The following is a 72,089-nucleotide window of genomic DNA, read 5'->3' on the forward strand; positions in this document are numbered from 1 at the left end:
CAGAGTACTGACACTGGTAGGCACTTGATTAGTTTCTGGAGATAAAAACAAATAAAATATGGTTTTTGGCCTAAAGAAACTTAGTCTACTGGAGAGACTAAACAACTAAAACAGTACGAGGTAACACATGGGAGATATGTGTGGTGTTACAAGAGCATCTTGTAGAACTAAAGGAAAAAGATAACAAGATGATTACAGTATGTAGGCAGGTAAAGGGGAAGGTAGGTTTGTGGGGAACTACAGGCAATGGCAGGAGAATGCAATCGCTTGGCAGATACTAGAAAAGCCAGCGAGGCCACAGGATGGAAATTGTTTGCAAACTAAGTTGCAGAGTCAGTTCCAGCAGTACAAACGGGGCTTTCATCCGTTACAGGAAGCCACTGAAGGGATTTAAGAAGCAGCGACAGTATCAGGTTTACTTTTCAAAATCACAGATTTAGAAAAGTGATCTCAAGGTAGGTATACCTCGAGATGAGATGTTCTATTCTCCTTTTTTTATCTTTCAAAAAATGTCCTTAAAGTTTAACAAAATTTCAGTGTATTAGCACCAAAGTGCTACTTACAGCTAGCTTTTATTAAGTATAGACTATGTACATAAACACTATAAATTTGTTTACATGTGTTATTGATTTTCATACTCTGTCAAGCTGATATTCTCACTAATTTCATTTTACAAGTAGAAGTAAAAAAAAAAAAAAAAGAGACAGAAAAATTAAGCAGAAAGGCCATGGTCACTGTTAGGAAACTACTGGAGCAGGATCTAAACCGAGCAGGTCTGCTTCCAGAGCATGGAACTCAGTAAAATGTACCAGCTTCCAACTAATACATGCATACAATTAAAAAAATCAAATATACACATAAATCAGGACTAGATGCTCAAGTTTTATGAGCACAACTTAAAGACAAAGGGTTAGGTGAGACAGCTGGTTGGGTAAACGTAATTTAGGGAAGAGATAAGGCTACTCTGGATTATGAAGCCAGAGGGCAGAGGATGGGTTTAGATGATTGATAAGATAGGACTTGGCAATGGATTGCATGTTGGAGATTCAGGCAGAAGTGTCAAGTCAGTCTTTTAGAGTCTGACTTCTACAAATGGGTTGGGTGTGAGCCTGGTGGAAGCCATCAGGGACAGGCTAAGGCATTCCCCTGTTTTCCTTGCAAGAACACTGTTCCTTCTGGAGGCTGTTAATCAACACTCATGGTTAGCTCTCTGCATTTCTAACAAAACTCCCCCTTTCCACTACAAACCTTTAAAAAGCGTTATGATGCCTCACAAGACTTGGAAATGAATGCACAGTATCACAGGGCAATGAAGGGCAGTGCTAGAATAGACGTCTTATTGGCCAATTCCAAGAAGTCGGGATATTGAGCCATCCTTTCCAATCGGGGACGGTGGGGCAAATTACCTTTATGCTTTGTATTTCTGCCACTGTGCTTCATTTTTAAGTTTATAATAAGACCCCCAGCCTTTCTCCCAGGTCTTACAAGTACTACCAAAAAAGTATGTACTTTTAATGGTCTAAAAAAATTTAGAAAATCAAGATAAATGGCACAACACACTCAGTCTATTAAACAACCAAAAGAAAATGTGCCTGGCTTGGGAAAACATTCCCTCAACAGTATGCTGCTCCAACAAATAATGTGGGTCGTTTCTGATTCCTTCTCATTTCAGGTTTGGGAGAACTTTTCCATTTCACCTCAGCAAAACAAAATATAAAAACACCGTTTTGAGACACCGGCGTGGCCAACCAGACCTGTCAGGTTGCATCGCTCAACCGCAGGTAATGACGTAATACAGCCGAGAACTGTGGTCGCTCAGTCCGCGCCCGTTCCCGAGCGGACCAATTTTATTCTCCATCGGGTCCCGTCACGCAGGAGACAATCCCTGACCTGCGTTTTCAGTCGCACACACTTAAGGTAACCGCCACACACACACACACTGTTATCAGGGACCTCGCGCTCCCTCGGCGGCTGCAATTCCCTTCAGGCCACCTTCCTTAGAAAGGCAGGGTCTGTCCCAAAGCGCCGGCCTGCGGAGATGGCTGCCGCCCGAGAAGGGGCGACGAGCCCCGGCCGGCTCTGCACCGAGCGCGGGCCTGAGGAGAGGGCTGCTGCCCCAGAAGGGGCGTGACGCGACGAGAACTCCCGCGTGACGTCGGCAGGGCGCCCGCGGGGGCGGGGCCGGCCATCTCGGCGCGCGGCCGGCCGCCCTCGGGCCTTCGCCCACCCCCGGGAAGTGCAGGCCGCCCCCGCCTGAGGCTGAGGCAGCCGGGCGGGAAGTGGAGCGAAGCCGCGGCCGTCCCTCCCTCCGCAGCCCCAGGAGGGTGCCTGCTTCCCCCGCAGTCCCCCCTCCTGGGGCTCTCGAGGCTCTCCGGCCCATCTTGGAAGCTGTGAGAAAAGAAGAAACTTCTCCCCTAACCGGAGTGCGCTGCGGCGACTTCCGGTGTGGACCAGCACGCCCGGCCAACAGGTTTGGCTCTCGGAGCCGGGGTGGCCGCAGGGCTCTGGGCCAGCGTCCGAGGAAGCGGGCTGGGCGCGGGCTGGGCGAGGTGGGAGCGGACGGGCGGCGGGAAGCGGGCTCGCGCAGCCGACTGTGTCCGGGTCTCCCGCGCGCGCTCAGGGGAACGCCTCCCGGCGCCGAGCCCGCCCCGCGCAGGCGCCGCTCGCCCCGCGCGCTTTTCGGACGCTGTCCGGGCGGCTTGTCCCGGGCTCCCGCGCTCGGTACCTGCGGGCCGGGAGGGACGGGGCGCGGGGCGGCAGCGTGGCCCGCGAGGGGACCGCACCGAGGCCCTGGGCGGGTCTCTTCCCGGCGGGAGCGCCCTCGCCTCGCTCACCGTCAGTGGGGTTCTGACACGGAAAAAGGCGTCAAAGGATGACAAGCTTTCCGAGCCCGGGATGCTGCTTGTGGGGACAAGGATGTACGTTGCTTAAAGATCTGGATGCTTTGTGGAGCGAGTTAACGTTTTAGGACGCAAAGAATTGCCGGTCAAGAGAGCTGGGCAGGTGGCTTAGGGGGCAGGGTTTTGTAAAACAACTGGAACGAGTTTGGGATTGATGATGATTTTCTTGTGGTTAAGAAAAAAATTAGACACCTGTTTTTGTTTTACACTCTTGACGTTCAATATACTGAGGTGTTTTAAATTACTAATTAGACCGATGTTAAATAAAAATCATGTGTTTGCTTTCGACGTTGCTCTGCCACAAATATTTTACAGTTGTTAGTCTCATGTCTGAGTCCCAGCTGAGTCCTAGCTGTCACCGTGGGCGAGCCATTTAATCTTACGCCTGCTTCCCTAGCTGCAGAATGAAATGGGTATTAGGAACTGTTTGCTAGTTGGCTTGAAGATTAAGGAAAATGATGTAAGCCTGCACAGTCCCTGTTTATTAAACATGTATGGTGCCTTTTACTGATAATAATACAAGCATGTAGTTTTTACTTTTTTCTTTTGAGATTATGCTGATTCGCTCCAGGGATGGTAGCCTCGTGGCTAAAGTCCCGGCCTTGAAGGCACCGGGATCCCATATGTATGCAAGTTCCTATCCTGGCAGCCCTACTTCCTATCCAGCTCCCTGCTTGTGGTCTGGGAAGGCAGTCGAGGACGGCCCAATGCTTTGGAATCCTGCACCCACGTGGGAGACCTGGAAGAGGCTCCGGGCTCCTGGCTTAGAATCAGTGCAGCTCCAGCGGTTGCAGTCACTTGGGGAATGAATCATCGGGCAGAAGATCTTCCTCTCTTGTCTTTCTTCTCTGTATATCTGACTTTGCAGTACAAATAACTAAATCTTTAGAAAAAAAAGTACGTATTCTGTTGTGACTTACAGTGTACTACCAAGTGGCTTTTTAAATGTTATTACTTATTTTTAGCTCGTTTATCAGATACCTTGATAAATAGCAAGAGACACCTAGTGTCAGTTTGGGCAAAGTTAGGGCATTGCTAAGGAGCCAAATGGTGAGGTTTAACTTACTATTTATTTCTTTCTTTATGTATTTATTTATTTAGCTTGAAAATCAGAATTACAGAGAGAAGGGGAAATTCCGTCCACTGGTTCACTCCCCCAAATGGCCACTATAGCCGGAGTTGGGGTGGTCTGAAGCTGGCAATGAGGAGCTTTCTCCAGGTGTCCCACAGGGGTGCAGGTCCCATGGCTTTGGGCTGTCCTCCAGTGCGTGCCCTGCCACGGGCAGGGAGCTGGATGGGAAGTGGAGCAGCGGAGACATAGCGCCACTAAGAGGTGCTGGTGCTGGGGCAGAGGATTAGATTTCTACATCTTTTCAGGCCCCTTAATCATTTTTTTTTAAATGGTAACTAGTTAAATTTTTTTAGGTTAAGAATACTTGTTATTCAATATGTATCAATCCTCTTGAACTTGATAGCCTGTTGTTTCCTTCAGTAGTTACTATGTAAGTAGTGAACTCACTCATTTTTACTCAGACACACAAAGTAGTATGCCTCTAAATATGTTTCTATATTCATAGGTTTGTACAGTGCCTGTATCTTATTGATTTGTCCTCAGAAAGCTGATCCTGCTGTGTGCAGATGTAAGGGTCCTCTGTCTTGTTTCTATAAAAATACATCTGTGTATGTGGAATAATGTTTTAAGGTGTTCTCCAATTTTTATTTAGTATGTTGTGTCATCCATCAGTTCAAGCTTAGAGATAGATGCAGTATGGCAAGAGTAAAAACCTCTCAAAAGCAGAATCCCTTCAGTTTAATATAAATACATAAAATAATTTTTTTTCTGTAAGAGAAAATTTGGCTGTAAGATAACCTTTCATAAAGACCAAATAACTGGGATCTGAGTTTTTGTCCTTGTAATTGTCTTTTCGCATTCTCCTCTGTCCCTTTCCAAATTCCCAAAAGATTGCTTGTCCGCAGTGGAGAAAGCACAAACAGCTAGGCTTGTGCTTCATCCTAATTTTGAATGACGTAAAGATAAAGACATCCTATAAACTGGAATCTGTCATTTCAGGCATTTCAGCTGTCCAAGGACAAGTGCACAAGTATATAATGTAACAGAAAAAGATCAGAAAACACTAAACAAAAAGAACTGAGGAGCATTTCAAGCACAATGAACCTCTCTGGAAGCAGTTGTGGAAGCCCTAATTCTGCAGATATATCTAATGACTTCAAAGATTTGTGGACTAAACTAAAAGAGTGTCATGATAAAGAAGTTCAAGGTAAGTCTTCAGTCAGGTGGGGAACATCTGGCATACTGACCACACATAAGACTGGCAGAATCATTAAGCCCTGCCAAGACGACCGCAGCAGACTTGAAGTTTCACATGTTAATTACTTTCTATGATCTCCCTTATCAGTTTTGGTCTCTAGGAGGAAACAGCAAAGAAAATAGAATTTGACTGGTTAAGATAATTTAGGAAATTCTTAGTCTTACATTTGGTTTTTGGACAAGGAGGAAGTGAAATAGATGCGCAGCTGCATTCTTTTCATATGAATATCTGATTTTTCCAGCGTCATTTGTTAAAAATACTGTCCTTTCCCTTTTGGATAGTTTTGTATCCTTGCCTCAAATCATGGGCAAGCATTGTGGCATACAGCCTGGGAGGGCACAGGTGACAGCTGTAGCCCCTCCATGCATGTGGGAATCCAGGCTTCAGCCTGGTGAGGGAATCAACAGGGGGAGGTTTATTCTCTGCCTTTCAAGTAGATAAAAGAAACCAAATTTTAAAAAATTATTTGACCCTTCCTGTAACCCTTTGTGCCCTAATCAACTATGTAAAGATTATAAAAAAAAAAAATAAATAAGTAAAATGAAATCAGAAAGCTAATGCCAGAAAAAATTATTTGACCTTATGTATAAGGGTTTTTCCCTACCCTCTCTGTTCTATTCTGTTGATTTACAGGTCTGTGTTTCTGATAGTACACAGTGTTTTGGTTTCTGTAACTTTGTGGTAAGTTTTGAAATCAAACTGTTAAGTTTCCAATCTTGTTCTTTTTCAAGGTTATGTTGGCCTTTCAGAAATCTTGGGGTTGTGTATGAATTTTAGGACAGATTTTTCTATTTCTGCAAGGACTGTTAGGATTTTAATAGAGTTTATAGCGAATCTACAGATTACTTTGGATGCCATTGACATCTTGCTAGTAAATCTTCTAAAACGTGAACATGGAATGGCTTTCCACTTATTGATATCTTCTGTAATTTTCTTCATGATTTTGTACTCTTCAGTGTAAAAATCTTCCGTTTTCTTGGTGATACCTGTTACGTATTTTGTTCGTTTTGACGCTATTGCAAATAGAGTTCTTAATTTCCCTTTCAGATTGTACATGTTAAGTTAGAGAAACAACTAATTTTTGAAATTGATTTATTGATTTGGGAGTCTAGAGTTGCAGAGATAGTCACTCCCCAGATGGCCACAATGACCAGGGCTGAACAAGGCAGAAGCCAGGAGCTTCATCCAGGTCTCCCACATGTGTAGCAGGAGCCCAAATGATTGGACCGTCCTCCGCTACTTTTCCCAAGCCATCAGCAGGAAGCTAATACAAACCATTGCCTCTATGGGATGCTAGTATTGGCAGGCAATGGCCTTATCCACTATGCTGTAACACTGACCCTCTCTAAGACTTGTGATGGTGGTGGTGGTGGTGGTGTTGTTGCTGTTTTGCATGTTAATTTTGTATTCTCCAACTGCCATGAAAGTTTCTAGCTCTGAATTGTAGTTTTTACAGAGTTGGTATTTAACATCCTCTGCATTTTTTAAAAGAATTATTTATTTTTATTTGAAAGGCAGATTTATAGAAAGAGGAAAGACAGATCTTCCATCTCCTGGTTCACTCCCTAAATGGTCACAAAGGCTGGAGCTGAGCCAACCGGAAGCCAGGAAATTCTTCCTGTCACCCTCTTGGATGCAGGAACTCCAGCAGTTAGGCCATCTACCTCTGCTTTTCCCAGGGACAGTAACTGGAAGCTAGGTCAGAAGTGGTGCAGTTAGGATCAAACACAGCCATATGGGATGTGACACTGTTGATCAGAATTACAGAATATATGCATATAAAACTCACAGATACATTGTAAATACTTCTTTGAATTGTGTGCTATGCTTTAATAGTTTGACAAACTGAGAAATAGCAGTTGTTAATTTATATGATTAGAATCTTAGGTCTATGACACTGCATCTATATCACTTGATGAAAGAAAATAATTCTTGGTGTCATACCACTTTTCCAAATTTCAAATTACTTATGAATTTTATTATGTTAAAGATTTATTTATTTGGAAGTCAGTGATAGGGAGAGATACAGAGAGATCTTGCCTCCCCTGGTTCACTTCTCAAAAGGTCACATGGCTAGGGGCTAGACCAGGCTGGATGAAGTCAAGCTCCAGGAACTCCTACGTGAGTCTTTTGTGTGGGTGACAGGGATTCAACTGTTGGGCCAGCTTCTCCCTTCCCAGGTGCATTAGCAGGGAGCTGGATCAGAATTGGACTAATCTGTGCCTTGGTATGGGATGCTGGATTCCTAAGTGGTAGCTTATTTCAGCTCTCCACAATTCTAACTCTACTTAAAAATTCTTGAAGATGTTCAGTGAATAAGCATTATTTCTTAAAATAAATTAATGTAATTTGAAAACCTTTTGGTTCGAGGCAAACATAATTTGCTGATGGCAGGACTTTTAAAAAAAAATTAGTCCTTTGTCAGTGTGTTCCACATAGTTTGGTATAAAATTAGATCCTCTGTGTGATAACATCAAAGGCATGCCTAAAGGGTACTTAACTTTTTTTAAGAAGCAGTGGGATCCACTTGGAGAAACCAGTATAAGAGGCTATTTAAAAGACATCAAACATGGACTTGTCTGGACATTGTAGGTTTTGAAGTGTATATAGAAATCAAAATTGACTCATTACTTTTAAAGTGCGTCAGTAAAAAGAGAGAAATGTTATGAATGGTAGTATTAGATACATAATTCTTACTAGATAACCAAGGAGATTTGCCTGTAGGATCTAACATGCATCTGGATATCCTGTTTCATGTGTTTACAGAGTACTTTTTTCTTACTTGACTGAAAAATAACACAATGACATCCAAAGTATGTCCTGTAGTAAACAGCATGTGCATTGATCACAGTGTAGTGAGTTTACATAGTCAATTTACACTGCATTTCTTTGAAACATGGAAAGCATAAACAAAAGGCATCCATGAGTAATTTTACCAGTGGGCAATTTTTGTTTTTTTTTTTTTTTCTCTCTAAGATTTATTGGTTTTTTTTTTTTTTTGGAAAGTCAGATTTACAGAGAGAAAGATATTAAAGATATTCTGTCTGCCAGTTCACTCTCCAAGTTGCTGCAATGGCCAGAGCTGAGCTGATTTGAAGCCAGGAGCTTCTGGTTCTCCCATGCATGTGCAGGGTCCCAAGGCTTTAGGCTGTCCTTTACTGCTTTTCCAGGCTGCATACATGGATCTGGAAGGGAAGTGGAGCAGCTAGGATGCAAAGTGGTTCTTATGGGATCCCAGCACATACAAGACAAGGAATTGAGCTATTAGGCTACTGTGCCAGGCCCTGATGGGTAATTTTCCTACCAGATCATTTTTGGAGGAAAAATTCTAAAGATATCGATGACTGACTTTGTAGACTTATTTTTAGGACAGTTGTATTCTTTGATGTCATTTTAATGTCCTGTTATTTTCTGTGTTTTTATGACCAGTGCTACTACTGCCAGGGTTAAAATTAGTTAAGTGAATTTAGATACATTGTTTTTGCCTTTTAAAATATTTTAATACTGTTTTGCACTTTTTTTTTTTAAACATTGATTAGTTTTTATTGGAATGGTAGATTTACAGGGAGAAGGAAAGAAAGACCTTCCATCTGCTGGTTCTCTCCCCAAGTGGCCACAATGGCTGGAGCTGAGCTGATCCAAAACCAGGAGCCTATAATCTCTTCCTGGTCTCCACGTGGGTAAAAAGACCCAAGAACTTGAGCCATCTGCCTCTGCTTTGTCAGTTCCTAAGCACGAAGCTAGATCAACAGTGGAGCAGCTGGGACTAAACTGGCAACCACATATGGTATGCCAGTGCAACAGGCCTCTGCTTAGCCTCCTATGCCATACCACCTACCCCAGGAGTATCATTTTTATTATTAAAAGCACAGGTTATTAAGCTGAATTTAGAAGTTACTTTTTAAAACACCACTGATGTTTAAAAAATGTTTTTAAAGATTTATTTTTATTGGAAACGGAGATAAACAGGAGGAGAAACAGGAAGATCTTCCATCCGATGATTCACTCCCCAAGTGACTGCAACAGCCAGAGTTAAGCCGTTCCTAAGCCAGGAGCTAGGAGCTTCTTCCGGATCTCCAAGCAGGTGCAGGGTCCCAAGGCTTTGGGCCATCCTCAGCTGCTTTCCCAGGCCACAAGCAGGGAGCTAGAGGGGAAGCAGGGCCGCTGGGATATGAGCCAGCACCCATATGGGATCTTGGCACAAGGAATTTAGCACTAGGCTACCATGCCGGGCCAAAAACACCACTAATTTAGTAAGAGGTGTTTTGGTCATGTCAGATTCTATCATTGGTATCCAATGTATGTATTTTCCATGTCTGGCAAATGTGATAATCATGTTCATAGAGAAATATGTGGTGTAATATTTCCTTTTGAAAGCTCTATTGTGACAGAATAAGCACCACAATTCAGTTTTGGATTACTCCTTTTATTTTCTCAGATATATAATCAAAATTTCAAAAAGAAGACCTTCACATCAGACTACACAAATTTGTAATGAAAGAAATTACATGCACTTTCCATCCACCTCTTCAGTTTCCTACACATTATTAGGAATGGTGTCAGTAGCACTCACTGCTGTTTTTTATTTACATTTGCATCTGTATATCCATTTCCCCCAATTTAAGTTGATTAAATCTGAGGCAAAGGGAACGCAATCCTTAAATACGATTGCATTGTATTAAGACAAGAGTTTTCACTTTCGAATTGAAATTAGATAAATACTGCCAGTAGTATTGGTATAAGTTAAATTACTTTATCTGGATATAAAGCCACTATTGTCAAAAAGTACCCTAATAGTATTTGTTATTTATAATTCAAAGCCATAAATAACTTAAAGCGAACATATATAGATTTTAAAAAAAAAGGTTCTGTGTAGAGAACTCAAATGAGTTATCATAGCAGATATTTTTGTTTATGTATAACAGATCAGATTCTCCCCTCATTTCTGAGCTCAGGTATATTATCCCTGCTTGTGTAGGCCGTTGAGGGCTGCAGTTCCTCTAGAATTGCTCCTTTAGAATTGCGTGTGAGGAGAGGTAGGGTTAAATGTATCACAGTGCTCCTTTGGCGCTGTGTTTCTTCACTAGATGTCTCATATTGCCAGTGTTACAATCCCAAATACTTTGTTGAACAGACTACCTGTTCATACAGGAGCCACATTGTTGTATAGCCTCATTCCTTCCGATGGGTGTGGAACAGGATTAAAGCACACTTTATAGGGGTTCTAATTGTAGATGCCTAATTGACTTGATGAATAGCAGATGCTAAAATTTAAACTCACACTCACATATGCATACATAATACCCATTTCAGGCCTGAGCTGCGTGACAGAACAAATACCTCACAGGTGTTGAATCCTTGTAAGATAAAAGGCTCGTCTTTCCATATTTCCTAAGAATTTCCTTTTGAAGTTTATATGGATTTTCTATCTCATTGTTTCTTTTCTTTAAATGGCTCATGGCAAGAATCCATCTCATCTTCGGCTGCACTTTTCACTTTTGAAAGCAGAACCAAGTTTTAGGAGTCATCCAAAACAAGAAACAACAATGTGCCAATTTTCACACATTTTAGGAAGAGGAAAGAAAAAACTGCTGACTCTACTCTTTGACCTAGTATGGCCGCAAGTTCTTAATTCTTCAAGAACAGTTTAATGCTTTCCTCCAAGTACTTAGAAGGTCTTATGAAGTTGTCATCTTTACTTGAAAGAGAGAGAGTTGTCTCGGGTGGGAATTAGACAAATGGAAATGATTTTTTTTTAAGTCATGCCAGTTTTTATTCAACTTTTTAAACAAAATGTATTATTTTTCATGTGCTAGCAGTTCTCCAGATCTTTTAGGGCAAATGATTTTTCATAATTTAAAACATCTTTATTTTGAGTTATAAGAAGTCGTGCAAAGAAGGGAGAGAGATGGTATAAGTACAAAAAGAAAAAAAGAAGAAATTTAATACATAGAGCTCTGATGTGCCCATTCAGCTCTCCCCAGGGAGCGTCTTTATAAGGCACTCCAAAACATTTGTGACTAGAAAGTGATTGAAAGATAACTTTATTTTGCTGCAAGAAAATTTTGAACTCTATAAATCATACACATTTTCCCCTTTTTCATTAACTTTTGAAGATTGCATATGCACGGGCTTCAAAATTTTTGTACCAAAATATACTTAATTCCATTTTTCCTTTGATCTTTTGAAATGTTCTTACATAAGTATAGTGAATTATCACAACTAAGAAAGTGATATTAGTACAGTCTGCTAGCTTTGTATAGATTCCAGCTCCCCCTCCCTTCCCATTTAAGATTCACTTAATTGGAGGGAGAGAGAAAAAAAAAATCTTCTCTCTGCTGGTTTACTCCCCAAGTCGCTGTAATAAGCAGAGCTGGACTGGGCCAAAACCAGGAGCTTTGAACTCTCGTCTGTTTTTTCAAGTTCTTGGACCATCTTCTGCAGCTCCCGCAGTTACATTAACTGGATCAAAGTGGTGTAGCCTAATTTGAACCATTGCAGATGTGGAATACCAGCATAGCAGATAGAGACTTAACCCTCTGTGCTTCAGCATTGACATAGGTTCTGTGAGTACACACATTTATGTGTGTTTTTGCAGCATATGCTTATGTGTGTGTATTTAGTTCTGTGTAGTTTAATCACATGTAGATCCTGTAACTACCACCACGGATCCCTTATGTCACTCACTCACCTATCCAGCCATATTTCTCCCACTCTACCCCTCTGGCCTCCTGTAATCTCTTCTCCATTTCTGTATAGTTTTTTCTGATTTAAGGATGGGCACTCTGGCACAGTGGTCTAATGGGTTAAGCCTCTATGTGGGATGCCCAGATCCCATATTGGAGTGCTGTTTGAGTTCTAGCTACTCCACTTTCATTCTGGCTCCTGCTAAAACTCCTGGAAGTGCAGAATGATGAATCATGCACTTGAATCCCTGTTGCTTTTGTGGGAGACCAAAATGGATTTCCTGCTTCCTGGCCTACCTCCAGTGCTGGCTCTTGTGACCAACTGGGAGGGCGACCCAGTAGATAACAGATTTCTCTCACTGTCTCGCCCTTGCCTTCTCCCTCTCTCTCCCTCTCAAGTAAGTAAGATCTTTAAAAATGTGAGAAAATCTACTAGATGTTCATGGAAAATATATACTATTTTTTAAAACTGCATGTGCTGCCAGTGTTGTGGCACAATGAGTTAAGCTACTGTCTGTGCTGGTGTTCCATGCGATGGTTGGTTTGAGTCCCAGCTGTTCCACTTCCTATCCAGCTTCCTGTTTATGCACCTGGGAAAGTAGTGGAGAATGGTACAAGTTTTTGCCCCTGCCACCCAGATGGAGTTCCAGGCTTCTGGGTCCTGGCTTTGGCCTGACCCAGCGCCAGTCATTGTGGCCATTTTGTGAGTGAGCCAGTGGTTGGAAGATTCTCTCTGTGTCTCATAACTCTGCCTTTCCAATAAATACTTGTGCATGACTTTCAACTTTGTTGGCACCAAATTAAACATCTTCTAATTCAATTTTTGCTCTTTACTCTGAGGTTCTATTAGAAAGAGCAGATCCCATGACATGAGTACATTACTGTCCTGTGTTAACTACTTTTTCAAGCAATTGTGTTCCTAGCGTTGGACTTCCTGCCACAATCTGGTTTAATCCCAGAAGACTTGATCCTACATAAATACTGTTGCTGTTAGCAGATACATGGGCTGTGCCAGAACATAGACCTTCATTTATAGTGAACTTCTAATTATATGCTTGCCCCTGGTGTTAGAAAGGAAGTAACTCACCTTAAGTGCAGAGAACTTCTTTCTACTTGGTTATCCTATAATACAATAAGAGCAGTAATGTTATCTGTATTATGTTACCTCAGGGTAAAAGTAAGGGGAATGTACTCTGCACACAAATGGACCTGGTTCCTTCTTCAGGGACCAGATTGAAGATTGAAGTGATTTAATGCTGTAGAATTTGACTTGTGCATCTGGATGACTGCTTTAAAAATAGTAAAAGGTGTAAATGAAATAATACAATTTTCTCTTTTTATTTTTCAGGTTTACAAGTAAAAGTAACCAAACTGAAAAAGGAACGAATTTTGTAAGTATTAGAGTATAACACTAATATCTCATTATGAAATAAGTGATACTCATGCCGTATTTGACCTCAGTGTCTTAATTTTAAAGAAATCAGCTTAGTGTGAGCTTTGCATGATTGACACTGATTATTTCAAAATTAAACAGTAAAGAGAATACTTTTGTATTTTTGGTTATAGTCTTAGAGTTTGCATATGTTTATTTGCATTTTTACATGTTGCTTTTTTCATTTTTATTAAGTTGAGAACTAATCTGTTAACTCATCTTTTATTATAGTTAATTTATGTGAAACATACATGTACAAAGTTCCCATCCACTGGTTTACTCCCCAATTACACACACAATGCAAGGCTGAACCAGGCCAAAAATCAGGTGGCAGAACTCAGTCCAGGTCTCCTGTGTGAGTGTGTCACACCAGCCAGTCAAGCCATCACCACCTGCACATTACAGGAACTTTATAGGAAGTTTAAATTAGGAGCAGAGTAGGGACTTGAACCCAGATAGTATCTCATGGGCTGTGGGCCTCCTAGGTGACATTGTAAGTTGTAAGCCAAATGCCTACCCCGTTACCTCCTCCTGGTGTGCCTGACAACAGCATTGTTTTCTCATCTATTTTAACACCTGAGATGTGCGATACTACCAAAAGGAAAGAATAATAATTCTAGGATTTCAAAACTTTGGAAGGAGGAAAGGGAGAGGGGGTTAGACAGACAGAGACAGAAAGAAAGGAAGGCAAGAAGAGAGGAAGGAAAACTAAATGTGTGTTCCAAGAAATTACCAGAGGATTCTGAATTGTTACTTTTTTTAAGGAACAGATTTTACTCATGCTTCTCTGGAATATCTAGATTCAGGAATCTGAAATAGGCAGTGTATACAGTTAAAATTACTTGTTGTTATTCTTAATTACCAGTGGTTTTAAACGTTTTGTGTTGTTCTAAGTGTCTGTGTTTCTACCTTGGAGACATCATTTTAAACAGAGTAGCTATTTCTGTGATAAAACTCTTTAGTTCCCTCAGTTGAGACAGATTTCTTTACTTACAGAAGACATGAAGCCTTTTCTAAGCAGTAAAGCTAGCATGTTTTTAAAGTAGGATGTTTTGTTACTGTGAAAAACAAGAGCAATCCAAAGTTTACTTTCCTAGAAAGGGAGGTGGATTGTTTCCCATAGAAGGCCTAAAGTAAGGGCATTCCAGAATGGTTAATCAGTGACTCGGGATCCTCGAAGGCCCAGATTCTTCCTCGTTTGCCATTGTTAGCACCCTACTTTCCGTCTTAGAGGATTCACTGAAGGTTGGCAAGATGGCCAACATCATTCTAGTCAAAACTTAACATCAGTGTCTTCTCTCTCTCTCTTTCTCTCTCTTGTTAACATCTGTTTATTTATCTGAAAGTTACAGAGTAGAGAGTGAGAGAAAGGAAGTGCTCTTCCACGTGCTGGTTCACTTACCAGGCTGCCACGGTACCAGTGATGAGCCAGGCCAGAGAGGAAGAGAGGAGCTGCATCCAGTCTCCCATGTGGGTGGCAGGGGACTAGGCCTCTTAAATGGCTCCTAGGCCATGACTTGCAGCTAGATTGGAAATGAAGCAGCCAAGGCGTGAACCAGCACTCAGAGTGGATGCCAGCATTGTGAACGGCAGCTTAACTTGCTACACCACAATGCCAACCCCACGTGTATCCCTTTTTAATTAGAGTAATTTACCAGAAGCATGCCCTAGCAGCCTTCCTCTCACTTATTTACTTATATATGTATTTTAGAATTGAGCACCTATATAAATCTTTCATTTGTGATAAGCAGCAGGATCCTGACTCTCAGGAGAAGCATTACAAACACTGAGGGGCTTGCTGGAATGAGCTGTGTGCTGAGTAGGGATTAGAGTTACGTGTGTGTGCGGGTTTGAATATAGACGTCACAAAATAAGCAAAAATAAATTGAAGAAGAGATTTGTCCATGCGTGTCAGGAATCCCTATTTTTCTAAGGCCTTTGAAAGGCCTTATAATCATTAACTATTTAGTACCTCCTATCTTGATTTCTTTTTGTTTTTCTTAAGATTTTTATTTGAAAGACAGAATTATAGAGAGGAGAGTCAGAGATCTTTCATCTGCTGTTTCACTCTCCAAATGGCCAGCTGGTCAGTCACAGCTGCTCTGTCCGAAGCCAGGGACTTCTTCCAGGTCTCCCCACGTGGGAGCAGGGAGCGAAGCACGTAACCCATCCTTCTCTGCTTTGCCACAGGTAGATTCAGGAAGCTGCATCAGAAGTGAAGCAGCTGGGACCCAAACCAGGGGGCACTTAATGCCCTGCTCCACTGTGCCAGCCCCTCCAGCCTTGATTTCTGCACAGTGTTCTCCAATGAGAAGAGTCAAGGGTCTTTGGAGAAATGGCTGATTTTAGGATCAGGGCATGAAAGTACATACAAGATGAATTGGGACATTTTGTGTTGCCAGAAAATGGGAAATGCTCAAAAGGGAGTATATTGAAAGGCTATAGAAGGCAGTTGATAAGGAAAAAATCTAGACTGCAAAACTTAGGACAGCTTGAGCAGTGAAGTCAGTGATAGATATGTTACGCTAGTTATGGAATGAAGGGGAAGCTCTTGCTTAATAAAATTTTTTAATCGTTTTTTTAATTTTAAAAATATTTTTAATGTATTTTTTATTAATTACATTGCATTATGTGACACAGTTTCATAGGCTGCTTAATAGAATTAAAATTGGGAAATATAGAAAGAATAATCAAAGTAGAAAAAAAATCACCATTTGGAAAAATCACAGCACTAAATTTTGGAGGCAAGAATCACCAATGGAGGCTGAAAGAAATGGGTGAAAATATGATGTCACATTTGCAAGTTTTGTGAATTATACAGCTTTTCTTTCATAAAATGTTTATTTTAAAAAAAAAAAAAAGATTTATTTATTTTTGTTGGAAAGGCAGATAACAGCGAAGCAGAGAGACAGAGAGGAAGATCTTCCGTCCGATGATTCACTCCCCAAGTGACTGCAACGGCTGGTGCTGCGCCAATCCGAAGCCAGGAGCCAGGAACTTCTTCTGGATCTCTCACTTGAGTACAGGGTCCCTAGGTCTTGGGCCGTCCTCAACTGCTTTCCCAGGCCACAAGTAGGGGCTGGATGGGAAGCGCAGCTGCCAGGTTAGAACCAGCGCCCATATGGGATCCCAGTGTGTGAAAGGCCAGAACTTTAGCTGCTAGGCTGTTGCACCAGGCCCCATAAAATACTTAATTAAAAGGGGAAGGTTATAATACTATAGCGGAGAAATCTGGCTGAGTCTTAATAAGTGTAAGTTAGCATTGTTAGTAAAAACATTAAAATCTCATGTACCTCATAACCCTTATGACATGATACAATAAAAAAACAACAGCATCAGACCTGGTAGCCTAGCAGCTGAAGTCCTTGCCTTGCACACCAGGATCCCATATGGGCACCAGCTCATGTCCCTCGCGGCTCCACTTCCCATCCAGCTCCCTGCTTGTGTCCTGGGAAAGCAGTTGAGGACGGCCCAACGCCTTGGGACTCTGCGCCCGCATGGGAGACCCAGAAGAACTCCTGGCTCCTGGCTTCGGATTGACTCAGCTCTGGCCGTTGCAGCCGCTTGGGGAGTGAATCAACAGAAGATTTTCCTCTCTGTCTCTCCTCTTCTCTGTATATCTTACTTTCCAATAAAATGAATAAATCTTAAAAAAAAAAAAAAAGGAAATGACTCTTAACGTAGGCAGCAAAAAATGTTGCTGCTCTTAGGCTAGTGCTGCTGCGGTGGCTCGGAGCAGTCACCGGTCCTGCTGTTGTCGTGGTTTCCTCGAGTGGCAGATTATCTTCTGTGAGCACTAGGGGTTCCAGCAACATCGATGGCATTACATTGTTTATGTAAGAACTACCTGAACAACTACAGAAATAGAGGTAAAGACACTGCATTGGTAAGATAAGGAAAATGGGATCATTTTCTTGGTTTGCATGTGAAGCTTCACTTTTTCTGTTCACTTGAAATTATCTAGGAAAATATTCTTGTTTTACTCTGAAATAAGCAGTTTTTTTTTTGTTTTTTTTTTTTTTTAGTTGTGAGAGTATTTCCTTGAGTGATTTAAGATTTAAAATTGGGAAATACAATTGCTGTGTTGTTTTTGGCTTCATTGCTCATTTAGCCCAGCTAGTGATGGTTTTTATAAACACTGTCAGAGGATGAATGCTATGATGACTTGGTAGAGTAACTTCATGTGTACCTAACGGAATAGGTGAAGTAACGTGCGTGGCAGTTCTCCTGCAAGTCTCCCTTGTATGTGGAACAATGCTGTATAGGAGTTCTTGCCTCTGACCTTTCCTAATACCAAAGGTTTAAAGTTTTAGAGCCGATTAGTGGTTAGACAATAAGCTCCTTATATTGTGGCTTGACTCAGTATTGAAGTTAATGATCTTGTAAATGCTGGATTAACAACCCTGATGAGAAAGACCTCCCTATAGGAGGAGTCAGAATGTGGTCACTTTAAAGAAGCAGAACTAAAACCCAGACATTATTGTTTGCCATTTGGCTGTTTGGTTTTAACTATATTCACTAAGTGTTCTTGATGGAAATTGATTGTATTAAAATGGATCCCTCATCCTGGGGCCCTCCCTGGGCCCCAGGGTTGGGGGATCTGGTGATGCTTGGCACACCTGGCCCAGGTACTTGGACTCACCTGCAAGAACATGCCCTACTTAATGGAAAAGGTGGAGCAGTGGACAGGAAGCTCTCCCATCCAATGATTCACTCCCCAAGCAGCCACAACAGCCAGAGATGAGCTGATCTGATCTGAAACCAGGAGCCCTGAGCCTCCTAAGGGTCTCTTATGCGGGTGCAGGGTCCCAAGGCTTTGAGCTGTTCTTGACCGCTTTCCTAGGCCACTAACAGGGAGCCAGGTGGGAAGCAGGGCTGCCAGGACATGAACCTGCACCTATATAGGATCCTGGTGCATACAAGGCAAGGACTTTAGCTGCTAGGCTACCACGCCAGGCCCCATGCAATTATATTTTATCTGAACTTGAATCAGAATCATTTCTCTGAAGGTTAAATATTTAGAAACAATCTAGGTTTGCTCATCACAATGTAATTTTTAGAAAAAAGTATGTTTATGTAAGATAACTGTACAAACTATAACCATATGAAAAGGGAAAATTTGTAAGTGGATCTTGAGTATTCCTTCTCAAAAGTCATTACTCGCATCTCTGAATATTAAAAACTGGAACAGCAACTATTTTCCAATAGCTGATAATGATGCTTACTTCAATGTATAGTTTATAGTCATTTGGTTTTCTTGGCAACCTTCTAATATATATTATAGTTACTATATACCCTTATGCTTCAGTAGATATAGGTTATACATTTTGAAAGCATAGTAAGTGGCTCAGTTCAGTGAGTAATCAGAGAATTAATGGAATGCTATATTTTATCTTCCCTGGTTTTTGCATATTGGAACCAGAGAATTGGATTTACCTATATTATCATCTTTTTTTCCAGTAAATTTAACAGTATATTCGTCTAGAATATAGAAGTATTTACGATGTCTTACCTCCACATTTTTAGAATAGGTGTATTCATAAGATGTCCCAGTCCTTAGGGATTCTCAGTTGGAAGTAGTGTTTTAGCAAGTTGTGTGTATACATGTCTTTATAAACCATCACAGCTCACAGGAATTTCCACCTGGAAAAAAGTTAAAAAAAAAAAAAACAATGACTAAATATACTATTTGTTCATCACTTAATTGTTTCAGAATTGTATTTTGATTTAATTTATTTATTCATTGGAAAGGCAGAGTTACAGAAAGAGATCTTCCATCTGCTGATTCACACCCCAAATGCCTGCGAGAGGCCTAGGTTGGACCAAGATGAAGCCAGAAGCTCAGAGCTTCTGGATCTCCCACATGGGTGCAGGGGCCCCAGCGCATGGGCCATCTTATGCTGTTTTCCACAGCACAGAGCTGGGATGGAAGAGAAGCAGCCAGAGCTTGAACTGGTACCATTTGAGATGCCAGTATTGCAGGCTATGGCTTTTACCTCCTGTACCAAAATACCAGCCCCCTGATGTATTTACAAGTTGTCTAAGCACATGACTAATGTTTCTCTTTTATAAAAACTCATTTACAAAAGTAAATATTTGGAAAGTTGACAAATCTTACCATTATTTGAAAAGTTATTCTTGGGCCCAGCACAGTGGCCTAGCGGCTAAAGTCCTCGTCTTGAATGTATTGGGATCCCATATGGGCACCAGTTCTAATCCTGGCAGCCCCACTTCCCATCCAGCTCCCTGCTTGTGGCCTGGGAAAGCAGTTGAGGATGGCCCAAAGCCTTGGGACCCTGCACCCATGCGGGAGACCCAAAAGAAGCTCCTGGCTCCTGGCTTCAGGTCAGCTTAGCATTGGGGAGTAAATCACTGGACAAAAGATCTTTCTCTCGGTCTCTCCTCCTCTCTGTATATCTGCCTTTCCTATAAAAAATAAAATAAATCTTTAAGAAAAGAAGTTATCCTTAAGCCTAGCTTGCCGGATTTTTTGTTTTTAATTTTTAAGATGTATTTATTTGTTTATTTGAAAGACAAAGAGTAAAGGATGGGATTAAGCCACCTCCTGGGACACCGGCACCTCCTGTTTGCAGCTTTACATCCTGACTGCTGTGCTACCAATCCAGCCCCTTGCTAATGAGCACAGACCAGCACTCTGATATGGGATGTGGGATGTAGATTTTAAACACAGCGATTGAACCTGTGTGCCTTTATGATATTCCTCCTTTACCAGGTTCTTTTACCCTCTTAATTTATTGTTACAGATCTGTTGTTACCAATCAGTATTATCTCCTGTTTTCACTGTTTTGCTAGTCAGTGAATCTGATCATCCTGTTTGTCAGCCTCACTTAATTTCTTTATTTTCTTTATTTTCTACTGAGAAAATGAGATTGACATGTAACAAAACCATCCCATTTGATGATACTTACTAAGAAAATTCCCTCTGTAGCTGCTAAGAAATCTATTAGTTCTGAATATAAACTATTCTACCAAAAAAAAACCCCTTGTATTAGTATTTGTATCATTTTTTAGATGTAGGGATTTAAAGAATTTCCAAGAAAAAAAAACCTTTGCATTTGTATAGGACTGTTTTAACACATTTGATTCCTTTTTACAAATTGAGTAATAAGTAAATGGGTAGAAATATCTTATTTACATTAATAACTGCAGACAAAATAATAAAATAACAGCACACATTTTGGCAAATATATGAATCTGGCTAGCACAGAACCTACTTTTTTGCTCATGTCTCAGCATTGTGTAATGAATACCTGATATTTATATTAAAATTTCCATTGTACATTAAAGCACTGCAGAGAAAATTCTAGTGTGATTTTAACTCTAATTAACAGGATATTCAGACATGACCTTTTAAGTTGCTTTATTGTAATACAAGAAATTCATGATGTATTAAGTGACGATGCCAAACTTTGAAGTTTGGATTAGAGAGTTACCCTTTTGGATGTTTTTGCCTGAAAAACTTAACAGGTTTTTTGCCTTTTAGGGATGCACAAAGACTGGAAGAGTTTTTTACCAAAAACCAGCAGCTGAGAGAACAGCAGAAAGTCCTTCAGGAAACCATTAAAGTTTTAGAAGATCGGTGAGTCTGGTATTTGAGGTGATTTCCGCTACAGTAACACACTCTTTTACAATCAGCTCTGGGATCAAAAGTAACCTTTTTCTAGACCTCTGTAACTTTTGAGTAAATTCTTATGAATTTACTTTTACAGGTTTATTTTTACATTAATTGTAGTGATCACATCCGTGTACTCTGTAAATGATATACTTATTTGGCGTTTGATGTAGGACAAGATTTATAGTGAGCAGTGTTCTGATTTATTTGTTGCTTTCATTTCATTCTTCTGAGTAGATAGACTGCTTCATAATCCTATTGCCCTCTTTTTGTTCCTACTATTTTCTTCACAGCATATTTCTAGATTACCAGGTGGCATGAGAAGTCATCTTTTTCTTTTTATGATTTATTATTTTGAGAGAGAAGTAGATCTAACATCTGCTGATTCACTCCCCAGATGGCCGCAGTGGTTTCTTCTCCTTTTTAAGATTAATTATTTTGAGAGAGAAGCGGATCTAACATCTGCTGATTCAGTCCCCAGATGGCCGCAGTGGTCAGGGCTGGGCTATGCACATCCAGGAGCTTCGTGAGGATCTCACATGGATGGCACGGGCCCAAGTGTGTGGGCCATCTTTTACTGCTATCTGGACAGGAGTTGGATTGGAAGTGGAGCAGGTGGGCCTCACACCCACATCCATTTGAAATAATATTGTTGCAGACGCTGGCTTGATTCATTGTGCCATAACACCAGCCCCAGAATTTTTCTTAACCTCGTTGAATGAAAGCGAATACAGTTAGTAAATCTTTTTGAGATAAACAGTTCAGCATTCTTATTAATATTCTAAGTTTTGTCATGATTCCTGTGTAAAACTGGAGTAAGACTCAGACGGCATATTGCGTTTTGCTCTTACAAGTGGAGCAGGAGGTAGCACAGAGATCAACATGCTGCTCGGGATGCCCACATCCTGTCTTGGTGTGCCTGCTTTGAGTTCTCGCCCTTCTGCTTGTGATCCAACTCCAGGTTAATGTGTACCCTGGAAGGAAGCAGTACTTACTGAAGTACTTGGTGCATGTCACCCATGGGAGACCTGGATAGAGTTCTGGAATCCTGGCTTTAACCTGGCCCGCCCTGGCTCTCTTGGGCATTTGGGGAATGAGCCAGTTGATGGGAAAAAAAATCAGTCTCTCGCACTCAAATAAGATGAAATAAATATAAGTAGATCTATTCTTTCTCTTCTACCTGTTATAGCTCCTGCAACTGCAATTTCTTCTGAAATTGAGGCTGTTGAACATTTTTTCTGATGGCCGCAGTGGAATATAGGCAGGAGGAAACAAGGACACTCTACTCAGGGAAATAGGAGCCAGGGAAGGGAGGATCCCTACACCTACAAAACTATATCATAAATAATAATAATTTTAAAAACCTTAAATAGGATCACTAGATATTGAGTATGTCTAATACATTTATGTTCGTTGGTGACTCAGCATGAACTGTGCTGTCATGAATGACACAATTTTTCAAATTATAAATAGAAAGTATTCTGACAAAGCTAAATCATGTTTGATTAATCAGTTTAACTAGTTTAATTATAGCAATTAGCTTAACTTTTAAAAGTATTTATACATGTAACAAGTAGTAGGAAATACAGAAAAATGAATGATAAGGAAAAATATGATTATATAACTAGCAGTTGAGCATCAGTATTGGTAATCTTAGGTTAACTCTTTTCTTAGCTGAGAGTTAAAGCTAGAATAACCTGACTTCTTAGAATATGTGTAGAAGAGATTATATTGATATGATCTTTTTTTAAAAAGTCATTTTTATTAGGAGGTCAAATTAACAGAGAAGAGGACCTACAGAAAAAGATCATCCATCCCCAAGTGGCCTTAGTGGCTAGAGCTGAACCAATCTGAAGCCAGGAGCCTCTTTCGGGTCTACCACATGGGTGCAGGGTCCCAAGGCTTTGGGCCACCCTACATTGCTTTCCCAGGCCACAAGCAGGGAACTGGATGGGAAGTGGAGCAGCCAGGGCATGAACCAGCACATTTGTTAGAACATTCTGATATCAGTGCTTTAATCTTTGGGATTAAAATTAGGAATTTTCCAGAATAAATCACTTTAGTTATTGTTTTGTTTATTCCTCTAGAGTCTCCTGTGATAATGGAGATATTATGTCTGTGCTATCTAATGTGGCAGAAGTTAGATAGATGCAACTGCAGGAACTCCATTTTAAGTCAGGTTGTTTAATTAAATTAGCTATATGTGACTGCTTATTTCTTGGACAAGGCAGTTATGGACTTTCCTACCACTATCTTAGAATACAGAGTTCTCAACGCAGCTTCCATGTGCCCACCGCTGCATTGATTTCATATTTTTGTTCTTTTCCATTCTCTTTTGTTTGAATCTCTGTAGTACATTATCTTTACTGTCATTTGTTTGGGATTCTGGGTGGGAGCAAAAATGAATGTTAATGGTAAATTTCATCTTTCCTTAGTTATTATTCTTAAAACATAGCTCTGTGGCTTTTGAACAACCTAATTTTTTTAAAAAATATTTATTTTTATTTGAAAGATTACAGAGAGAAGGAGAAAGATCTTCCATCTGCGGGGTCACTCCCCAAGTGGTCACAACAGCTGGAGCTGAGCCTGCCTGAAGCCAGGACCCAGGCTTCTTTTGTGTCTCCCACGTGGGTACAGGATCCCAAGGCCTTGGCGATCCTTGACTGCTTTTCCAGGTCACAAGCCGGGAGCTAGAAGGGAAGCTGAGCAGCAAGGACATGAACTGGCACCCTTATGGGATCCTGGCTCATGCAAGGCAAGAAGTTTAGCCATTAGGCTACTGTGCTGGGCCCAGTCAGCCTCAGTTGTGCTATTTGTCTTAATCCATAATGTGTAACTCTTTGTGCCTTTTTATTCCAGTAAGTCTTAGTGTAGCAGTGATCTTTGATTGATATGAATCTCATGTGGAAACACCTAGGTCTTTTGTTTTAATTGCATAGTTGTTATATTTTGTCTCCTTTGTAACTTGCCTTAAGACTTATGGAATAAGCTACCATGCTGTTACTTCCACAGATATTTAAGATACTCTTACTGAATTCAGTTACTGAGTTGAAAATGTTATCTTAAAATATGTTTTCTGAGGCGCCAGCCATAGCACCATGGCTCAGTGACTAAATCCTCACGTTGTGCATACCAAGATCCCTATGGGTGCCGGTTTGAGTCCTGGTTGCTCCACTTCCTGTCCACTTCCCTGTTCATGGCCTGGGAAAGCAGTGAAGCATGTCCCAAATCTTTAGGAAGCTGTGCCTTTGTGGGAGACCCAGAGGAAGCTCCTGGCTTCTGGCTTCGGATTGGCTCAGCTCCAGCCATTGTAGCCATTTGGGGAGTGAACCAGCAGATGGGAGCTCTTTCTCTGTCTCTCTTTCTCTCTGTAAATCTGGCTTTCCATTAAAAATAAAGAAAAAAAAATCTAAGTAAATGTATATATGTATATATTTTAAAAAGAAGTGTTCTTTTATTTTTAACAAAAATACTTTGTTTTTGTTTCATAGGTTAAGAGCAGGACTGTGTGATCGCTGTGCAGTAACAGAAGAACATATGCGGAAAAAACAGCAAGAATTTGAAAATATTCGGCAGCAGAATCTTAAACTTATTACAGAGCTTAGTGAGTTTCCTTTCATTTATTTAGTATTTAAGACATAATGTACTGCTGTTAAAATCCATTAGTAAATTCATTGTAATCAAATGGATTGTGTACTTGTATTTTTCCTTATTTAGGTACCAGTCCGAATATCTCTTTTTACCTATTTGTACCTTTCATCTCAAGTGTATTTTAGTAATGAGTGGGTTTTGGGACAGTTGTCCACATGCTATCCATAGTGGCCTTGCAGCCTCACCAATGCTCAGACAAGAAGCAGATGCCCATTGGATATGTCCGTGTTTGCTTCTTTGGTTTTATCATTATTGCAAGTTACTTGCTTACTTAATGAAATTAAATACAAGTAAAATATTCTACAAAGATGTATACTTTTTGTTTTCATGACATACTACTGTAAATGCACTGTTTTCACGTTATTCCCCTTACCTTCTTAATGTAAGCTTTCTTATATTCTTAACCTTCTTTTCGTTTTTCTCTTTTAACGTCTCTCACTTCCCTCTTTAACTGTCTTTGTCTCAAAGGGACCATTGACGCTTATTGCCAATATTGCTTATATTGAAAATCCAATTCACTGTCATCTTTTCTGAACTAATTCCATGTTTTTTCATTTTTTTTAGCCATGCTTTTGTCTATCCTCTGGTTGCTCAAGAATATATAGCTATGTTTTACATAATATATATTTTGAAAAGAAACAAGCAAAAATACAATTTCATTTTGTGCCCACCAGTGGCTGCTGTTGATAGTCTGTGTCTTGCAGATGCAAATTTATTTTTCTATTTGTCTCTTTCATTTTAAATCCCCTTGCCTTTTCTCCTGATTTTCTAAAAAAAAAATTTTAATATATTTATTTAAAAGCAGGATGGTAGACAGATGAATCAATCTTCTACATGCCGATTTACTCCCCACCTGGCCACAGTTGCAAGCACTGAGTCATGCTGAAGCCAGGAACCTGGGACTCCATCTGGGTTGCCTGCATGGGTACCAGAGCTCAAGGATTTAGCCTATTTTTCTCTGTTGAACCAGGAACAGTAGCCCAGAGCTGGATTGGAATCAGGGTAGCCAGGACTCAGACCAGAGCTCCGATATGGTTTGCCAGCTGTGCCACAGCTCCTGCCCTTTGAATTTTGGAGGGATCATCCTATAATTTCTGTTTTGGAATGTGCTGCTTCACTTTAGACTCTGTCTTGGAACTCTTCAGTGCTAATTTATTTAGGTCTGTGGATTCTGTGGTGTGAATATATAAGCATGTGCTACATTTTGCTTAGGAATATAAGAATATTGTCTATCACCACTGGGGTTAGCATTGTGAAACAGAAAGTTAAGCATCCTCCAGGGATGCCAGCATCCCACATAAGTGCCAGTTTGAGTCTGGGCTGCCCCACTTTGTTTTTATTCTTTTTATTCATTTGAGAGAGAGAAAGAGATCTTCTGTCTCCTAGTTCACTACCAAATGCCCAAAATAGCCAGGGCTGAGCCAGCTGGATCAGCTGAAGCCAGACCCTGGAACTCAGTCCTAACCTCCAACATGAATGACAGGTGTCCAAGTCCTGGAACCACTGCCTGTTACCTCAGGCAATGCATTAGCGAGAAGCTGGATCAAAAGTGACACTAGGACTCACTCAGGTGCTGAGCTACAGAATGCCAGAACCAAGCATTGTCTTAGTCACTGCCAAAGGCCTGCCATTGCTGTTCTTTGTTTTAAATCACTTCTAGCACATTAATTTTGGGGATTCCGTCTTTAAATATTTACACATTTCATTACTATATGTGAGATAACTATTCTATGAAATCCTTGCAAATGTGTAAATGAGTTATTTTTTGTAAATTTTAATTGTAGGTTACTTGGAACCCTTGGCTCCGTTGCAGGGGTTCAGCTTACACTGAAGATTTCCAGTTCAGGCCTTCCGTCCTACGTGTAGTGCTTACATTTCCTCACTTACAGTGGTCAGGTTTTGACTCACAGTGTTGTTTTATTTTTGTTAAACCTTCCAAACATTCCTAATGCTAGTTGTCTTTCTCAGCCTAGCGCATTAGCCTAGTGGCTAAGGTTCTTGCCTTGCGTGCTATGGGATCCCAATTGGTCACTGATTTGTATCCCAGTGGCCCTGCTTCCCATCCAGCTCCCTGCTTGTGGCCTGGAAAAGGAGTTGAGGATGGTTCAAAGCCTTGGGACCCTGCAACCACATGGGAGACCCAGAAGAAGCTCCAGGTCCCTGGCTTTGGATTGGCTCAGCTCTGGCTGTTGTCGCCACTTGGGGGAGTGAATCAGCAGATAGACGATCTCTCTCTCTCTCTGTCTTCTTCTCTCTGTAAATCTGACTTTCAAATAAAAAATGATAAATAAATTTTTTTTAGATTTATCTTTTTATTGCAAAGTCAGACGCCCTCTGGGTCTCCCGTGGCAGGGACCAAGTACTTGGAGCATCATTTGCTGCCTCCCAGGTATGCATAAGCAAGCTACTGGATCCAGATGCAGAGTGACCAGTGCTTGGATGAGACACTTTAATGTAAGATGTAGATGTCCCAGATGCAACGACTTGAGCTACCATACCACAGTGCCCACTCCTCAGGGCCCAAGACTTTGCTAGTGGCACCTTTTCTGGCTTTTCAGAATAGTATAGACTGAATTTTCGAGTTGTTTTGTGATTTCATTTGAGTTTGGAAATGGAAAGTCAAGTGACCAACCTTAAACAAAAACCTGAAGTTATCCTTGATTTCTGACACCCTTCAAAGATGAATTGCCAAGTAGTACTGATTCTGATCTTTAAGTTTTATTTATTGATTTGAGAGTTTCACACACAGAGGTCTTTAATCTGTTTGTTCACTGTCCCGATGCCATAATGGCAAGCTGAGCCAGGAGCAGTTTCTTCCTGATCTTCTATTTGGGTGGCAGAGTTCCAAGTGCTTGGGCCATCTTCAGTTGCTTTCCCAAGCTACTAGCAAGGAGCTAGAAGATGCAGTCTGTCTTCCTCTAATTCTCAACATAAAATAGTCTCCTTCCCAAATCAGTTGTTCTCCTTATGAATTCTTTCCTTTTTGTCTCAAGGACCCAAAGTAACCAATCTTCATTTATACTTCTCTGGTGTTCTTGTCACTTTCATTGTGCAATACATGCTTATGTAGTTATCTGTTTCCCTTATTAGAGTGTGCTTTCCGTTAGATCACTGTTCATATCTTCATATGTCTTAGATCTTCCTCAAGAGGTAGTTTAGGAACCTCACCTATTATATGTAGTCCAAAAATACTTGTTCATTCAACCAAAGACAATTTGGTTACTTTTGTAAACCACTAAATAATTAACAGATTCTTGGAATATGGTTAACCTTTCCTGGGGGAGGGTAATTGTGTGCTGTGACTTGACTTCTTGGATCTGTTTCTCTTGCTGTAACACATACCTCACCAATGACGTCATGTCAGCATTGCTAAGATTTTTGTGCTGGCACCGGTGGAAATTATAGCTACAAATTGGGTTTCTGCCCTGAAAATCAAAGGAGAATTTAATGCTGATCAATTAAAAGATATAGATGTTACTTCAGTGAGTATATTTTTTATACTGTTGGTTGTAAATAAAACATGGAACATAACTAAGTAAGAAAAGATGGCTTACTGAATGTGCTTGTTATAAAAATTATACTGGTATTCAATGTTGCATTATTTTTATGACTGCATTTCAAGGTGAATCTCATTAAAATGATATTTGAGAGTAGGCAATTGACTAAGCAGTTCAGATGCTTGTGTCCTATATATTGCGGTGCCAGGATTAAGATGCCTGTGTCCTGTATATTGGAGCACCAGGATTAAGATGCCTGTGTCCTATATATCGGGGTGCCGGGAATCAGTAGCTAGCCCAGTTTCTGACTCCAGCTTCCTACTAATGCAGACCCTCGGGAAGCACTCGTGAAAGTTGGAGTAGTTGGATCTTTGTCACTTGGCCACTTTGTATGGGACTCGTGTTGAACTACTGGCTTCCAGGTGGCCCAACAGTGGCTGTTAGGAAACCAACAGTTGAGATTCCCTCTCCTCTCTCTGGGCGTGGTTCTATTTCTCTTTCTCCCTTTTTGCTCCTCCCACTTCCTCTCCAATAAGTAAATAAATGATTTGTATATATTAGTAGAACTTAATATAAGCTATATAATTTATTAATAGAAATTAATAGTACTTAATGTCCTCTTTGTAATGCTTCTTGCCTTCAGTATGAATAATTGTAATATACTCCCTAGAACATGAAGTGCTCTTTTTTTTCCCATAAGAATTACATGAAATTATCAGTTAATCAGTTATATAGAACTGGAAAAATGTAAGTGATCACTGCCTAGTAACAAATTAGTTTTGCACAATAGTGCTGACCCTGAACAGTGCTATAACATAGAATTAGAAATTCTAATATCTTTAAAATGTTGACATATTTTATTATAAAAGACTGATATAGGTATTATAGATATTAGTATAACTATCTCATATGGTTTTTTCACATTGTTTTTAAGTGAATGAAAAGAATACTCTACAGGAAGAAAATAAAAAGCTTTCTGAACAGCTACAACAAAAAATTGAGTAAGTATTTTCCCTAAATTACAATAGAAGATGTTTTCCCTAACTTTATTTCAGGTAGCTATCCAAATTGTGAAGATATCTTAAGTTACAGAATTTAAGAATTATATAGTGCTTTATAATAAAAATAGATAAAATAACTATCTTGTGTTTTGTGTATATTGAGTATATGTGCATTTCATAGGTTAGTGTTTGTATAAAGTGTCAACATTTTAAAGCATCTTAACTTTTGTAATTTCTTTCTCATAGCAATCGTAATGTTGTAATTTTTTTATTATAATGCCTGTATCTTAAACATTTGAATATCCTGTCCCAGAAGCATAAAAGCAAACTGAGTAATTCCTCTTTGAGTTTCCAGACCTGTAAAACCTCTTCCTTCCTGTTTTCCTTTTTTTCCTTCCTGCACATCTATTAACAAGTAAAAATGGTAACTTTTACCAGTGCTGTTCTGTTTTCTTTGTTTTTTACTTCTAATCTCTGATTCCAGTTATTTTATTAGCCTTGCTTTACAAACAAAAAAACTAAGCTTGCAAAGTCTTACTTCCATATGTTATTGCAGCTAATAAGTAATTGAACTGTTATTTAGACCCTTATCATCTGGTTAGATCTTTCTTTTTCCCCATTATGCAATGCAGTCTCAAAAAATGCAATATTTTTCTGAATATGCTGCTGAAAGCCAAGCAGAGGTAGGGTGATTTCTCAGTTTCCATTTACATAAAACTTATGTAATGGATCTCAAAACTTAGTGTTCAGTATGGTCCTAATGGTGTTACAAGGTTTTTGAAGATTCGATTGCATTTGAGTTTTACATCTGCCAAAACTCTGGTAAACTATACAGATGCAGCCTGTTCTTCTGTTGAATTGCAGTAGTCTAAACATAGACACATCTCACCTTCTTATCAGTGTATTTTTAGATATGAATATTCAGTAGAATTGTGATACTATTCTCATGTCATCAACCCTTTGACTACTGTGCTGGCCAAGGGGAATTCTGAGAAGGGATGAGAGATGATGAAAAGAAGCTATGAGATCAGACCACGGTTATAAAGCATTATATATGAAAATGCCAACACTTCCCATTTCTTCATCTCCTGTAATGAAGAAAGGCTTGGATTCAGATTCACAATCTTTAATGTGTAATTCTAAAACTCAAAAAGCTGTTTTCTGAAATGTCATTCACAACCTAACCTCTCCTCAACTGACAGAAAGCTGTTTATAATCTTTATTCATCCCACTGCCTGAGAGTATTCATGATTTACTTTGAAGGTGTCAGTGTGTTTGATTTCAGATACCTCACCCCACTTCAGGCTTTAGGCGATAATATTTATAAATTCCTTGTTGCCATTCATTTAAAAAAAAAGTCTGAATTCTGAACCCCATCTACTTCAAGGATGTCAGATAAGTAATTGTTGACCTATAATAATTTATATAATGTAAAGTTGAGGATATGTAGTCCATGGTGTATTATATGTCATAGTGAGCCATCGTGCTGCAAAACACAGGAACCTGTTAGCTTCATCTGTTTGTTTTGGTATCCACTCTTCAATTTCTCCCTACCTCCTCCTCCAACCTTTCCTGTTCTCTGATGATCACTACCTTTAATTCATACGTGTTATGTATGTATGTATATTTATATGTATTTTGACTTCCACCTATGAGAGAGAACATGAAATATTCATGATTTTTTGTGGACAAGTACATTTAACATAAAGTTCTCCAGTTCCTTCCACTTCGCATTTCAGCATTTCATATGTCAGCATTTCAGTCTTTTTGTGTAATACACTTACTGCGCTCTTTTCCATTGGTGAATTTGCAGCTTATTTCTGTATCTTGGTTATTGTGATTAGTACTGCAGTAAACAAGGGAGAACAGACATCTCATAAGCAATTTCATCTCCTTCAGATATTTTTATGTGTATAACATATATAGATGTAACATATATATATGTGGGTATATTTATATATCTATCCATATCCATCCAGAGGAAGAGTAAGTGGGCAGATCTATTTCTGGCTTTTTAAGGAACCCCCATTGTTCTCTGCAATACCTGTACTAACTTAGTTTCCCGTCAACAGTGTATGTGTGAAGGTTGCCATTTTCTCTGTATCCTCACCAGCATTTGTTAGTTTATTATTATTATTTTTAATAACCATTCTGGAGTCAGGTGATACTTATTGTGGTTTTGATTTGCATTTCTCTGACAACTAGTGGTTTTAGTATTAACACAGTAAACTAGATACAGTCTGACCAACAGAGTAATGCTGCCCTGTTCTGTATCTCACTTCAGTAAGGTTTACATGGAGCATTTGTTCTGTTCTGTTGCATTTGATTAGATTTAGCCTTTTTTTCCAGGGCTTTCACCTTTCACATGTTGATTGTTCCGCTGTTACATGTTTGGCTTACTTTTACTTTAAACTTTGTGTCTTCCACAAATATTAGGAATATGCCATCAATTCTTTGAATCAAGATCTGACTGAGGATGGAGTCCTGAAGCATGTCACTACAGAATTCCTTATTTAATGATTACTTGTGTCAGTTAGGAAGCTGTGTTTACTAATAGCCAATATAGATTTCTTTCTGTTGACAGTGGGAGGATATGAAGAGATGCCTTCCTCAGAGTCAGATACAAGTTCCAACTTCCCACAGAACGACTAACCTAATGGCCCTGTTTGTTAAAATAAGCCTTATTTGAATTTTTCATATAATAGCTTATAAGTGGGGATCAAACAATCAGATTCACTAGCTTGTACTCTTGGGATCTTCCCTTTTGAAAGGTGGAACATTTAGATGAACATAATGACTGTGACATTTCTTCATCAAGTTTACATTATATTTAACTGTAAATGTAAATTCTTCAGCATGAAGAAGGAGAAGCACTGAATGCTCAAAACTTTTTTTCCATTTTTTATTATCATTATCATTTTATGATATAATTCCTAGGCTCTGGCATTTCTTATACCCTCTCTCCAAATCCCTTCCACCACTAGTTTCCCTCTATTATACATTAGTACAGTTCTTCATAAACAGTCATAAGTCCTTCATTGAGGGCATGGACAATGGCAGAGAGTCCAGCATCCAATTGTCAAGATATATTTAACAGTTTCATTGGGTGTCCATCTTTGATCTGGAAGTAGAGATGCATACTGCATTGTATGCTCGCATCTGAATATGATAGTCTCCATTACACAGTTACTATACATCCCCTTAAATGAAAAGCCACAAAACACAATTAAAAACAGGAAGAAAAATAGAAATCTACAACTTCATGAAGTTAAATACCATGCTACTGGATGACTAATGTATCGCACAGAAACAAAAACATCAAAATCCATGAAATGTAGTTTCCACTGAAATTTATTGGTGAGATGTGTATCCTGTAGGTAACAGATAGATGTTTTGTTTTTTTTTAAATTTAGTCTAGCAATCTATGACACTTGATGGTATATGCCATTTATATTCAGGGTTAATATGAATAGGTGTTACTTTGGTCCTGTCATTTTAGCAATGGGTTGTTCATTGATTTAGTCTTCTGTTATTTTACTGGGATGCTCTTCACATTTGCCTTTGGTTTGGGTTGGTTCGAGAGAACATCTTTAAGTATTTGCAGGGCAGGTTTGGAAGAGGCGTGTTCTTTTAGCTTAACTTTACTGTGGACAACTTTTATTTCATTTTCAAAGACAAAGGAAAGCTTTACTGGGTACATTATTCTGGGCTGACAGTTTTTTTCTGTTTAGAATCTTGAATATGTTGCTCCATTCTCTTTTGGCCTGTAGAGTTTCTTGTGAGAGGTCAACTGTGAGTCTGACTGCCATTCCTTTATAGGTCATATGTCATGGTGAAGATCACTTTTGGTCAACCCTGTTGGGAGTTCTGTGCCCATCCTGGATGTTGTTTCCCAATTCTTTCTCCAAATTAAGGAAAATTTTTCTTTATTATTTCATTAAATAAATTTTTAAACCAAACTTCTTTTTCTACACCTTTTGGAACTCTAGTAGCTCTTATATTTGGCCATGTGATATTGTCTTTCAGTTCTTAAATACATTTTTTTGCCTGATCCAGCTCTGTTCCAGCTTTTTGATTATTTCCCCCATTGCTGAAGGAAATATCTTCCAATTCTGAGAATCTTTATTCTGCCTCATTCATTCTATAATTGAAGCTTTCCACTGAATATTTTTAATTTGCTCTATTCTGTCCTTCATATCCATTAATTCTGCTTGATTTTGTTTCAGTGTTGCTATTTCCTGTGTGACATACTCCTTAAATTCTTTGAGGTCCTGTATGTGCTTCTCATTATTGGTAACAAGTTTTATAATGAGTATCTCCATTTTCTCAACATATTCCTCAGTTAACTCTGAGGTTGACAAGGGCTTTTTCTTTTTGCAGGGGAGGCGCCAGTAATATTCATTGTGCCTCTGTCTCTTCTCTTGCTCTTGGTCATTGTGCTTCTGGTTATCAGATTCTTCTCCTTAGGGCAGGATTCTAAGCTCTCTCACCCACAGGTCTACAATTCAATTTTACTTATTGCAGTTGGTACACAGATCTTCGTTTGCAGTCACTTGTGCCACTTCTTCCAGTAATTTTCAGTCCTAGGCTCTTATGTTAGACTTCCACCATGGTCTCCGTAGCCCCAACTCCTGACTCACCACTCTCCACCTCCTGTGATCTTGTGCTGAGGCTGTACCATTATCTGTACCTTTCTCCCACTTCTGGTTGGACCAGTTCTCAGGATTAGTGAGACACCCAGTGTCCTATATAGCTAAGTTGGTGTTGTTGCTAATCTTGCCATTAGTACTAAGGGCCACACAGACCTATTTTGCTATTATTTTCCATGTAAGTCCAATGTAGTGCACTAAGCTCAGTGAGTTTGCTCCCATTTTAATGCATGCACAGCTCACTGTTGCCTCTGCAGTCTCAAAACCTTTGCCACTCTGTACAAAATGGCACCTAATGTGCTACCAGTGGAGTTCTTCATCTGCTGACCATTAAGCCTGAGGAGGTCTGGAGGCCATCTGGACCTATATTATGTGGAACCTATAGGATGCTATTTCATTGCAATGCACTGAGCCCAAAATGAGCTTGCGCCTAACTTAATGCATCCACAGTCTTGTCCCATAACCTTTGCCTCCCTACACAAAATGGTGACCAATGCAGCTCTCGTGATGTTCTGGGCTGTGAGTTCCATCCTGTTCCTACACAGTCAGTTTGGGATCTGCTGCTGTGTGTCTGCTCCTAGTTAAATTGCACAAACCAGCAGTTTGGGCAGTTTTTTGGTCTGGTTTCATCACCTGAGCTCCTGATGAACTCCCTTTCCCACCAGTGAAGATCAATTCGCTGCTCTTTGACTGCTGCTGGGGTATCTGGTTACCGCAACAGCACACCATTGTTTCCACTGCTTTCCTGTGTCCATCAGTCTCCAGGTGTTTCTCTGCTGTTGGTCTGTCCTATTCTATTTTCTGGAATGTGCCCTCTCAGCTTCACCCTGGCTAATGTTTCTCCATCTGTTTATTCATGGCCTTACCCTATTCTGCCATCTTGATTCCCTAAAAACTTTTTTATAAAGTCTTCTCATAAAGAAAACTCTGGATCCTATACATTTCTTAAACAAATAATGATTGAAACAGTTGTGACAGAAATTTAATGGGAATCCCACAAATACAGCGAATGGCCAAAAGGCCATCAGAAAGAAAAATGAAAGGCAAGATCAACAAGCATACATACTGGATTTAACCGAAAGCTGCAATCTGAAGTCTTACGGCCTCTTTCTCAATCAGAAAGCTAATGTTTTAAGGAATAAACTTAAGACATGGGGTTAACTTTCTTCCTCTCTTCTTGTATGACAAAGGAGGACAAAGCCAACACTGCATACTTGGTTTGAGCACCTCTATAGTTAGAGCTGGTTTGTGGGTTTTTCAGTTGGTTGATGAGTGGGTGATCCTGGTTACTTCTGGATTGATTCTATCAGGAATTGAGTTTCTTCTCATGACTCATAGTTCAGGTTGAATTTTTAACAACTACAGGCCAGGAGGCCGTGAAGTGATTAAAGCTAGGTCAGATAGATTTCATACTCCATTAATTTATAAGGCTTTCTCATATGACTTCAACTTGCTCTGTTTTCCCAGAATAAGAACAGAATTGCAGGAGGGGATTAAAAATTAAATATTAAATCTGTTGTACAGAATGGTGAGCTGTTGTAAATATTAATGTTTTGGTATTCCAAAAAATAAATTTTCAATGCTTTCACTACACAGAAAACAAGTATGTGAGATAACAGGTTTATTAACCAACTCAGTTTGTTTATTCCACTAAACAAATACCGAAACATCACATTGTATCCCCTACGTATGTTGTTATTATTTGTTACTTTAAAAAAATAATCTTTAGAGACAGGTGTCAAGGCCTAGCAGAGTAATTGCAGCACCAGCATCCTATATGGAAGCCATTTCAAGTCCTTGCTGTTTGACATCCAGTCCAGCTCCATGTTAATGTCCAAAGAAGGCAACAGAAATAGGCCCCTGAACCCATGTGAGAACCCAGAAGAGGAAGAAGCCCCTGGCTCCTGGCTTTGGCCTCGTCCAGCGCTGCTCATTGCAGCCATTTGGGGAGTGAACCAGTGGATTGATGATCTTTCTTTCCTTCTCTCTTTGTAATTCTGCCTTTCAATAAAAATAAATGCTTTTAAAAATTCTTTAAAATATTTGTTTAAGATTGTTCTTAAATGCAGACTATGTTGTTATAGACCACAAGCTGTGTTATCTAGAAATTAAGCTTTGTGTTCTAATGTTATTATGACTCTTGCCATATTTTATGAAATTCTTATCTAATTGTTTGATTTGAATTAGTATTATAAGTTGATATTAGTATGAAAAGACAGGTTTGGTGGCCTAAACTCTAAATATCCTGACCAACTAGTAACACTTAGCTGCAAGTTAAGGCAGTGATAGTTTTACCTGTGAAAGTCAATTTTCTCTTACTCAGTAATGTCCTGTTTTTGTAGGAATGAGCAACAGCATTCATCAGCCGAGCTTGAATATGAGGAATGTGTTATTCCAGATTCACCTATAACAGCCTTTTTGTTTCCTGGCATTAACCGACTACGAAAAAAAGAGAATTTGCATGTCCGATACACAGAACAGGCACATACTAAAGTGGAACACTCTGTGGGGACAAGTGGTAAGAGATTATGCTTTTTTGTAATTGTTTTATCTAAAGGAAGCATTTGTTTATTGTTAGCTTTTATTATTCAGTCCAGTTGAAGGCAGATAGTCATTGTTCAGGTAACCTGTGTAACCCATGGTGCAGCTAAGTATCTGCACATTTGTGTGGACATGTGGTGCTCATCTGAATGTGTAAACACTCAAGCATTTTATAAATTTAGTAAGTAGCTTTTTCTTTTCTATTCTTTTCATTAAAAAAAAAAAAAGAAGTAGATTCTGTAGTATCTGTGACAGCCTTTGCCCATTTTGTATAGGTTTGTATCACCATCTAGTGGAAAACAAAAGAACTGTTAAGAATCCTATGTGTTGCTAGGAGCCAAATAGGAAAAATCACAGATCTAGAATGAATACCAATTAGCCGTAGCCTGCTATCGGACAGGGCACTCCTTACTGCGGGTGATCATTTACATGGTTTAGTTCTTGTTTAAATTCATGCATAAGAACACCCAGAAAACTAGTCACAGCAAATATTTTTCACTAACCTGGCTTCTTTTGTATACAGTGTAAATGCCTCTAGTTTATTTCCTCATTGTATGAAAGCAACATTTAACTACTTAAAAATTTAATTTGTTTTAACTTCGTTATCCTTTTACAGTTGACTTGTGAAATCTTGATTTGATGATAGTTTTGGGGCCTTGCAAATCATTTTAACATAAATCATTTTAACATAAATTATAAATAATTTAATTACAAATTAGTCCTATTCTCTAACTGCTCAAATGCCCATAGTAAATAAGGCTGGGGCAGGACGGGGCTGGGAAGTCAGGCCACGTTCCCACATGGGTGGCAGCAATCCAGATACGTGAGCCGCCACCTCCTGTCTCTGAGGGTGTACATGAGTGATGAATGGGAACTGAGAGGAGCTGGGACAGAAGCCGAACATTCTGACATGGAATGCAGGCATCCCCAGCAGTATCTTTACTCCCACACTGAACACCTGCCTTTTACATTGTCTTTCATTGTTATTTTCAACTCAAAAGTAAAGGTTTATTTTCTGTTGGTCATTTTTTTCTTGAATTAAATCCTTTAATAATGAAATAGCCAATGAAGAGTATTCAAGGTTTCCTTGCAGAAAATGAAGACTTTAAAGCCAAGATTGAGAAGATCCATGATGTGGAACTCATTTTAAATTAGCCTCTTACGTAGTAGCAAATAAACCTAACTAAGGCACTGAAATCTTAGAATGTGAAAATTATGCTAATGAAATGTGGGTGCTTATAATGTGTTTAAAAATAGGTTTATGCTAACTTCCCAAAATGAAATTGTAATTATATTTTTTATGATCCTTGCTTGTTTATTATGTAATCTTTCCCCTTTTTTCTCCATAGACTTAAGGAAAGCTTCCAAGCCTTCAGCTCACCCACAACATAATCCTAATGAGAATGAAATCCTTGTTGCTGATTCTTGTGATCAAAGTCAGCCTCCAGTGGCTAGTAAGCAATATACTTAGATTACTTTGTGAGTTTGAAATGTGCAGTTATTGGTGGGCAAAACTGGCCACCAGTCTGCACTAGTTAGTGTTAAAACTTTTACCATGTAGTCTTATATATATTACTATTTGCTTATTAGTCTGGTTGACTCCATGGTGGAAGTGACTAGACAGCAGAAGTTTACTTTGGGGAATATTCTGTTAGAAATGCAGATTAGATATTCAAGTACAGAATTTGAATTGGTAGGTGGGTGTAAGTTCCAAGTTTAAGGAGAAGTTCAGAATGGAAAAACAAAGAAGTCATGTAGATGAAGCTGATGTCTAGGTGAGACTAGGTGAGATTGCTAAGCAAGGTACGTACAGGGGGGAAAAAAGTTCAAGTTCTGAGCCTTGGGGTGCTCTCTTTGGTTCTCAGCACCTGCCTTCAAGGGAGGGATTTCTGTACAATGGAACATCAGCATATTCTGCATATTTTTATGCTGATGAAATCATCAAGTAAAGGGGAAAATTAGTGGTTAGAGGGAAAGAGGGAACATCTTTGAAAAGATGGCAAGAGACAGAACCCCCAGCCCAGATGGAAGCGTTGATCAAGTTAATCACTCTTATTTAGTTCTTTCAATGAGGGCTTTTTTAAAAAAAAAAAATTATTGATTTTATTTTTATTTAAAAGGCAGAGACACAAAGATATAGAGATCTTTCACCAGCTGGCTCACTCCCCAAATGCTCTGACAGCCATGGCTAGGTAGGACGAACTAAAGGCTGAAGCCAGGAGCTTCGAGCTCAGTCCACACATCCCACATGTGTCACAGGGATCCAAGCTCCTGAGCCGTTATCTATTGCTTCCCAGGGAATGCATTAAGGTGGATTGAAAGCAGTAGCCAGTACTTGAAAAGATTCTCAGGGCATGTGGCTATGTCAAGCAGTGGCTTAACCACTTCCTTCTTAAAAAATACCAACAGCATCCTCCAGTCATTTACATTAGTGCACGACTTGTGTTCTGAAAGCTAAAAGTCATTTTGTGATATGTATGTAGGCTACAACGCTAGGCCCCAGATTCCTCATTCTCTCAAAGCTTAGACCTCAGTGTGTAGCTTGCCTTGACTCCCCAAGGTATGTTTAAGAGCCCTCTTTCTGTGTTTAAGTCATCCCTTATAATTACTTCTGTTAAAATATCCACCACATTCTATGGCAAATCTGTTTACCTTCCAACTGTAGCCTGTAAGTACCTTGAGGATAAGAATTTAAGATTTCTTTTCAGGGCCAGTGTGGTAGCCTAGTGGCTTAAGTCCTCGCCAGGTCCTTGATGGGATCCCATATGGGCGCCTGTTCTAATCCCAGTAGCCCCACTTCCCATCCAGCTCCCTGCTTGTGTCCTGGGAAAGCAGTTAAGGACGGCCCAAAGCCTTGGAACCCTGCACTCACATGGGAGACCTGGAGGAGGTTCCTGGCTCTTGGCTTCGGATTGGCACAGCACCGGCCATTGCGGTCACGGGGAATGAATCATCGGACGGAAGATCTTCCTCTCTGTCTCTCCTCCTCTGGATATCTGACTTTTCAATAATTTTTTTAAAATAAAAAAGATTTCTTTTCGTCTGATGCTAGGCACAATGCTGAGTCAGAGGAACTCTACATGTACAACTTTCTACTCAGAACTTGAACATAGATGATTCCTGTAGAAATACATAAAACTATCCAGGTCTGGAAATCTCTTCCATAGAGCATGTTTTCATGAAAACACTATAAGTATGATTTGAAATTCATGGTCTACCTTAGATCTCAGTAAATCCATTGTACATCCACATTAGGGTATTTTTTCCAGTAATTGTAATATGCATATTACACTCACTTATTTAGGAAAAATAAAAAATTTGGCAAATGTGGATACATACTACTGCTTACCATCTATATTTTCAGACATTTTGTGCAGAATTTAAAAATTGAGATCTTATAAAGCAGTTCCATGTACCTTTTCCTTCTTTTTTTGTTAGGTTTTTAAGAATTGTGTGTTTTTGTGAAAGAGTTGCAGAGAGAAGAAAGATCTTCTACCCAGTGGTTCACTCTCTAGATGGCTGCAGTTATCTAGGCTGGGCCACACTGAAATCATGAACCAGAAGCTTCTGGGTCTCTATCAGGGTGATAGAGGCCCTACACTTAGACCATTTTTTACTGCTGTTCTTACACCATTAGCTGGAAGCTGGATCAGATGTGGACCAGACAGGAAATGAACTGGTGTCCTTATGAGATGCCAGCATCACAGCTGGTGGCTTAACCTGCTATGCTCAACACTGGCCTCCCTTTACTGTAATTTTTATATATTCGATTTCTACAGCTGTATAATTGGATTTTTTCTCATTTAGAAACACATGGAGCGAGCAATTATCCAACTGATAACTCGTCGTTTAACTTAGCTACAGTTGTTGCTGAAACACTTGGACTTGATGTTCAAGAAGACTCTGTAAGTAATTGTGTTAATATGAATTAATTCCTTTTTTTAAAAATCAGTTCTTGCGGGAATTGAATAAGAGAAAAATTATTTTATTCAGAGGTAATTGGATAAAGGCCTAGAACACACTGGTGATGTAAGAGTGGCCCATTTATGTTTTCCATCCCAGGTAATCTCAGAAATCTAGTCTTTAGAATTTTGGGGGTAAGGGATGAGTCAAAATAGAGGAGAGCAAAGTTGATACTTTACAATCTGTCCTGCTCGCTCCCAACCCCCATCCCATCAAAGACTTACTATCTTTGGCTTGATTTAAAATTTATTAGGTCCTTTTGACATCTTTAACTGGGGTTTGATTTGAGAAATAGACTGAATTAGGGGGATTGCTAAGAACTGGCAACCGATCAGTCCAGATCCCTAGGACATTATCAAAGATTGATCTCATGATGTTCATTTCATGTTATTTTAGTGCCTGCCTACATCAGGCAAGTCCATTTTTCTTTTTTTTTTTTTTAATTGATTCCCAGAAAGCCAAAAACTTGAATTTTTCATTCTTAAGGAAACAACCATTATGACACAATTTTAAAATGACATTCTTTAGTCAAAATATGTGGCATTACAGAACTGTCTTTCCATTGAACTTCTACTAACAGAATTGGTTTTCATTACATTTAGATTTATTTGTTCTATCTGAGTCCTTAAATGATACTGGCTAATTTCAATCTTTGAATTTTAAATTGATTTTTAATGAATTCTCATTTCCTCTTACCTGTAAGCTTGACAAGTCAGTGGTTTCGACACCAAATAAGTTAAGCTGACATCTTGGCTACATTTATTTATTTATTTAGCACTTCGGAGCTCCACTTGCTAGGCTATGCAAAGACCTAGGGTGGAGCAGGCTTACCAGGAGTGGGGATGTAACTCAAGTGACCCATTTAGGTGACAGCAACTCAGCTGTTTGGGTCATCATCGCTGTCTGCCAGAGTTGGCATCAGAAAACTGGAGCTCCTGCATCAGTTCTGAATCTTAAACTTTATAAGGATCACTAGTTGACTTCTGTGCATTTAAAGTTTGAGACACACTCCTCCCTATAGGATCTTTTTAGATTCATTGCTTGCTCATCAGTATATTTTTACTCCTCTCATCCTTTTTTTTAAGACTTATTTTACTTGGAAGTCAAGAGTTAGTTAGAAAGGAATAGGAAGAGATCTTCCATCCAGTGGTTCACTCCCCAAATGGCTGCAATGGTCAGAGCTGGATCAGTCCAAAGGTGGGAGCCAGGAGCTTCTTCCTGTCTTCCGTGTTTTTCCAGGGGTCTGAGAACTTGGGCCATCATCCATTGCTTTTCCAAGGCCATTAGCAGGGAGCTGGCTCAGAAGTGGAACAGCTGGAACGAACTGGTGTCCATATAAGATACCAGTGCTGCAAGTGGAGGATTAGCCTTTTATGCAACTATGCCGACCCCTTTTCATCTTAGTAATATTCTATCAATAGGAGAATATATTTATGTATAGTATTGGAATAATACTGCTTTTCTCTTTATTCATAAAATGTACCTATTTTTTTATTGTGCTTGAATTCATGTAGCATAAAATTATTTAACCTGTACACTTAGAACATTTCCAATATTGTACAACTTTGACTTCTAATTCCAAAGGACTTTTATCGCTCCAAAGGAAAACTTTATACATGGTAACCCTCAGTTCCCAGTCCCTGCTGATTTGCAAGCTCTGGGACTACCTTTCTGCTCCATTTTAAGTATTTCATATAAATGAAATGTACACTGCATGACTTGAGTCTTTTTTCCTTTTTTGTATTTTCAGGTTCACTCACATGGTAGCTTTTGTTGGTTTGTTACTTTATCCTGTCTTATAATGCACTATATTAATATGCTTCATATTATTGAAGGAATCTCAAGGTCACATGAGCCCTGTTGCTGATGAGCTTTACCTCTGTCTGGAAGGAGATCACAAGAAACAGACTTTTGAGGAATCTTCGGGAAATAGTGAAGATCACCTAAGGTAATTTCAGACACTGGTGAAAATCTGTGAGGTCCCATTACAGTGCGTTCCATATAATTAAACCACTTCACTCCCTTGCCATATAGTTTGTTATTCTGGTTACACTAATTTTTATCTTAAAAATATCTCTCCAATTTATGGCCAGTGGAGAGTCTTAACTGCAGGCAGAAGAGAAGTGGATGTTATTTGTGGATACTTTCTGTATATCTGTCAAGCAATACTTAAATTCCCAGCCTTGATATTCTGCCTCTTTGAAGATCCAAGTGTCCCTTTTGGGTTTGTGTTTCCAAAATCTGTTGTACAGATGCATCTGTATGCCTGGGTATTCTTCTAAGATTGTGCTCCAACTCAGTTTTCCTAATTTCAGAACACCCATTAATTATGTGAACATTTTGCTTCTTTTAATAGCTTTGGGTTTTTAGATACATATGTTTAATATGTCATAGTGACTCACTAAAGGAGGTTTACTATACCCATTTTTTTAAGAGATAAGAGAAACATAGCTCCATAGTGGTTAAATGTCTTTTTAAAAGTCTGCTACTATTAAGTGCCAGCACGTAGCTCACATCTTCAGACTTAAACTTTTTACAGTTACCTTCTCTACTAGGGACAGGCTGGGTCTTAACTTACGTTCTGTTATGTATTGTAAGAATTTGAGCCTGAACCCTCAGTAGGATTTATTAAAATAAGGTTTTCATGTATAATGAAGTTACTTTAATTAGAGGAAAGAATTTTATAAATAGAAGTGTTATGATATTGAGACATTTCCTGTGTCATTTTATCTGCTTTTCTCCTGTCAAATAAAGAGAAACCAACAGCTATTTCCTGTCTTGAATTTTAGTTAATCATCTGCTTCTAATTGATAGACACTATTGTTAAATCTGTGTTAACAAAGGTTTTCTCATTGCACTTTTTTAATTCTTTTTCTTTATTTTATGATACAGTTCCATAGGCTCCAGAAAATCTCCTTTCCTAATTTCCCTGAGCATGCGCACGTGCACGCACACACACACACATACACTGATTTTCCCTGTGTTATAGTCCTTCAAAAGAAATCATAAGTCCATCATTTGGCTATTTAAGTGTATTGTAGGTATAGACAATGGCAGAAAGTCCAGCATTCCTATTGTCAAGATATATTTAACAGTTTCATTGGGAGTTCATCTTTGATTTGGAAGTAGAGGTGCATAATGCATTTTATCTTCACATCTCAATATGATAGCCTCTATTATACAATTTTCTAGATGACTATATGTTTTCTTTTAATATTTGCCCTACTTCTTTAGTGGCAAAGGAAAGTCTTATAACTGTTTATTTGTTTAGGTTTTCAGATTCTACTTCAAAGACTGCTTCCCAAGAAGAATTGTCTACTCGGGTGTCATCTCCTGTTTTTGGCGCTACCTCTAATGTGAAAACTAATTTAAGTTTAAATACAAGTCTATCCCCTTCTCTTTTAGAGACTGGGAAAAAAACCCATCTGAAAATGGCCCCTTTTAACAGTGCTTGTGTTCCAAGACCAGAGAAAACTAGATCAAAATCTGAAGAAAGTGTCCTTGTCACGCATCATAGCCTCGGGTCTGAAGTGACCAAGGTCATTAACCAGCCCTCTGCTAACAAGCAGATACTTTTAAACAAAAATGTAGGTGAATCCACCGGTGAACAGGATAACACGCATCAATTTAAAGATTCTGTTGCTGATAAACCTTTGGTGCGCTTGAAATCACTGGGAGGCAGAGCACCCAAAAGGAAGAAAATTGAGGAGGAAAATGAACATGAAGTCAGCTGCCCCCCAGCCTGTTTTGATAAAGAAAATGCTTTTCCTTTTCCAATGGATAGTCAGCTTTCCTTCAACGGGGACTATGTGATGGATAAACCCCTGGATCTGTCAGATCGGTTTTCAGCTATTCATCGTCAAGAGCGAAGCCAAGGAAATGAGACTTCTAAAAACAGACTGCGACAAGTGACTCTGTATGAGGCCTTGAAGCCCATCCCAAAGGGCTCCTCCTCCAGCTGCAAGCCTTTGGGTGGGAGTTCCGGGGGATCCAAAGACTCCCCAGAAGAGTCCTGTTCACAGGAGTGCAGCCTCCAGTCCGTGGGTGACTCTTCTCCAGACCATAAAACACCATTACAGGTCAAAGGAGAAAATCCTGTCTTCAAAATTCCTCCACGTCCACGTGAAAGTTTAGAAACAGAAAATGTTTTCGATGACATGAAGGTCTGTGTAAGTGTTCAAGGATCTTCGTTAAAATAGTGGATTATGGTTTCATCTAGATGCTAATAATCGTTTCTTTTTTCAGGGTGCAGGTTCTCATGAGCCAATAAGAATAAAAAATAGGTCCGTCCAAGGAGGATGTGAACTTGCGTCAGTTCTTCAGTTAAATCCGTGCAGAATTGCTAAAGCAAAGCCTCTGCAGAATCACCAAGGTGTGTGCACTAGAGCAGGAGTTCACACTTCTCATGACCTGAGCTGTGAGATGCCTTACGTTAATTGGAATACACTGAGTTTTAGAAAAAAAATCCTGGCTTCTTCCTGCATGAGCCTGAATTCCCAGCATAATTCTCATTCATTGCACTTACCTGTGATTTTTTTGCTCTTATGCTTTTGGGAAAAAGGATTGCAATCTTTTGCTACTTACTTTTATAGGTGATTTTATAAGTTCATTTGTTTTTGGTTTTTTGGTAGTTCACTTAATTTTTTAAACAAGGCTAAAAATTAACTACACAAAATTTTTAAAAATAATAGAGTTTTCTTCGTTTGCTCACCCTGTGAGTGACTGATCCTTGTTGGCCTTCACAGATGTGTCTGTCAGCACTTGCATTTATATATATATTTTTTTAAAGATTTATTTATTTTTATTGGAAAGTCAGATATACAGAGAGGAGGTGAGACAGAGAGGAAGATCTTCTGTCCGATGATTCACTCCCCAAGTGAGCACAACGCCCAATGCTATGCTGATCCGAAGCCAGGAGCCTCTTCCGGGTCTCCCACGGGGGCGCAGGGTCCCAAAGCTTTGGGCCATCCTCGACTGCTTTCCCAGGCCACAGACAGGGAGCTGGAAGGGAAGCGGGGCTGCCGGGGATTAGAACCGGCGCCCATATGGGATCCCGGGCGTGCAAGGCGAGGACCTTAACCACTTGCGCCACCGTGGGGGCCCAATGCATTTATATATTAAGAGGCTCTTTAGTTCTTGATTGAAAGCATTGTTTGCTTTCATCTCTATATGAATTGTTTCATACTTCTGGTGTGTTTGAGAGTCCTTTGGTTTTTTTCAGCTACCAGACATTTCTCTTGTTCACTTGTCCTTCCCCGATAGGTTTATTTGTTTGTCCTGGATTTCCCCCCCCCCCCCCAAAGCACATAATTTTCATTGTTCTTCCAATAATAGTTTTGGGCTCTGCATGAAAACATTTTTATTTAACAACTCATTCACAAGGGTTTTTTTTAGCTTTTTGTTTTTATTATTTTTTAAACTTTAATTTTCATGTTGATTTGAAACTGCAAGGGAAAAAAAAAAAAACACAAGTTTTCCTTCTACTAATTCATTCCCCAAATTCCCACAAAAGCTAAGGCTAGACCAGACCAACACCTGGAACTTGGAACTCAGTCTGAGTCTCCCACATGGATGCCAGGGACCCAAGAAGTTGAGCCATCTCTGTCACCTGCCATGCTACACGTTAGCAGGAAAGCTGGAACCAAACCAGAGGAGCAGGAACTTGAACCAGGCACTCAGGTGTGAGATGTACATTTGCTAAGCAGTGGCTTCACTGCTACACCAGACACCTGCCCTTTGTTTTTATTAATTTCATGGTTCCTCTAGGAATTACAAAATAACTACTTAATCTTACTCAAACTCTTCGGCTGTAATATTTCACTGTAAATACATTTACATAGTTATCATGTTTTATTTAGAAATACATTTAAAAGCCCCTCCAAACAGCATTATAATTTTAGCTTTATTTTAAAAATGTTTTTGTTGACATAAAAATTACATATCATAAGTCACTTAGGAAAATCCAGTTCATAGGATTTGGTATTTTCACTGAGTTGTACAACCATCAGTATGATCTAAATTGAAAAGAACGTTTTGTTATTTTCTAATTGCTTCTCCTTCTCAAAGCTTTGTACCACTAATCTAGATTCTGTCTTTATATATTTGCCTATCCCAGAGCTTTCATATAAATGGAATCATCCAGTTTGTGCTCCAAAGTGATCTTCCACTTGGCATGTTGTTATCCATTTTGTCTGTATTGTAACATATTAATGTTTTCTTGTAATTGCGGAAGAACAATTTGTTGTATTTTATTTACCCTTTCATTTAGGTTATTTCTATGTTTTTGCCATTATGAATAGTTTTGCTGTGAACATTTATGTACAAGTTTTTGTTTAGATGAGTTTTCATATTTCTGAAGTTCTTAAGTTCTGCCCAGGAGAGAAGTTGCTAGACTATTAGATAACTCTGTTAACCCTTGTGAGGGACTGCCTCAAATGTTTTCCAAAGCAGCTATGTTTTCACATTCCACCAGTTTTTCTACATGGTTGCTAACGGTTATGTATCACACTGTGGTCTTATGCTTCTCTGAGGGCAATTGATGTTGAGCATCTTATGTACCTGCTGGCTGTTCATTTGTCTTTTGAAGAACTGCTCAGATTCTTTGCCCATCTTTTATTGGGACACTTATAACTTTTGTTAGTGTATTGTGATAGTTAATTATGTATCCTAGATAAAGTCCTTTACCAGACATGTGATAGATGTTCCATGTGTATCATTCTGTGGTCTATAATGTTTTAAATGATGAGAATTTTTACATACTTTTCCCTCTTTATCTAAGATGTATCCTTTGAAAACATCCAGTGGAGTATAGATCCAGGAGCAGAGCTTTCTCAGTATAAAATGGATATTACTGTTATCGATACAAAGGTAAGTGAAAAGTAAAACCGAAGCCCATTTGGTTCTTACTCTGCTAAGTGGTTGGTTCACCGCCTCTTGATTCACTCTAACTTTGGGATCATCGGGTATCTCTCAAAAGCTACATTTACTTATTCAGAAAACAAAAAATCAAGATGCTTGCTTTTCCCACTTTATTGTATTTTTGGAAGGGCAGTATTTTCTTTAAAGACTTCTAAAAAACACTCACATAGTTTTATAAATAATGCAGTTTTATTCATATATCTAAAATAAATTTTATTCAAATAATTTATCATTTGCCTTTGGTTAGTTGTGACGTAAAAGAATTTGAAGATGAAAATTCATATTGCCAATTAAAACTTGTACTAAAAATGTGTTTTGCTGTATGGTTAAGTTCTGTAGTCTGACTTAGTAGAATATTAGCAACAAATTATTTTGACAGGTGATAGAGTAATATATACCAAGAAAGAAATAATTTGATTCTTTAAATTGTTGCTCATAGTGTACACTGATATTACCATGAGGCAGATTGCTGAAGAAAGACAGCAAAAGCTCAAGGGAGTGTGGTGTCGGCTTGACAGCCGTCCTTTGCCTAAGCTGGAGAGGCAGTGCTGGTATACTAAAGCTACAGTATTATAGAATAAACCTATTCTGTATAGGTTCATATCAGTTCCTAAAGTATAAATGTGAATAGGACTTCATTCTTAAAAAAGTAAGATTTATGTTATTTATTTTATCAGTCTTTGTAAAATAAATGTAAAGCCATGAGTAGATAATTGTTTAAATTGTAGATTTTTTTTAATGTTTTTCCAGGATGGCAGTGAGCCGAGATTAGGAGGTGAAACAGTAGACATGGACTGTACGTTGGTTAGTGAAAGTATACTTTTAAAAATGAAGAAGCAAGAGCAGCAGGGAGGAAAAAGTCCAAGTAAGATGTTTTTTCTTTATTTTTAATGAAAATGTAGGGGGGAACGTTATTACCACACCATTGCAGTAGGAAGAAATGTGTTTCCCTCACTCATACACCTGCTCTGTTAATTTGCCTTTCAAATAAAAATGAGTGAAACAAGAGTCAGTGCCCCAAGGGGCATCTTAATGTTGTACTAGACACCTGCTCCTAAAGAAGTGTTTAATCATTCAGTAAATATCAAACAAAACTTCTGTACCAGAAAATATTCAAGGAACTGAGGATGATGACTAAACACAACAAAAGTGCCCACCTTGTACAACTTTAACATTCCAATGACAGGGAGAAACTAGCAGGTATGTGGTGTGATAGGTAATAATGAGCCTGGGAGAAAGGCTAAGTGGGATAAGACAGAAGGATCGCTGGACTGGGAGGGGCACCTGTTATTTTATTTAGAGTTATCGTAGTAGGATTTTATTCTATATATTTGTTAGCCAGCTGTATATATTTCTGGTATTTCTTACACTTTGTTGTTTTTAAAATTTTTATCTGGTAGGAAATAAGAGTTACATTTCTTAAGGTGAATTTAGCACTTTGGCATATCAAAAAGATGTTGAAGTTGTTATGTCAGTATTAAATTGCCAAGTATTAATGATAATACAAGAAAATACTTTTTTGCTACTTTATTAAATAAATAGAGAACTAGAAGGAATGGCAGATGTTTGGCACAGTGTTTAAGTCATCACTCAGGACACTTGACCCAATTTCAGTGTGCCTGGTTTGAGTCCCAACCACTTTTCCATTCTATGCAGCTGCCTGCGGACTCACATCCTGGGAAAGCAGTAGGTGGTGGCTCAAGTGCTTGAGCCCTTGCTATGCATGTGAGAGACCTGGATTGAGTTCTAGCTGGGCTCCTTTAGCCTGGCCTAACACTAGCTACTACAAATATTGGGGAAATAAACCAGCAAAATTAAGATCTGTCTCTGTCTCTCTGCCTTTTAAATAAAGTGAAAATAAAGTATTTACGAATAAGCAGACAAACAAATTTCCGTTGAAGTGTAGTGTCAGTCATGTCATACTTTTTTATTTAAAAAGTATTTCATCATTCATTATAATGTATTCTGCTTCTTGCAGTTTCTTTGATGATATATGACTACTTTAAATTTAGGGTGAATTACATACTAAGGATAGAAGAAAAACTTATTTGTGAGAGACATATGTCTGTAACAAAGCATTCTCTTCACACAAGTAAAGGAGATTAAAAGTGTTAGCATAAAGTCTTTACAAATATACAGTGACTACCCAGATTTGGGGGTGACTACCCAGATTTGGGGGTTTGTTGTTGCCTTAATGCATGAGTAATAAGAAAGCTGCACTGTAAAAATCACGATTTAAGATGCTAACAAACACTTTATTACATTAATTACAGCTTGTCCATATATTCACTAAATTAACATTCTTAACAAGCTGGCTTACAACCACATCTTTTACACATGTCTGTGAACACTTCACGACAAACATCTCTTTGTCCTAGATGGAGAAAGAAACATGAATGATAGCTTGGAAGATATGTTTGATCGGACAGCACATGAAGAGTACGAGTCTTGTTTGGCAGCTAGTTCCCCGCAGATAGCTGAAGAGGAAGAGGAGTTGCCTGTGACTAAAAGGAAACCGAACGGTAAGGCTGCTTGCTCTGTATTGCTTCTCAGTTACACTGGCTAAGTTAAGTCTTAGGAGACTTGGAAAGGTAGATTAAGAATAAAGGATTCATATTTATTGTAGAAGATTTTTAGCTTCTCCTGATGTTAGCTCTTCCATAGCTATGAAGTTTTTATCAGAACTTCGTTAGTTAGCTTTTCATTACTGCAAGAGAATGCTTCAGAGAAGTCAACTGAGGAAGGAAGGAGAGAGGGAGGAAAGGAGAGGCTTATTTCTACTCAGAGTTTTAGAGGCTATGGTTGAGCACTGACTGAGTCCTACTGGTTTAATCATCTGGTGACTGGGGGCTGGCAGTGGTTGGCCAAATGTGGAGGAACAGTCCTGTGGCAGACCAGGAAATAGGGAGAGTAGCTGGACCTGGCTCAGGCTTGTAGACCATCCCTTTCATGGTGTGCAACCACCGACCTCTGAACCTCCTGCTGATTGGAGAAGTGTTTCCAACCTCCAGGCACCATCAACGTAAGGATAGAATTTAACCATCTGGATGAGGTCAAGAGCCATAACTTGTTCAATCCACAGCAAGAACTAACAAATTACTCTGACTTAATACTACAATTTATAAAGTTTATGGTAGTATTGAGCAGCTACTATTTAATAAGGATTGCTATTAAATAACATCATAAAACTGGTGACAAATTGGAGGTCAGAAATGAGATACAGACTCCAAGAACCAGCTCTTCAAAAGAAATGTACCGGGCCCGGCGGCATGGCCTCACGGCTAAAGTCCTCACCTTGAACACGCTGGGATCCCATATGGGCGCCTGTTCTAATCCCGGCAGCTCCACTACCCATCCAGCTCCCTGCTTGTGGCCTGGGAAAGCAGTTGAGGACGGCCCAAAGCCTTGGGACCCTGCACCCATGTGGGATACCCGGAAGAAGTTCCTGGATCCTGGCTTTGGATCCAGCATAGCATCGGCCATTGTGCTCACCTGGGGAGTGAATCAGCAGACAGAAGATCTTCCTCTCTGTCTCCCCTCCTCTCTGTATATCTGACTTTCCAATAAATAAATAAATCTTTAAAAAAAAAGCTGTAAAAAAAAAGAAATGTACCAACGCTGTGTTAAGTATAGGTCTTTTTAAAGTAAAAAGTACCTAATGAGATATGATTTTTTTTTTTAGCTATTTAGTGAATCTAAGGTAAGTGGGACAACCAACAACCTCTTGATGAGACATGAAAAAGAAAACAAAATATAGTTGCAGAAAAACTGAGTGGTTCGGGAATGCATCTTGTGAGACTCAGTACAAGGGAAATTTGGCTACACGTCATTTTTTTTCCCAAAGAGACTAGCTGCTTCTCATTAAGTCAATTCTATACTAGTTTTGCTATGTTTGCTTATTCACAGGTCATGATGATAAACAAGACAAAATTAAACAGAAAGCATATGTGGAGCCCTATTGTAAAGATGATAGGTAAGTTGGTCTTAATTAATAGCAACAAGGTGAGTTGAAGTATAACAAGACTGTCCTCCTGCTTTGGCTGAAACAGTAACGCTTAACTTACGGTGATAACAAAAAAGAAACTCAAACATAAAAATGATGAATTTCACAAATAAGAACATTTTTAGCATCAATGCCATTATTTTTAATAGCAAATTATATTCTCTGCTTTATTATAACAAATGGTTTAGCTTTGTTCTATTTTATTTTGAATTTTGAGAATTTATGGTATACGCTTTCATGTATATAAGCCTTCAAGTGTTGAGCTTTAAGTTGTTATTGGAATTATATAAGCTTTGGAATTTTTTCCCTAAAGTTTTATTTATTTATTTGAAAAGGAAGGGTTACAGAGAGAGAGGGAGAGAGAGAGATCTCCATCTTTCATCCAGGGATTCGCTCCCCAAATGGCCACAATAGTCATGACTGGGCTGGCTGAAGCCACGAGCTTAGAAGTCCATCCAGGTGTCTCACAGGAGCGATAGGAGCCCAGAGTCTTGGGTCCTCATTTCCTGCTTTCCCAGCCGCAAGCAAGGAGCTGGATGGGAAGTGGAGGATCCCAAACAAGAGCTTAAATGGGATCTGGCACTTGCAAGGCAAGGATTTGTCTACTAGACCAACATGCTGAGCCCTATACAAATTTTTAATAAGCCTTTTATCGTCATGTATATACTGCTCATATCTAAAATGAATTCAAATTATTCATTAAGGGCTCAGCACAATGGCTCAATTAGGTAATCCTCCGATCGCAAGTGCCAGAATCCCATGTCGGCACTGGTTCATGTCCCAGCTGCCCCACTTCCCATCCAGCTCCCTGCTTGTTGCCTGGGAAAGCAGTGGAGGATTGCCCAGAATCCTGGGACTCTCACCCACATGGGATCACTGGAGAAAGCTCCTGGCTCCTGGCTCCAGATGTGCTCAGCTCCAGTCATTGTGGTCATTGGGGAGTAATCAGCAAATGGAAGATCTTTCTGTCTCCCCTTCTCTCTTTGGATCTATCTTTTCAATAAAAATAAATCTTAAGAATAATAATTCATTAGAATTCTTGAAGTTATGCTGTTTGGTTTGCTCAGTAAGTAAAGTTGTTCTTTATACTGTGTTTCTTTTGGGAATTTTAGAAGTCTGGTAGTCTAAATTAATTTTGTAAGGCTCCAATAATTAAAAGCTGTTGTTTTTGTTGTTAAGTGTCAATTTATCTCAGTTTTTCAAAGAAATTATTTGCTAGAATCTCAAATGTGACTAGATCCTTTTTTTATTTATTATGTCATTATAAACTCATTTAAATATATTTGATATGCTTTAAACTTTTGCAGTATTTTTTCTGTAGATACAGTAGGAACCCCTTATGCATGGGATATATTGTAAAACTCTCCAAAAATGCCTGAAAAACTGCAAGCCATACCAAATCATACATGTTTTTTCTAAGCATGCTTACCCATAATAAACTTTCAGTTTTTCAACTTCAAACAAGTACTTTTTATAGCCTCTCTCTAGAACACCTGAATTGCCACAATCATTACTATAGTACTTGGGGGGCCATTTCTTAAGTAAAATAAGGGTTATTTGAGCACAAGCAGTATGTGATTCTGCAATAGTCCATTTGGTAACCAAGACAGCTGCTGAGTAGTGGGCCAGGAGGATCTACCATATGTGTCCACTGTGTGCACAGGCTTGAATGAAGCAACAGTTCATGTCCTAGGCAGGATCAAATGAGATTTTGCCACACTGCTCAGAATAGCACAGTTTAAACTCATGAATTGTTTATTTCTGAAATAATTCACTTGATATTTTCAGGCTATTGCAAATAATGGAAACCTCTGGAAGTGAAACTATAGATGGAGGGGAACAGCTCTACTCAAATTGTCACAAGTGTTTCCCCAGAGAACCTGTTTGATGTATATTGCCTTGGTCTGACGGTGTCGCAGCTCCTATGTTCGCTCCCTGGTGTAGGCTTGGACTCTGCCATTTCTCCAGGGGCCAGGTTCCTGTTTCTGAGAAATGGTATCTAGGTGACAGTCTGGCCAGTAGATGCTCCTGGCCAGCTAGGATTGGTCACTGCTTTTAGACCTAGTAAGTGGGTAGTTTAGAATAGGCTATTTTGCTCTTGTGTGTGTTTGTGGTTTTTTAAGGTGTCTGTTGATACAACTGCCAATCAAATTCAGGATTACAATCAAAATACAGCTTTTTTATGTCGAACATCTGTGTATTTTCCTGCTTACTGAAAACATCACACTTCTCAGCACTACCTACATAATTCCTTAATATACTTTATTTTGCAGAGTAAGCATAGCATAGTCTGGAAGTAATTTAGTATTGCCACCAACAAGATGACTAATGAGAATGAGGCCTTTTTTTGTATCTAAGATAAATATTAACCTTTGAGAAATGAACAAATTACTTTGTTTGAAATAATTTGGCATTATTGCTTTGCTTACAGTTGTGCCACTCACATAGTACTCAGGGTTATGTTGTTTTTTATGTTTTAGGAATTTTTAAAAATTCATTTTAAAATCACGTAAAATATGAGTACTATACCAGAGATAACAAAACAAGGTTTATTCAGATAAATCTACCTTCTGTCCTTGTCCTCTTTGCCCTATTAGTCCCATATTCCTATCGGTAACCCTATGTTAGAAATTTTTCTTCTATCTTAAAGCAAGTGTATATATGTGTGTGTGTGTGTGTGTATAATTATATATTCCTATCCTCTCCCTTAGATAAATGATAAAATGTCATATGTATCTTTCTTTCCTTTTTTCACTTAACTGTTTATCCTTAAAATACACGAATTATATATGATCCCTTGTTTCTTTTTGAGCTACATAGTACCTCATGCTGTGATTATACCATAGCTTATTTCCTTGCACTGGGCACCTGGATTGTTTACAGTTATGCGGGCACACATAGTGTGCCAATGAATACGTTTGCACATTCTCTTAACATATTTTTGCCTCTACATCTTTGGAACAGATTCTTAGAAGTAGAACTGAAAAGTCGTAAGTAAAATCATTTAAGTCTTCTTGTTTTTTCCCCAGAGAAACTGGCTTACCAAATTTTCCTCATATTGAGGTGGTTCGTAAAAAAGATGAGAGAAGAAAATTGCTTGGGCACACTTGTAAAGAGTGTGAAATTGTAAGTATTAATGTAAACACCATTCAGTTTTTTAAAGCATGTCTTTGTAAATCTCAATACATGATTTAAAAATCACAAGTACAAACCATATTTGCAACTAGAAACTTTGGTTGAACCAAGAATAACAACTGGAGTAAATTGTATACTGGCTGCGGCCTTGAGAGATCCAAATAGATGAAAATGAAAGCCCTCATTTCTATTGGGTTAGGTGGATGTGGCACGTGAGCCCTACTTTTTACATCCAGAGTAAGACATCCATACCATGTTTCCTTTCTGTATTTGCCTTAATTTTTCCCCCTTTGTGTAACCAAGATTCCTGTATTTCAGTAGGAAATTTACTGTATCCTTCTAGCAGCACACAGGACATCAAATGTACCCACAGGGTTTTTTGTTTTTGCTTTCTGGTAAATGGTGCCACCAGGAGCTCTAGGTGTTTTTCCTTCATTGTTTTCTTCCTAAAGAAAATGTGATGAGTAGGCTTCACAACATGTGTAAGGCATTCAAATCTTTCCTCTCATACACTCACTGACTGTCTTAGATATAGATGTAGACACTGCTAACTCCCCTCTTATTAAATTCTCAAGCAGATTCTGTGTTCTCTTGAGACATGCTATTTTCATATTTCCCACTGCTGTACCATAACTTTCAGATGCATGTCTGCTGCAACTTACTTCCCCTTTTAAATTTCCTTTTTTTTTTTTAACAACTCTGGGCTAAAAAATTGGATAATCAAACATACCAAAATATTATGAGAAAGGATAAGCAAAATGCACTGAAGGAGTTCTTGATTTAAGAAATAGTCTTACATGCTAGCAGTATGAATTGGAATCACTGTTTTAAAGCAGGATAGTAATAAAAGCAAAGTTACCTGTATCATGATCTTTTTGTGATATCAATTGAATGATTCATGATTTCTTAACTGAAAACATCTATATATGTAAATCCCCAGTTTTTACTTATAACAAATATGCTGTGATCTAGAACGTATTTTTTAAACTCTTGTGCTAGACACACAGTTAAATTGGCTTTTGTTAGTAATCATTGCCTGTGCTATTATTCAGTTTCAAAAAAACATTGTTTTGCATATCTGATTTAGTTTTCCTAGAGTGAATCTTTTCTGTATCGCTTCATGATAGCCACAATTGAAAGCACCAATCCTGTGCGCTTAATACTGTTTTTATACTTACAGTTCCCAAATATTGTCCCCTGTGCAACATGTAGAATGTGTAATTCTCATGCAGATGTGTGATGATGATTCCAGGTGTCCCTCGTGCAGATGTCACCACTCAGTTGCCATTCGTCCCCTTGTTTCACTGGAAGGTTTTTCACATCTCCTCAATTAAACAGCAAATCCCATTGAATCTACCTTCAAAACAGCCTCCATTTTCATCTACTCATTATCTCCACCACTAACACCGGTTTTTTTCCCCTGGGCTGTGCAGAGATTGTCGGTGCTCCCCTTGTCTCTCTCTGTTTTTTAGTAAAGTTTGTTTTGTGGAGTATTTTTAGGCTCGTAGGAAAGCTCAACATTAAGCACAGTATTCCCATACCTTCTGCTTCCCTTCTCCTTTTTCACTTGATCTCTTTACCATGAACTTTAAACATAGCCATGGTCTTTTTTCTCTTGATGATTTTTTTGGAATAAATGTTAAATAATGTCACTTTTGTGTCTTACACAAAGCCCTGTGTGTCTTCCCAGCTCACTGAAAAGTAAGTTCAAGCTCCTGAGCCAGGACAACAAACTTGACACCCCATTTCCCTCTGAACATATTCCTCCACTGTCCTGTTTGTATGCTGTTACAGCTGTACTTGCCTTCTGTTATTGCTTCAGTATCTTTCACGATAGTAATGTTTTTTTCTAGTAAGCCATGACTGAAAGATTACCTCATCCAAAACATAGACTGAAGACTTACACTTAGGGCAATGAGAATGATAGCAAAGAATCTCTGAAGGCTTTCAGCTTTGTAGAATAAAAGATTTGTTAAAATCTATACTCCACATTTACATTTTACTCCAAAGTCTGTCACTTTCAGTAAGTGGTATTTTAAGTTATCACTTTTTCAGTTTCTTAAATGTAGAATCAAGAAATTGACCACATTATGAGATCTCGTCGGTCATGTGCTGTTAACTTTTAAACCACTGCTTTGTTTTCTTCAGTTCTAGAGCCTGAAGACCTGTTCAGTTTACAGACAGGCTTCATTCTTATTTGTGCGTAGTTCTTTTTTTTTTTATATAATGTTATAATGAAACATTATCCCTTTGATCCTAATTTTAAAAACCAACTGAAAAAGAGCAAAACCTACAACATTCAAATCTTTTTCTAACTTGTTGGTCAACTGTTGGTCAATTTTTTTTTCTAAGTTTATTTATTTGAAAGGGCAGAGTGACCGAGAGAGAGATCTTCATCTGCTGATTCTCTCTCCAGATGCCCTCAATAGCCATGGCTGGATCAGGCAAAAACCAGAAACTTGAAATTCCGTGTCTCCCACATGGGTGCAGAGGCTCACCCGGGTCCCTGAGCCATCGTTGCTGCCTCTCAGGAAGCTGAACTGGAACACTGGATAGAACTCAGCCAGCACTCCAACGTGGGACATGGGCATAGCAGCTGGAAGTGCTATGCCACAATGCCTGCCCCATAAATCTTTATTGTAAAGAATTGTAGAGATACAGAAATTACTTTGAGGGATAAGTATTTGGCATAACAGTTAAGACAGCACTTGGGATGCCCACATCTGATACCAGAGTGCCTGAGTGCCAGTCCCAGGCAGTACTCTGCTCCCCCACTCCAGCCTCCTGCTAATGCCCAGCCTGGAAGGCAACAGTGGCAGCCCCAATAGTTGGATCCCTGCCATCCACGTGGGAAACCTGGATCGAGTTCCAAGCTCCTAACTTTGTCCAGTCCCAGCTCTTGTGGACACTTGGGAAATAATCCAGCAGATAGAAAACCTTTGTCTCTGCCTATCAAATAAATTTTTGATTTTTTTTCTAAATCTTACAAAGGAAAAAAAGTTAAACATATATCCAGATACCAACTATAAAAATTCAGATTTGTTTCTAATCTGGCAAAAGATGAGCAGTTTATATCAATATGTGAATTAGTTGTGTCATTAGCACATTGTGATGTTCAGTCGGCCTTTTTCCTTGTTGTTGCAAGACTTTATTGGTGAAGATAGCAGCACATTAATTTCTGTTGTGATACAACTCCTTTTCTCACCTGTAAAGTAAACATTTTCAAGACCAGTGGTCGGCACATATATCAGTATTAAGTTTCGTTAGAAATTGAGTATTTTAATAAATGGCTTTTCGGGCTTCTAATTTATAATCAGTAAGGTTAACACTTCATTTATTGTACCTAAGTGAAAAGATTTTACCAACTTTTATTGTTAGTATTATTCAGATTTGCCCCCGGAAGAAAGAGAAAAGAAGTTGGCTTCCTGCTCAAGACACCGATTTCGTTACATTCCACCCAGCACACCAGAGAATTTCTGGGAAGTTGGTTTTCCTTCCACTCAAACTTGTATGGAACGAGGTGAGACTAGATTGTAACTATTTAGAATGAAGTTTTTTAAATATTGCATATACTCCTGTCTGATCGCTAATCTGTTCTGTCTTCTACAAGTCTGGGTGCTAATCTTCTAATGAGACAAAATCCCTAAAAATAAAAGACTTACCTTCAATTCAGCTAGGACTTTTTTTAAGTGTTTATCGTTTATTTGAAAGAGCAATAGGAAGAGAGAGGTCTTCGTCTGCTGAGTTGCTTTAACTGCCAAGAGTTCATAACCTTAATAGAGTTATCAGATAAACAGTGTCCAACTCACAAGCCCTTTGTTGTGCAAATCGCATACTAGGGAAATGTATCTGGCCGTCTAATAGTTTGAAATTAAGATGTTACTCCCCATAGGGAGTAGGTAGATGGGGGGATGCTTTAAGATTTTTTTTTTAAGATTTATTTATTTATTACAAAGTCAATCTACAGAGGGGAGGAGAGACAGAGAGGAAGATCTTCCATCTGATGATGGAACGGCCAATGCTATGCCGATCCGAAGATAGGATCCAGGAACTTCTTCCCGGTATCCCACACGGGTGCAGGGTCCCAAGGCTTTGGGCCGTCCTCCACTGCTTTCCCAGGCCACAAGCAGGGAGCTGGATGGGAAGTGGAGCTGCCGGGATTAGAACTGGCGCCCATATGGGATCCTGGCACGTTCAAGGCGAGGACTTTACCTCTAGGCCACGCCGCCAGGCCCAGTTGCTTTTTTTGTTTGTTTTTTTGTTTGTTTGTTTGTTTTCTGTTTCCCCATGTTCTAAAAATTACCCAGTTATAGGCTAAGTCTTATTTTGAAATTTAAAATACTGAAATTTTACAAAAACATGACATGGCTTCTGAACTGTAACTAGAAAAATATAGTACTATCAGAACATTTATAATTTGATATCTAGATTTATAAAAATTTTAACTAATTAGACTTCAGGTCTCAGACCTATAATTGTAAGTTGCAAATAAATATCTAAAAATCTTTACCAACAAAGATTTTTAATTTATTTGAAAGACAGCATGACAGAATGAACAAAAGGTTTTCATGCACTGGTTCCCTCCCTCAACAATCCAGGGTGAGGTCAGGCAGAAGCCAGGAAATCTATCCAAGTGCCTGGAACCCGAGTACTTGGGTCATCATCCGCTGGCTCCCAGGCACATTAGCAGGAAGCTGGTTCAGAAGCATGGAGCAGCTAGGACTTGAACCAGGCGATCAATGCCCACCTTTTCTTTCCAATGGATATTTACCACATTTCCACTTTGGCCATTAACAAGCTAGATTAAGTTTCCTTTGGCATGACATTTCTCTGCCTTGTCAACCTATAGAATCAGGCAGTCTGGATAGGACATCTGGTTATTACTGCAATGTGACCTTAGGACATGACAGAGCTTAATCATCTTCTAGAAATTACATGATGGCATACACCTGAAGAGTAGAGAAGCACATTGTCCAGTGTATGCCTTCTATAAAGTCTTTGATAAGTACCTGGAATTGATCATACTAGAGTTCCTGTTTAGCCCTTTCCCCACTTTCTGCCTCTGAGAGGTGGAATAGGAACATGGCATTCCTGAGAGCTCCAATTCTGCTGCTAGAAAGGACTCCTCCACTCCCCTCAATACCTCTCTGCTCCATCTCCTCATCTGTGACGTAGATCTAATGGAAACTACTTCAAAAGAAAATAAAGTGCGTGGTAAATGTTTGCTGTTGTTAATGAGGAAACTGATGCTAACTGGTCAGCTCGTTGGTTAGCACCACACAGCTGACATCCAAAAGAATCCCATCAACTTAGAAGGCATCAAGTAAGGTGTTTACAGGAAATCTGCCGAGAAATGCATGTTGCAAATATAGTCTTCTAAATTTTGTGATTTCTTTTTAAGGTTACATCAAGGAAGAGCTTGATCCCTGTCCTCGTCCCAAGAGACGGCAGCCTTACAACGTAATGTTTTCTCCAAAGGGCAAAGAGCAGAAGACATAGATGTTGTTGAAACGAAAATAGACTAGAGGACATTTTTTGCTTTGTAGTTATTTATAGTTGGTATTAAACATTGATTTTTTTGATCTCCTATAAGTTGACTTATAAATCAGTTTTTTTTATTGAAAATGTTTTTAAATGCGTTTTACTCACCACACAACTATTTAAAATGTTTGAAATGTTTGTGTTATATTTTCTTGCTTTTGCACCTTTAAAACAAGAAGGTGTTTTCATTTTGCACTCTAACTTAAGAGTTGTTTATTTACTTTATTTAGTAATACCTAATTACAGTTTTGAAAATAAGGTAACTGTATTCTGTTATTTGTTGTCTTTCATTTCTTCTTTTTACTCCATCCTCCCTTAGGGAAAAAGTCTTAAGTTTTAGTAGTCCATTTAATAGTCCCCCAGCTTTTTTTGTTGAGCTGAAATGAGATACTCATTACTCTGTAGTAAATTCCTTTTCAAGCGGGTCACAAACATCTGCCTTTTCCTCTTCCCACATATATTGTAAATTAGCACCATACTCTGGTTGTAATATTCCAGCTCTTCACATATTTCACATTTATACTTGTTTTTTTTCTGGTGCAATTTTCAAGATGAATTTGTTGAATTCTTCTCTGCCTATGTGTTCAAGTTCAGTTGGGTTATTTCCCTGATTATTTAATGTTATGAGCTTCCAGTTGCCCTTAAAATAGATTTTTCTGCTTAACAAATTTGTTTTCCTTTGGGACCTGGTGTCTGAGTCTTTAGGAGGATGGGCATATGTGTGTCCCCTTTTCTAGAGGCTTCTTGGTTATTGTTGACTTTATGTATCCCTTTAATTGATGCATAACTTTACAGTAACAAGCAAGCAAGGACACAGAAAACACTGAAGGGAATGTCAAAAAATCTAAATAATCTCATGGATATGACTTTTACTTCTCAAGAGTTCCTAAAACCTCCTTGCTTAGTGTAGTTCCCTTGTTGATCATTCTTATGCAAATGAATATCATCAGTTTGTGTTCTCAAGATAGGAAAATAGATTATATATATTGAGTATCTACTTGTCAGACACTTCCATATGATATTTGGCTCTGATTGTGATTCTGAATTTTTTTAAAGCCCATTATCACTTTTGTTCAGTATTTTCTCTCCTCAAATTATATTTAGTTCTTTGCTAGCAGTCAATTAATTGTCCAAAAACAATAACAACCATTTATTTGACACCTATTCCATATCAGGAACTATGTTAGACTCTTCCCATAGATTTTTCTTCTTTTTTTTTTTTTTAAAAAGATTTATTTATTTTTTATTGCAAAGTCAGATATACAGAGAGGAGAGGAGACAGGGAGGAAGATCTTCCATCCAATGATTCACTCCCCAAGTGAGCGCAACCGCCAATGCTGCGCCGATCTGAAGATAGGATCCAGGAACTTCTTCCGGGTCTCCCACATGGGTGCAGGGTCCCAAGGCTTTGGGCCGTCCTCCACTGCTTTCCCAGGCCACAAGCAGGGAGCTGGATGGAAAGTGGAGCTGCCAGGATTAGACCTGGCACCCATATGGGATCCTGGCACATTCAAGGCAAGGACTTTAGCTGCAAGGCCATGGTGCTAGGCCCAATTTTTCTTCTTTTTAAAGATCTATTTATTTTTATTTGAAAGGCAGAGAAAGAGAAATAGATCTTCCATCTATTGGTTTGCTACCCAGATGGCTGCAGTAGCCTTAACTGGCCCCGTCCGATGGTAGGAACTTCTTCCAGGTCTCCCTTATTTGTGCAGGGTCCCAAGGATTTGGACCACCACCTGCTACTTCCTCAGGTACATTAACAGGGACCTTGATAGGAAGTGGAGCCACTGGGACAGGAACTAATGCCCATATGAGACGCTGGTGCCATACCAAAGTACTGTCCCAGATTTTTAATTTTCAATCCTCACATAATCCTGTGAACTTATATATCATTGAATAGCATTAAGCTTCTGGGGGGGAAAAAAAGGATCCCCCAAAATGGCAAATTTTACAACAAATGACTAGCTGTGTTTTTTCACGGACAATAACCTCAGTCAGCAGTTTCAGTGTGCAGTACTACCCAGGACCCAGACATCCCCCTGATTCCCACTCTGCCATACTGTGTGCCGCAAGACAACTCCGCCTCCTTACTCTCCTGTCCTTGCCATACAAAGTAAGACGGGAAAAGGAGTGGCGGAAGCACATACCATGTTTTTTTGTCCCTTGGAAAAAAATGCTAAGAAGTCCTACCCAATAGCTTTGCCTGCATCTCAATGGCCAAAATTACCACAGAACTAACCAGCTGTAATAACTGGTAGTTTTGGAATCAGAATTGCCTCTTGTCTAACTCCAGAAACAGAGCTCACTTCCCACGTAACATGCTTTTACAGGCCTGGAATTTGAAAGAGGCCTGGGTTTGAAGAGGTTACCACTGAATGTATGATTATGTTGTGGGGTCAAAGAGGTCCCCAGCTGGGATTATTCCACATCCTTAGCATGAAAGAATTCATAGCCAGGGGTATGGATAAGGTGCAGGAGCAGGATTTATGTAAGGAGAAGCTATACTCAGAGGCAGCAATGAGCAGCCTTATGGTGGAGAATCACAACCATACTAGTTAGCTCACCCTCCTTGTCATTAGGTGGTGGCCTAATTGAATATGCAAATAGGTGGCAGTTAGGCAGATTCACAGCATGTGATGATCTCTGGGAAGGTTTCATGGCCCATCCCCGTACAGCTTAACATACATTTGGTTTCCATGGCTTCTGCTGCATACTGAAGGCTCAGGTGCATCATGGGAAAGTGGGTATGCTACATTGGCAAGGGAGTTGTGCATCTTTAGGGATGGAGGGGCTAAGGCACAGAGACTGGCCTTGCCTAACACATATCAGTGAGAGCTGTGTGTATCTCCAGTATGATTGAGCTTTAAGTAGTTTGACAACCTTATAACTTGAAACTAGCATGTTTTATTTCATGCTGTCATTCTGAGTTTGAGTGAACTGATCTCTCTCCATTTTTAAACTGTTGTTGACCAACTCTGCCTTTAAATGAAGCAATTAAATAGACACTTGAAAAAAAACACTTGTTAGAAGGATGCATTTAAATGCAAAATGGTAGTTATGAGACAAGGACCTCACAGGGGTGGGGAAACTTTTGGGATATTTCTGTTCAGATATTTATATTTTACATTTGTGAACCATACGAAATTATTAACTTAAACATTTTTGAGTCCCATCTATGGTTGTCCTTGACATGGCTAGACCAAGTGATCTCATGGGTATTACACAGCACCAACACTACACACTGTCCACCCTTGTAACCTCTAGAATGTGTGTGAAGGGGCTTATACATTTGTAAGCTTTTATATACTCTACATGGCAGATAATGTATTCATACAAATACATGTCATCCACTGTTATATATAATTCCAGATAACCCGTAACTTTTTAAAGTTGAAAACCTCTGATTTCTTTCTCTTGTTTTGATTTATGCACTTGCTTATTTGAGAGAGAAAAGCTCCCATCTGCTGGGTACTCCGGAATAGAAAGCCATGTACATCTAGAGGTTAGACCAAAGACATGCCCTAAAGTCTCACATTTAAACCGAAAGCAAATGCAGCTGATTATCCAGCTCTTAGCATGTGAGTAGCACCTTTCCTGCCTTGGCTAAGCAAGCATACCAGTATTTCTCCCAAGATTGTCTTTAATTCATAATTCAGTTACCAAAAAAAAACCATATTTAACAGACATTTGTTAAGTATTCTTTAGCAGGTATAATACAAAATACAGTGTCAGAATCAGGCAAATGGAGAGAAATTTTCTTCAAAGAAGCAAATGTTTAAAGATGCATACCTAGTAGGTGTTTGGTGTAGCACTTAAGATACCCACTAAGATCCCTGTGTCTCATGTACTCCCTGGGAAGTAGCAATGGGTGGTTCAGATGCTTGGGTCTCTACCATCGTGTGGGAGGGTTCTGGGATCCTGGCTGCTGCCTGGCTCAGCCCCAACTAGGGTGGAATAAACCAGCAGGTGAACTCTGTCTGCCTTTCAAATAGCTAGAAAAAAATTTTTAAGAAATTTTTAAAAATCTAATTGGTAAGAGAAATACCTAGAATTTTACTGTATTTTCCTTGGATCCTAACAACCATCAATTTTACTTTGAAAAATAGTGCTTCACAGGCCCGGCGTGGTGGCGCAAGTGGTTAAGGTCCTCGTCTTGCACGCCCAGGATCCCATATGGGCGCCGGTTCTATCCCGGCAGCCCAGCTTCCCTTCCAGCTCCCTGCCTGTGGCCCGGGAAAGCAGTGGAGGACGGCCCAAAGCTTTGGGACCCTGCACCTGCATGGGAGACCCGGAAGAGGCTCCTGGCTTCGGATCGGCATAGCATCGGCCGTTGCGCTCACTTGGGGAGTGAATCATTGGACGGAAGATCTTCCTCTCTGTCTCTCCTCTCTGTATATCCGCCTTTCCAATGAAAAAATAATAAAAATAAATCTTTAAAAAAAATAGTGCTTCAGAATTATGCATTTGGATTGTATCTCAAATTTACCATCTACTCTTGCCATATCTAGCACGATAAGATACATCTTAATCTTGTTAAATTAATACCCTAGAATGGTTCCTAAGGAACTTCAAGAGTCCTTACACTTGAATTCTTTAGTATGCCTTGGGCAGAATTAATGAAGCAGTTGTCTACTCTCACACCAGTAGAGGCCAGAAGAGAGCTATTTTTTGGAGAAACAAGTTGAAAGCTAGGGACTGAGCTAATATGAATAGGGTATAATTTAGGCTCCTTGAATAGTAACGAAAGCTCATTTAAACAAAAATAACTTTCAGTCTAGCTATTGTTGGAATAAAACAAATGACAGAGGCAAGAATTCACATCCTTAAGAGAAAAACGAAAGTTCTGTTCCTATCACATGCTGGGCATTGGGTTTACTAGGAGATCTGTGAAATCATTTCACCCCATGGCAGACCAGATAGACAAAAAAAAAAAAATAATAAGATGCCTATGAGGTCAAAGATGCTTAGCTTGAGTGTCAGAAATCCTAAGGATAATTAGGAACAAAACTGAGCCTTATGTGTTGGCTTAGCACCCTAATTCTCTGCCTGTGGAGCTAACATCCCATATGGGCACGGATCCTGTTTCAGTGGCTCCACTTCTTAACCAGCTCTATTCATATGGCCTGAGAAAGAGAGTGGCTCAACGTCTTGGGCTCCTGCGCTCATGGGAGACCTGGAAGAATCTCCTGGCTCCTGGCTTTGGATTAGCTCAGCTCTGGATGTTGTGGCCATTTGGGGAGTGGACCAGCAGGTGGAAGACCTCTCTCTGTTTCTGCTTCTCACTATGAAATCTACCTTTCAAACAAAAATAAATCTTTAAAAATGAAGCTGTGTTATGATAAGTTAACCAGTGTGGCAGAGAGAAAGAGACAACACAGTCTAAAAGGGAAAATTAATCTTAATATAGCAATACAAAAATAAGATTCAGAGGGACCTTAGAGATGATTTGTTTCTAGTCTTACTGTATAATGAATGAACAGAAGTAAAAAAAAAAAAAAAAAAAGCAATTGCAAAGTCCCCAAAAGGGCTGAAGCTACAATGTAGGGCATCTGGGACTCAGTTTGACGTGGTTGTATGTTTTAGAGATAGAACTCCATCGGAGTTCTTAGTAAGGCAATCAACTTGAATCTTCAATGCCTGACTACTAAGAGTAAACTATAGGCCTGTGGTTTTCAAGGCATTAGTAGCAGATCCGTTTATTCAAATTGGATTTTTTTCAATCACTCAAATGTATCCTCTTTTAAGTCCAATTAGTAAGATTAGATAAATTAAAATGATGAGCTATAGATGGCATCAGCATTCTTGACATCCCAGTCACCCTGTCCCATACCAGTTAGAGTAACTGAGGGTGGGGTCCAACCTCCCCAAGTGATCCTATTGTGCTCTCAAGCTTGAGAGCCCTATCCTATGTCAGAATATCAAGAACTGACTGTTAAGAATTGCTGGGCCCCCCCACTCTAAAGTCTGATTCAGTGAGTTTGGATTAGGGCTCACACATTTACATTTTCCACATGTTCTCAGGTGTTTCTAGGTGCGAGGACCACACGCAGCTGATCATGAAAGTCACCCAAGTACCTGACTCTCAGACTCCTGTGGGAATTTTGATTCAGGTATGATGAACATTTATGTATGTTTGTGTATATATAGAGAAAGATCTCTCAACTGCTGATTCACTCCCCAAGTGATTGCAAAGGCCAGAATTGAGCTGACCCAAAGCCAGGAACCAGGAGTTTATTCCAGGTTTCCCACGGTGGAGCAGGGTCCTGAGGCATTGGGCTGTCCTTGACTACTTTCCCAGGCCACAAGCAGGGAGCTGAATGGAAAGTGGGGTTACCAGGATTAGAACCAGTGCCCACATGGGATCCTGGCACATACACGACAAGGATTTAACCGCTAGGGTATCATGCTGGGCCTGACTGTATTTTTGATAGCCAAAAAAATTAAAGTGAGGCAAATTAAATGTTGCCATGACAATAAGGAAAACTAAATAGCAAAATATTAAACATGCATTTTGGTCTAGGCATTAATACATTAATTTAGAGGAACTCGATTCAGCAATATGTATAAAAAGGAATTGGAGGATAATCAGGCACAGAGCGCAGGAGAAGACTTTAGTCTAATATTAGTCTAATATTCTGAATGTGCAATGCAGGTAGCAGTGTACCACAGAAGAGATTAAAGCAACCACGTAACCATGTAATGGTTGTTACATACTGGAGCTGGCATTCAAGCAGAGAAATGAGCAATGCACAGCTTTTGTGAGCCTAGAGCCAACCCGGTGGTAACAGAGGATGTCATAAACAAGGATCACTGGGTGAGATCACCTGTGAGACGGAGGGAGCTCTGTCTATGTGTTATTTTTATTTGAAGAGATTTTAAAAATAGTGAATTCATAATTCTAAAGTCATTTAATGAAGAATTCAGGAACATCACATAGTAGGTGCTCTCACGGCCTACATCCTAAAAGGAGATGAAGAGCTTGAGAACTGTTTCAGGGAAGGCTTCACTGAGAAAGAGATAAGAAAGGAAGGAACTAGCCAAGGACTGTCTGGGAGAAGCCTTCCAAAGAGGGACTGGTGGCATTAAGGCCTTGAAGGAGATGTACACTACGCTTATTGCGTTCTCATTATCTGGAGTAAAGTGCCTGGGAGACCAACTAGCAAGAGATGTGACTAGAAAGAAGCATTCAGACAAGATTGTATAAGCCACCAGGTGCTTTGAAAGGGACTGGGTTTTATTCTGGGTAACCTGAGGAGCTGTTTGAAGAGACTGTGGTTGGACTTGTTTTAAGGGATTGTTCAAAGTGATGGGGAGGAATGATGCTGTGGGGAGAAGGAAGCAGGGAATTTTAGGTTATTGCAGCTGTGCTGGAGAAGTTGATGATGTAAGGTGACAACCACAGAGAAGGTTATTTGAAGGAATACCATCAATAGGATTTGCCAAGAGAATAAAGAGTAAAGCACAACTCTGGAGTTTTTTTGTTTCAGCAATAAGGTGAAGAGAGGTGGGCATCCCAGCACATGCACAACTGAATATGTGACTTAGAGATTCACGGCCCTGAAAGACTACAGTAGGAAATGTAAGAGAGTCATCAGGAATTATTACAAGTAAATGCCAACAAACTGGAAGGTCTCAAAGAAAATGGATTTTTTGACACAATTTATAAAAATGGAAGCACAGACAAAGAAATAGGCAAAAAATAAAGAGGGAGATTAAATCAGCAATAAAGGCACTCCCAACAAAGAAAGGTCCAGGACCAGATATCTTCATTGTTGTACTCTACAAAAGCTTTTAAGGAAGAAATTACCCCGTTTCTCATCCTATTCAAAAATCCATTGGAGAGGGAATCCTTCCAAACTGCTTCTATGAGGCCAGCATCACCGTAACTCCAAATCCAGAAAAAGATGTAACAAAAAAGAGTATAGACCAAAATACCTGATGAGCATAGATGCAAAAATCTTCCACAGAATGCTAGCTAATCAAATCCAACACCCATCAAAAAGATCATCTGCCCAGACCAGATGGCATTTGTCTCAAGGATGCATGGATAGTTTGACATACACAAATCACATTAACACATTGAACAATAGAAACTATAATGACTGTCTCAACAGATGCAGAGAAAACATTTGACAAAAATACATCATTCCATGACAAATAACTTTTAGCAAATTAGACATGGAAGGAATATTCCTCAATATAGTCAAGGCAACGTATGACAAACCCACAGCTCTGCATCATATTGAGTGGAGAACAGCCAGAACCATTTCCACTAAGATCCAGAGTCAGACCAGGAGGCCCACGTTCACCCCTGCTATTCTACATAGTTCTGTAAGTGTTTGCCAGAGCCCCTGGCAAGAAAAAGGAATTAAAGGGATATGAATCACAAAGGAGGAAGTCAGATTATCCCTGTTTGCAGCTGACATGATCTTATTTAAATATTTGCTTTTCTTGGAAACCAGATTTACAGAGAGAAGGAGAGACAGAAAGATCTTCCATCTACTATCTTACTCACCAGATGGCTGCAACAGCTGGAGCTGAGCCAATCTGAGGCCAGGAGCCTCTTCCAGGTCTCCCATGTGTATATAGAGTCCCAAGGACTTCAGCCATCCTCCACTGCTTTCCCTGGTCACAAACAAGAAGCTGAATGGGAAATGGTACAGCAGGGACACAAACCTGTGTCCATATGGGATCCCAGCACTTGCAAGGGGAGGAAGAGCCAATTGAACCATTGCTAACACGATTTTACACATGGTAGATCCAAAAGACTCAACTAAGAAACTATTGCAGGATATAAAGTCAACACACAAAACTCAATATTATCGGTAAATACAAACAATGCCATTGTGGAGAAAGAATATCTAAGATCAGTCACATTCACAACAGAAAAATGTAAATACCTTGCAATAAACTTAACCAAGGATATGAAATATCTTTACAATAAAAGAATTACTTTAAAAAGTGTCCCATTTCTCAGACATAGCCAGTATGTTCTTTGAAGGAACTGGCCTTCTGCAAAGACCTGTGGAAACTCATGCTGGCCAGTTCTGGTAGAAACTGACATTTTAGTCTTCTGTTCCTCATGTCCAAGAGCTTCAACAGAATGGACCTCAATTTTCTTACACACCAGGAGAAGGACTGATGTTCTGCCAACTGGTGGAGCCTGAAATGGCAGAATAGGATTGGCAGCCAAGTCTGTGTCACTTCTGTAATTAAATTACAGCCCTAACATACAAGAAGAGGCATGTTTCCCAACCATGACTCAAGAAAGCCTTGCAGCCCCAAACGTAGGCTTTCCCTCTACAGGCTGTCGTTTGGCCTTTCTGGATCACTATAGATGTACCAGGATGTGCTGGCTAGCAGGGGACCTGCAGCCCAGGGGCTGCATCTGTGCTTTGAGTGCCCATAGCACACACTGTTGAAGAGGTTCGTTTATGTGGCATGTAACAGTGAGCTGCTGTCAGATACCCCTATCACTCCCTCTCCATTGTATCAAATGTGCATTCTGTCTTTGATCAAGCCCAGTTGGTGCTGAGATTAAGTTAACTCTTTCAACCATGCTATTTCTTTTCATTCCAAGCTCTCAAACAGGACCTCACTGGGACTTCAAGTCCTTTTAGTTCCTTTGACTTCATACATACCTGCCTAGGAAAATAATAGAGGTAGTAATAATAAAAGCAGGTTCTAAGAATCAGACCTACTGTTCGTTCTGTTTTTAAAAGTTTATTTATCTGAAAGGCAGAGTTACAGAGAGAAGCAGAGATCTGCAATCTGCTGGTTCACTCCCGCAATGGCCACAATGGCCAGAACTGGGCCAGTCTGAAGCCAAGAGCCAGGAGCTTCACCTCAATTTCCCACATGGGTGGCAATGGCCAAAATAAATAAGCCCATCTGCCGTTACTTTCCTACGTGCATAGTAGGGAATTGGAAACGTGTTCATATGGCGTGCTGGCTTCACAGGCGGGGCCTTAACTTGTGTGCCACAATGCTGGCCCCCTTGACCTCCTGTTTTCTAAGACTTATTCTTGAAAGAGTTACCTGAGCAGTCAAGTCAGATTCATAAATAGGTTCTTCCTGCACTTTCCACAAGACTCTGCAAAGGAGTAAACAGTTGTAATCAAGCCCCCTGCCCCTGCAGTCTCCAACACACCCTCTATGGAACTGCAACAGCTCTGTGTGTGTATGGCCATGGTGCCTAGAGACCAATGACAACAGTGCCATATTGGTGCCATGGGTGGTACATGGTGCTTCTGCAGGGAACTACAAGAAGAGGAGACAGAGATTTAGCCATCCCCATCTTCAGGCAGCCTTATATACAGATTCATTAAACTTGTTGAATGAGTAGATGAAAACTGTGAGAACCACAAAGTTGGTACTTGTTTCAGCTCTTCCAACATCTCACCATGTTACTTGATTAACCAGCCTTTCAGCTCTTCATCTGTTGAATGATTGGGGAACTCAAAAATGTGTGTGTCCTTTGACACTCCATAGGATGTCACCAGCTTCCCACAATTAGATAATGAGCACTGCTCAGGAGTGTGGAAGACTAGAGAGCATGTAACAGCAGGGTCTGCAAAGCCAGGCAAGCCGGGACTGCATTTCCTGTCCTCTTATCGGGTATGACATGACTAGCACACTCAAAACATCTAAGTTCTCCAAACTTATAAGTCACAAGGCTAATAGAGTTAACTGAGATGATGAGAGCTTACAACAGTGACTGATCTGGGCTTGTGGATGTGATAATTATTCTGATTCTAGAAAATTCAGAACCAGAGTCAAGCCTTACAATCTAGGTGAAATCTAGAGAGACCAGTCGAGCATGGGATCTCATAAAGGGGAAGTGATCCCATGAGCAAAGGCCTGGAGATATTAGAACAGGTGGGTCATTGCAGGTTGAGGGACAGGGACTGTTGGGGCAGCGTAATGACCATCCAACAAGGAGGTCACAACCAACAGGGCACACATGGATGGAAAAGTTAGCATCCCTGGGTGAAGTTGCACAAAGAATGCAAATGTCAAAGCTTTTCCAAAGACCCTGGACCTTCCCCACATTCTGAACTTTCAAACTCCAGCAGGAAGCTTTTTCTCTTGGGCCATTGAGTCATTTAAATGCTGTCATTGTTAACGAGCGAATTTTCTTCTATAAATATTAATTGGCCACTTATTTGCTCATAGTGAAGTCAACAGAGCCAGGTGGAGTTGTTGAATAGTCCTCCCTGCACTAGATGAAAACCCAAAGACCAAACTGGCCCTTTTAGAAGAAGGGTCATAGGGGTCATTTTTCAAAACACATACAACCCTGTTTCATAATTCAGGGCTTGAAAGGAAAACCAATTTGACTTTCTGCAGTTGCAGGCTGAAGCACGCTGATAGCTGGTAGGTGTGCATTTCAAGTACACTGTCTCCACTTGGCTGTACTACCTGTACCCCAGACTTAGTGCACCCCATGTGTTCCAGAGGAGAGGGAGAGCTGTGTGAACCTGACCCAGCTGCTGAATTATCTAAAGATGCTCCTCATCTCATCCCTTCCTTCACAGTAAATAGGTCAAAAAGTCTCCTTCATCAGGAAACCAATACAATCAGGGGATATGGGGCGGGGAGGTAGGCCTCTACCCCAGCCAAACATCTGCTGAGGGGAATAAAACAGAAGTGTTAGAAACAGGGGCATCTCTGAAATCAGCTGCATAAACAGAGACATTATGTCATGGTTCGATCTGTCTTTTGACAATGTAAACATTGCATATTTTTCAGCCTTGAAAGACTGAAGTAAAAACAAAACAAAATGATACCCTTCATGTCATGAGAAGATCAGCAATGCAGCCAGCTTTTGTCTCCCTCCTTCAATCACTTCACCCTTTCCTTCCTCAGACTTTGTCTCACCCAAGTTCTCATTTCAGAGGCACTGAAATCAGCTCAGACACTTCAGACCTCACTGATACGTTTCCCGATACAGAATTCTTTCTTTTTGTTCCAACGCTTTGCTTCCAGGGGGCTCTTGTTTAAAAAGGTGAACATCCAGGGCCAGTGCCTAAGTTTACACCTGTGACACCAGCATCCCATATGAGCCCTGGTTGCTCTACTTCCTGAACCAGCTCCCTAATTGTGACTTGGGAAAGCATCAAAAGATAGCTCAAGTGCTTGGATCCCAGCACCCATATGGGAGACCCAGAAGAAGCCCCGGGCTCCTGGCTTTGGACCTGCCAAGCCCA

At 39.6% G+C, this 72,089-nt stretch overlaps 1 protein-coding gene across 1 annotated transcript; it reads left to right on the plus strand.

The window, feature by feature from the left end:
* The first annotated feature begins 2,309 nt into the window (after positions 1-2,309).
* Positions 2,310-59,928, plus strand: RBBP8 (RB binding protein 8, endonuclease). Its single transcript, XM_040984792.1, has 19 exons — positions 2,310-2,470; positions 4,972-5,179; positions 13,265-13,307; positions 20,853-20,948; positions 24,473-24,585; positions 29,064-29,130; positions 36,122-36,297; positions 37,670-37,774; positions 40,128-40,225; positions 42,119-42,231; positions 43,555-44,446; positions 44,529-44,655; positions 47,062-47,150; positions 47,952-48,066; positions 49,580-49,723; positions 51,108-51,174; positions 54,234-54,330; positions 57,718-57,859; positions 59,741-59,928. Exons 2-19 carry the CDS (start codon positions 5,071-5,073, stop codon positions 59,836-59,838), a joined length of 2,691 nt encoding a protein of 896 aa, XP_040840726.1. The 5' UTR covers positions 2,310-2,470; positions 4,972-5,070; the 3' UTR covers positions 59,839-59,928.
* Positions 59,929-72,089: the final 12,161 nt, after the last annotated feature.

Source organism: Ochotona curzoniae, unplaced genomic scaffold, assembly GCF_017591425.1.
Source record: "Ochotona curzoniae isolate NIBS_2020 unplaced genomic scaffold, NIBS_Ocur_1.0 contig_43, whole genome shotgun sequence".
NCBI lineage: Eukaryota > Metazoa > Chordata > Mammalia > Lagomorpha > Ochotonidae > Ochotona > Ochotona curzoniae.

Excerpts from the sequence above, each read along its gene's own strand:
- RBBP8 (XM_040984792.1), top strand. The coding sequence starts at position 5,071 with ATGAACCTCTCTGGAAGCAGTTGTGGAAGCCCTAATTCTGCAGATATA. Across the intron at positions 54,331-57,717 it reads CTTGTAAAGAGTGTGAAATT|TATTATTCAGATTTGCCCCC; the intron begins GTAAGTATTAAT and ends TTTTATTGTTAG. Across the intron at positions 57,860-59,740 it reads TCAAACTTGTATGGAACGAG|GTTACATCAAGGAAGAGCTT; the intron begins GTGAGACTAGAT and ends TTTCTTTTTAAG.